Source organism: Choloepus didactylus, chromosome 2 (genome assembly GCF_015220235.1).
Source record: "Choloepus didactylus isolate mChoDid1 chromosome 2, mChoDid1.pri, whole genome shotgun sequence".
NCBI classification, from domain to species: Eukaryota; Metazoa; Chordata; class Mammalia; order Pilosa; family Megalonychidae; genus Choloepus; species Choloepus didactylus.
In genome coordinates this window covers 106212169-106284257 of record NC_051308.1, presented here as the reverse complement: position 1 = coordinate 106284257, position 72089 = coordinate 106212169, and the positions used below count along the sequence as shown (strand labels likewise).

Sequence of the window (72089 nt, the reverse complement as noted above, 5' to 3'; positions counted from 1 at the left end):
AATGAGAATATTCTCATATTGACTGTGGTAAATGCATTACTATGTGATTATACCACACTTAGGATGGATTGTATGGTGTGTGAATAAAACTTTAAATAAAAAAAATAAGTACTTGGGTTTAGACAATAAACTACATAAATGCTCAGAGTGCGCTAGGACGGAGTATGTGGTGTGATTATGCTCTTATTCCTGGCTTGCTCTCCTGCTAGACTCACCATCCTGATGTCATCAGGGGAGAACTGCTCCAACATTGACCTTGGGCATTGACCCTCATATGTGACACACTAAGGCATGACATCTCAATTTTTTTAACATCATAGCACATGCAAAAAGTTACAATGTCTGTAAGGCACACTGCACTGATGGATGCTTGCTGTCAGAGGCAATCGGCTCAGTGGCTCCTGTCCCCTCAGTCCATATGTGACCACTCAGATGGTATGTGTTGGGGTGTGGGATAGTAACTCAGCACACCCGCTATTTATATCGGGGCAGGGGGAGGGGATACTTGCCTAAAGGAAGATCTAAACTTCATATTCTAAAGAGAAGGACTAGGACAGATTGCAGAGAAGTAAAAATTGTGGCATGAAAGGCAAGAGGAGTCTGAAGCACTGAATGGATCTGAGAAAAATATTGCCTGTAGGTAGGGTTATAGGAGGGGCATTTCATCTCTGTCACACTCATGAGACTCTTAGGAGTCCATTCATAAATGCATACATACATACATACATATATACATATATACCTAGCACTGTACTATAAATCAGTGGTAAAATATACACTGCCTTGAGTTATTAGATAACTGCTTCTGTGTCTCCACAACAATAACCACACAGTACAAAACCCACATTGATAGGGACCCATAAGGTTCTTAATTAATGTGACCCAAGCCAATGCAAGGGCAAGCAATTTCCAGCCATTCTTTCATGCTGCCACTACAGGGAGCAAAGTAGTTTTCCACTGTGGCCATAAACACTCCTGCATAAAAGGCAGTATGAGTGAAGTTAGGTGAAGAAGGAAAGAAAGGATAGGGGCTCAAAAGCAATAGACTTAGCAGGCCAGCAGAATGGAGTATTGCACTTTGCATTTAGGGAAATAGTATAAATTTTACAAGAGCAGAGAGTACTACTCAGGATATGAAAGAATGCATTTGGACACGTAGGTCAAAAGGAGACACTTCATTTGGAGTATTACCAATTCTACTGAGTCCACGAGTAACAGAAACACGAGATGTGTAAAATTAAGCATGCTTAAGAAAAGAAATCCCCACTACACAAATTTTTGTAGAGAAACTTGAAGCAATAATGATTAACATTTATATAGTATTTATTGTTTGACACACTTTACATGTATAACTAATTTAACCCTCACAAAAATTCTCTGAGAAGGTTCTATTATTGTCTAGATTGTACAGATGAGGAAATTGAGGTACAAGGAAGTTAAGTGCATTGCCCAAGTTCACACAGAAAGTACAATTAATGTTTGAACCCAGGCAGACAGGCTTCAAAGCCCACTTTACATTGTACTCTCTCTGGAATAATGAGTATAATTTACACATTGAACAAAATAGAACATATTTCATTTTATCCTTAGAAAACTTTGTTATAGCAATTTTTATATCCCTTTTTGAGGAAAAGAAAACTGAGCTCAGAGAGAAGTTACTCTTTCTTTTTTATTTCTCAAGAGCACATATCCTAAAAGTGGCAAAACTTGGATTTGGATGAACACCTTTCTGCTCTCTCTTCTAGGTATTCAGTTCCTACCCATATGGACCTAGCTCAGGTCCTGCTTTCTTTAAGTTCTAAAATCATGGAGCCAAAACTCCCCAGGCTGGAAGGAATGTGATCATCCATAGACTCCCAGGCTTTCATTTTGAAGATAGAGAAAATGAGGCTGGGAAAGTCTTGCCAAGATCACCCAGCTAGCTAGCTGGGGCTTGAATAGTTGTCTCTTTACTGCAAGTCCACAATCTTTCTCTTTTCATCATCTAATTACTGGGTGATCTTTCCTTCTTCAAGAGGATTTTATGAAGATTAATTAAAAATTATATTTGAAAGTGACTGTCACTGTTTCTGTCACAGAACAGGCATAGAAAAAATAATTGAGTTGATTTTTTAACAATAAGATGTATAACAACAACAAAAAAAAAAATGGAATATTCAAGACTCACGTGGTAACTGAGCTTCTGCCAAGGTTTTGGTCCAGTCTTTGTTCCTGACTATTTGCATCCTTTAAAAGATCTTTGACTCTCAATTAATCCCTGCCTAAAGTAAGGAGGTTGAACTTGATCAAATTTTCAAACTATGCTCAGGAAAGAAGTTGTGTGGGGCTGAAGGAGAAAACAGAGGGTTGGGAGTGATCAAGACTTCAGGACACATCTCTACTTTCATTTAAATCTGTTTTCTACATTGCATGCCTGTGCTTTATATAAAAGATTTGCAAAGCTTTTTGTTTGTTTGCTGTTTTTTTTCTTAATCTTTAAAATATGGTTCCAGTTCATTTCAAAGGTGTATTCCATGACATGGAAGAGAACTCAGATAACACTCTCATTGCCAATACACTGCTCTTGCCCAACTAGAGAGTAAATTATCATCGCCTGTTTCCAGCCTCCGGCACCAATAGTTCTCTCTTCCATTGAGCATCCTTTGATCACATGATAACCCAGTGTCCCTGGATTCCACTGCCAGATGAGCTTTCTGCCCATGACTCAGTATTCCACACTTGAAATGCTACATAAGCTAGTATTTTAGTCTCCTTTTTGACAACATCATTTTCCTTCTTCTCAACCTTTCTCCAGAATCCTGTCTTGACAGCAGCTCCACTCCCAGTTTTAGCTAATATATGGTGGTGAGCTTTTATATACTGTGAAGGCAGAAGCATAAAAGAGTGCCACTATGGTTGTGTGGGAGCAACAGTAGATAAGGCCTTGGCACAAATCTAATTGGGCAAGAGCAGTGTATCTGGGATGAGGGTGATGTCTGAGTTCTCTTCCAATGTCATGGAATTTAGTATTGCACTAAATCATATGTTCAGCTGCAATATTGGCACTGTCAGGTGTTTTTCCCCCTCTTTTGCAGCATTCCTTCTCAATTAGATTGGGATGGAATCAGAGACCACACCTCCTTTATCTCTATATGCTCCCATTCTGATCAATCAAGGACTGTGTCCTCTTGAGTGTTTATTTGCAGCATGATTACCCAACAGTTGACTGATTATTTTAACAGTGTTTGCTTTGACTCTGACCAGATGATTGACTAACCAACTGATACTTAGTTACCAAGAAGCTGGACTATAACAATAAGGATTGTCAAGATCTCTTCAAAATAGTTCTGATCCTGTGGGCAACCCCCCTCACAGCATCCTTCACCTCCTTGTTGCGAAGGGTATAGATGATGGGGTTCAGAAAAGGGGTAAGAAGGGCATACAACAAGGCAATAAGCTTATCTGTGCCTTCAGGTTGACTCCCAGGTGAGCCCACATATACCGTGAAGGCAGAAGCATAAAAGAGTGCCACTACGGTCATGTGGGAGGAACAGGTAGAGAAGGCCTTGGCACAACTGGCAGCTGAGGGAAGCTTCAGCACAGCTCTCAGGATGCCTCCATAGAGTCCCAGAATGAGTACAAAGTTGCAGACTGTGGCCACACCAATCACTGCTCCATGTACTTGAGCATGCCAGCTTGTGTCCACACAAGCCAACCGCATTAGTGGTGCCAGGTCACAAAAGTAATGGTCCACCTCTTTCAAGCAGAAGGGAAGAGTGATTGTGAGGCTGGTTGGCACAAGTGCAGCTGAGAACCCAGCCACCCAAGTGGCCCCTGCTAGCCACAACTGCACCTGTCCACTCATGAGCGCATGGTAGTGGAGAGGGCGGCAGATGGCAAGGTAGCGGTCCAGCGCCATGACCCCCAGCAGGTAGCACTCAGTCATGCCCAAAGAATGGAAGACATAGAGCTGGATGAAGCATGCAGCAGACGAGATGAGAGAACGCCCATGGAGCAAGGTGTGCAGCAGTGTGGGCGCTGTGCTGCTGACATACCAGAGTTCTGAGAAGGAGAGGACACTGATGAAGAAGTACATGGGTGTTGACAGTCCAGAATCTGCCTGAACCAGCACAATGATCAACAAGTTCCCTGCCAGAGTGAGGAGATAGATGCACAGGGTTCCTAAGAAGGCAAGAGATTGCAAGATCCCAGTGATAGTAAAACCAGCAAGGATGAAACTCTGCAAAGAGGTGTGGTTGTCATAATCCATGGTTCCCAGAACTGGTGAACAAGGACAGATGAGTAACTAGGCAGGCTTCTTCCTCAATTCAGAAAATGCTACTGGTGCCAGGGACAAAGAATGTGAGTTCCTGAAAGGAACTCAGACATTATCTAGTTAACACTACTTACTTTGTAATAGAGAAACTGCAGTCCAGAATACAGAAGTGTTTGTCAGCATATCATAGAGTCTGTTGGTGAAGAAGCTGGAACTAGAAACCAAGGTTCCTTATCTCAGTTCAATCTTTTTCTATGTTGTAATATTGGGATCCAGAGACTCAGGCAACAGGATTTCTCCCTTATACCACCATCAGATATCAATAGACACAGGAAAATTCCTACCTCTATCCCTCCTTTAATTTCCAATGTTAAAATAAGCAGTAATATTAGACTGTCGTGAAGAAAGAACAATCATCACCACTGAAGCCTCATTCACGAAACCCCTCTGGAGTGTATTAACTGTTGTAGTAAAGACCAGAAAAAGAAGTAGGGGAAAGGAATGAAATGCAGAAGCTCTGAGAACAATCCCTGAAAGGTAGGGCCCACCCAACAGACACACCTATGCTTTTTAAAAGGTGATCCTCAAAGAAGACATGAGCCAGAAATTCTCAAGAGGGAAACTGGTAAGGTGCAACTCCCAAAGGTCTTTATATAAAAAAGCCCAATAACATAAAAGAAAGAGCCTTCTCCGAGGTCATGGATTTGGCTTTGTGAACTTGCTCAGCCACTAACTGGTAATGCCCACGGGGTTGAGCAACTTTTCACTTAACCTCAACTTCCTCTTCTCTAAAATAAAAATGTGTAAATAGATGTTTTCTAACTCCCTTATAACATGAATAATTTATGGTTCTCTAAAGTCACTGAAAAATATTTATGGTGTGGAGGGGGACACCAATGTCCATAGAGGTTTCTTCCCACATCCTAATTCTCTACTTCAGTTCTCCTCTCTGGTATACCTTCCTGGACCATTACCTGACTATTTTGTTGCTGTTAGGAATTGGAGCTTCCTCCTCAATGTCCCTAACCAACCTCCAAGGTATTTTCCTACTTGTATTTCATACTCCTGGGAATGCTGGTCTCTCAAGTCCTCCTTGCTGCCTGTTCCTCTGGGGCAACTAGGTGTGACTAGCTCTCAATATCGGATCCTCTGGGACAGAAAGTTGGGCACATGGAAGTGAGGCAAATGCCCTTTCTCAACTCTGTCATTGTTGGGCTCTGGAATCCAACCTCAAGGAAATTGTCTCCTTTGGCCAACTAGAAATTTTACAAGTCTCATGTAGTTTTCCATGCAGAGAGACAATTCAACTTGCATATCCTTATGTATACATGGAGAATAACACCTGCAGCATCCAAGAAGTGAGTTACATATCTTAAAAATTACTTTGCAAGGAGACTTATAATCCAAGTTACTCTCCACTCCACCCTAGTAAGGAAAGCTGGATGGTGGGAGAGGAATAAATCATCAATTTTTTCACTGCTAATTTTACTACCACGTGAGAACAATCAGCATGGGCATCACCTTCACTGCTGCTTCTACTATCTCCATCTTCATGACAATCACCTTCCTTATGTCCTCTTATCATTTATTCACTGATTCAATCATTACTGAATAATGTACTATGTGCCAAGCACTGTTCTAAACCACTACTACCAGCAATTCTACCATTATTCATACCAACACATTATTATATGGGAGTCTACATGATGCTTGTCCAGTTTTCCATCACCACTGCCTTTTCCATAGCTGTCAGCATCATCTTCATCAAAAGTCAGTATATGAGTTCTGATTTCAACTGGGCACTGTACATAAGCAGGTACTGAATGGATATAGAGACCATATAAATTATAGATTAAAAACATTAATCCATTGGAGAGTAATGAATTTGTATCATTCATAGACCCAAATGTTGTTTAAGTTTTAGGAATCAGAGAAAGGGAACACAATAATAGCAAAATTATACTGGAAATCAGAATATTAATGGGTGAGAGATTTTCACAGAGACCACTTGGGAGATACCATTAAATTTCTTCAAATTGACCTGGAAAATCTTGTGAGAGTTGGAACTATTTAAACAACAAGGAAGGATGATAATTGGTGTTATTAAGAGTTTTACTTTAGAAAATAATGTAACCGTAAGATTGGAAGAATCTCTCTGAGTAAAATATTGTCACAGGCTTGGGATATTACAAGTTCTCTTTCAGTCTTTTACAGTCCCGAGCCTAGATTCCACTCATCTGAAACACCTGATCATTCTCCAGGATGAATAGGTGCAACTGCCATTTGATAAAATTACCTCACCCACATATACACAGTCCCAAATGCCAAACACCTCTAATTTGCAGCCTTATTTATGAATTTTATACAATAGATTCTAAGACAGACTTCCCCCATGCTTTGTAGTGCCCAGTGGTATATCATCCTTGCTTTTGGCGTCAAAAGATTATTATGATTGTTTGCTTGCCTTCCAAAAGCAATCAGTGAACACAAATACCTGTTTATAAGAAACTTAAACACAACCCAAAATCTATGCATTTAGCATTACATCTGGTAAAAGTTGGAGGGTTCCAAGTTTAGGCCTTGCTTAGCTAAGGAAATTGTTTCTTTACTTCTCATGCCATCTCCTATCGGTAGAGAGTGTTCATTTAACATTTATTCTGTATTGGGGACACAGTAAGAGAAAAGAATAAGTCCTTGTGCTCCATCAAGGAATTCATCTTTTAATGAGAGAGGCAGCAACTAGGGATCCTATGTTATAGAGTTAAGTGAATAAAAAAGAATTTCAAAATTGTCAACATTTCATAATATGATTGCTAATATTAGAAAAAAGCCTACGGTTATGGGAAGTGATTAGATGAATGATTGTTTTAAAATAATTTTCATAAGTTATTTTCAATTTTTATTTGTCTAAATATTCTGTATAGTGATCATATTTATGTGTAATACTGTTTTCCAAGAAAAAAATGTGAACCAAAGTTTAGAAAGGGTGATATCAAGGGCAGCAAAAACAGCATGAGGAGAATAGTGTGAATTACAGTGATTATGCAATTCATTCTTCTATTTCTCGTGCCTTATACTAGGTAAAAAGAGATTTATTAAAAAGTCCCTTTCTTCAGATGTTTAATTTAGAATGGGGGAAACAGACCCCCAAAATAAGCATTTATACATAAAACAGCAGGTGCACTTACACATATGAAAAATTATTCAACCTTACTCATAATAAGATACATGTAATTTTAAACTACACTTAGATAATTTTCTCAACTTTCAAAATGGTAGAGAGTCCAGAATTTTAAAACACACCTCACTGAGAGCAGAGAAACAGATTTTTATGCATTGCTCATAGATGTACAAAATAGTACAATACATTTGGAGAAAAAATTAGCAATATTTACACAAATTATAGTCATTACACAATCCCATTTCTACGAATTAATCTTGCAGATATGTGTCCACACATTTATGAAGTGGTATACATACAAGGTTATTCATTGTAGTTCTGTTGGCAATAGCCAAATAGAAGCAACCCAAGGATCTTTAATCAGGGCCTGGTTAAATTTAACATACGATGGAACACTGTGGAGCTGTTGAACAAAATGAGAAAGCATCTTCTAAAGTGATATGGAAAGATTTCCAGGGCTCATGTAAATGTATTCATATTTGCTTGCTTTTGCATGGGGAAATACTGCACGGCTATAGGGGACATCAATGAAAGTTATTTCTTATGGCAGGGATAGGGTTGGCAAGGGGTAGAGAGGGTCAGATGGGCTTGGGAACTGGAGACTTTTTTACATATGCCTTTTTTTAAGATTATCTTGATTTTTTAATAATGCATTGTCATTTGAAAACCAACAATTTAAATTTATAAAATGCATGTTAACACAGTGCCACAGTGTGATCACATATTCTGGTTTGCTCAACAGAGTTATGGTTGATAACTGTTCTCCCAGAATCATTATTAACGGTGCCCTGTTTCATTCTTTAAAATATCTAGGCTTGATTCAAATGATGAACTATATGGATATGAGCACTCTGTGTTATAAATTGGTAGCCTTGCAGAGTTTGTGGTCTGAATGTACATATGACAATCCTCATTATTCATAGATTCCATATTTGTTCATCTGCCTACTCACTAAAATTTATTTATAACCACAATGCTTTCACAGTAATTCATGGATACACAGTGTAAAAAATATTTGAGTTGCCCTACACACACTTTCCCAGATGAGGTTGAACCATGCACACTCTGCCTTCTTGTTTCAGCTCTCATACTGTAAACAAATGTCCCCTCACAGTATATTTGGTAGCATTTTTCTCACATTTTGGTGCTATCTGTTGGTGTTCTCACAGTTTAAAAATAGCCCACAAGTGTAGTGCTGAGGTGCTGTCTAGTGTTCTTAAGTGAAAGAAGTTTGTGATGTGCCTTATGGAGAAAATACATACTTTAGATAAACTTCATTCAGGCCTGAATTATAGTGCTGTTGGCCATGAGTTCCATGTCAAAGAATCAACAATATATATTAAATAAGTTGTCTTTAAACAGAAACACACAAAAAATAAGGCTGTATATTGATCAGTTAATGAAAATGTAACCAGAAACTCACAGGAACCTAACCATGTTATTTTCTCTAGGAGCTATGATTTAGTATTTGCTGTTCCAGTGTCCACAGCCCTAATGTCTCCCCTGTTAGAGTGATAAACCTGATGTCAACATGTCAGAAGAAATCAAAGTGTTGGATTTCAGAAATCTACCTTAATGTGTCACACTAACACTCTGCTTCACACTTCTTTTCACATCATAGCACATAAAAAAGTGATAATGTTTGTATGACACATTGAGGTCAACGAATAGGCCACTTGCTGCCAAAGACAAACAGTCTGGGGGCTTGGTTCCTCAGGCATTGTCTAACCCAACTGAAAGTGTGAGGGGAGGAGGGGTCGGTGGCTCAGCACACCTGTTAACTCTATCTGTCAGGAAGCTGTGCCCCAAGGAAGATCGGAAGGAAATATCTCCACCTTGGAAAGTTACAGAGTAAAGAATTGTGAAGTGAAAGGGGAGGGAAATCTGGAGCTCTGAATTGATTTAAGAAAGGGAACTGCCTCCTGGTGTGGTTATAGGCAGGGCACTTAATCCCTGTCACCTTCATTTGATCCTTAAAATTCCATTCATTCATTCATTCATTCATAAACAAATGAATCCCAGGCACTGTACTAGGAATCAGTGGTGAGGCATATGCTGCCTTGGGTTGTTAGTTAACTATTTATGTCTCCACAAGATTGTAAGTCCCCAGGCTCATTTAACCCCAAAGTGGTGGTGATCTACAGTGTTACTGATTGATGTGACCCAAACAATTGCCTGTGATTCTTTGGGACTTCCACCAGAGGATGTGCTGGCCAAGTAGTATTCTGTTGCCCCCACAACCACCTCTTAATAAAGACAGATTGAGGGAGCCACAGTTCAAGAGGGCAGAAGGAATGAGAAGAGAACAGTGGTCCAAAAGTCATCCATTAGAAGATACTATAAATTTCATGAAAGCAGTGAGAAATACACAGCATGCTGCAGTGTGACTTGGGATGTCTAGGTCCAAAGGAGATATTTGACTTGGAGCAACAATAATTCTACTAACCCCAACATGTGACAAAACTATAAGATATGTGTAAAACTAGGCATGCTCAAGGAAAGAAATTCCCACTGCAGAAATGTATGTTGAAAATCAGAAGTCATAATGACTAACTCATATAGTGTTTACTGTTCCATATGCTTTACATTTATATACTAATCTAACTCTCAAATGAATTCTATGAAAAAGTTTCTGTTATTGACCCAATTTTACAAATGAGGAAGCCGAGGCATGGGGAAGTTATGTGAATTTTTGAAAATCATGTAGCAAGTAAATTGTAGAGCTAATGATTGACTTTAGGAAGACAGGTTTCAAAAGTCCCACTTCTATCCACAGTACTGCACTGTCTCTGCAGTAATAGGCTTATTATTATTTATTGAGCACTTTGCATGCTTTATTTACTTTAATTCATGTAGTACTGTGTGTCAGGTCATTTTAATCTTTTCAAACATGAGAAAAATGATGGTTAAGAGAGATTAAGTTTTGCCCAGGATCACATAGCCAAAAAGTAGAAAAGCTGTGATTTGGGCCAACATCTTTCTCCTTTCTCTTCTGGATTTTCAGATCCTAGTTCAGCTCTTGCTTTCTTTAAAAAGTGTTTTCATCATTGAATCAACACTCCCCAGGCTGGAAGGAATATAAGCCTCCATACATTCCCAGCCTTTCATTTTACAGGCAGAGAGATGAGGTTGGGAAAGTCTTGCCAAGGTCACCCAGCTAGTTGGAGTGGATCTAGGGCTTGAATCCTGTCTCTTTACTGAGAGTCCAGGAATCCTTCTGTTTTTATTATCCAAAATTGGAATAATCCTTTTCTAGAGGAAAGATATAAAGATTTCTATCTATCTATCTATATATATATGCATATATATATATGAAAGCAGCTGACAGTTGCTGGCATAAAACAGAAATATAAGCAGATAAGCATCAAAAAATTATTTTTGAACAAATATATAAGATTTCAAAAACCAATTTTATAGAGAGCATTTAAGACCCAAATAGTGAACATGTCTCTGCCAAGTTCTAATCCTGCCTTAGCCACTAATAAGCTGTGCATCCTATAGCAGGTCTTATTACCTACTTGGTCCTCAATTCACTCATTTGAAAAGTAAGAGGATTGAACCTGATCATCTTGGCAGAGGAAATGGTTCAGGAGCCAGGAGAGAAAAGAGGAGATAGGAAGTGGCCAGGTCTTCAAGTCTTCATTTCTGCTTTGCATTTCAGCCTGTTTTTCACTTTGTACTTTTCTGGTTTATATAGTATGCTTCCAGTGTTGCTTGTTTGTTTTGAAAATATGGGATCAAGTGATTTCCAGGGCATCCTCTTCTTTGATACTGCAAAAAGCTGGGTCTGCTATTTGCTGGAGCTATGCAGCAAAGGATTGATGAATGTGAAGGAGGAAATAACATTCATGGTTCCAAGAGGTCTGCCCAATGTGGTGGTCATAGATGTGATTATATTCTGAGCTGAAAATACAATACACTGTCCTCATCAAAGATTGAACTAAACTAGGGCATTAGGAATATGGATTAAGGTTCAGGAACCAAGGGCTGGATGATGATTAAAAACTCCTCCTGATAGTGAAGAACAGAGAGGATGGAAACATTGGGGCAGAGTATGAGGCCCCCAATATACTGATGAATCTTCTGTTTCTGCTAGGCCAAACTCAGTGATTAAGTACGTCAGGAGACTGAGGATGGACCCTTTAGTACATCCAGGTGCCACAGGTCAGGGAGGGCAAAACTAGGGTCATGATGAGGCTCTAACAATTTCCGAATCTTTTATCTATAACTGAGTCTCCCATTTATTCCCCCTTATATACCTTCTTCTCCATCCACTCTGAACTGTTACTAATTACTGAACCCATCTCTATATCTAGGTTTATATTATTCCTTTAGCTAGAAAATCTTCCTCCTCCTCCCCTTACTTAGGCATAAACTCTAGATCTATCATTTATGCTAGAAACCTGGACTAGTCACATAGCCTTTCTGAGCCTCAGTTTCCTTATGAATAACTTCATATGGTCGCTGCAGTGGGTATTCAATAAATAGCAGTACTGTTATTACTATTGACATTGTTGGTTGTAAATTATAGGTATTGAATGAAATTACTGATTGTTGACCTGAATGTGTTAAAAGACTGGGAAATTTTGAATGGCATCCCATCTGGTCTTAATGAAGAAGGGCTGTACCAGGCTAGAAACCCCTCTCCCAGTGCAGTCAGGCACGTGACGATTTGGTACAATAAAATCCTGGTCTTTGTTCTGGATAAACTACTTGAGCCTCAGGCTTCTATTTGAAAAATGGGCAATAATAACAGTACCTTATGATGCCTTGCCTCAAAGGGGAGGCACCGCTGAACTGTAAGAGTGCTTTGTGAACATTATGGAACTATTCCAATTTTGGGGTTTTGTAGGGAGGAGAGACCAGATAGCATGGGCACCTCTGCTCAAAAGCTCAATAGCACGATACGAGCCTGGCAAGCTTTGAACATGGTATCCAAAACAAGTCTTAAATACTACCCCCTTCACTGAGACCTCAGGCACATAAGTTGAACTCTCTCATATTGTTAGCTAGCCCAGGATCTGCTTTCACTTTGGCCAAGCAAAGGAGACTTGGACCCACTGCTAAGCTAGCAGTGTCACACATAGCCTGTTTAAAGGATGTGAATACCTAGATATCCCATAGGGAAGCAGGAGAGCCAGACCTACCCAGCTAAGGAAATCCTCCCATAAAACTTTTCTTCTGAGCAACTCAGGGGAACAGACAAAGCACTAATGAGTTTGCTAATGAGAAAGCAAGCAAACTGCTTAATTGAGGTGGACAAGGGAGCTGTTCCCGTGAGGGGCCTGTGCCGGCTTAATGAAGCACAGCCTCAACTTCAGCAATTATCAGCAATTTCTCCGTTGAGACCTTCCCTCATGTAGGTTGTGGAGCAGGGAGCTTTGGGGAGGCCCAGGTTTCTCCTCTTGTCTCCCTCAATTAATTCTAATTGGGAATGTGGGAATGCAGACCAGATGTCAAAGCAGCAGCCCTAGGATACAGCTTTTCTAGGAGTCCCTTCCCCACGTCTGGTGAGACGCCATCCTCCCAGCTTTGCCTAAATCACAGAGAAGAGTATCCAGCTCCCACATTCACTAGGAGGCTCTGTGGAGTATGGCCCAGGAGGCAGAAGGCCAAGGATCTAACAGAGGCTCGGCCATATAACCGTGTCCAGCTCACAGCAGTCACATACTTTCCCTGGTCTCATTGTATTATTCAAATATACAAAATGAGGAGAGAGGAGATTGGACTCATGAATTCTACAGTTTCTTTGAACTATAATTTTATGAACCATGATAAGTAATGTGTTTTTCATTCCAGGACTCAGGTTAACACATTGCGAACTGAGAGTTTAGTGGTCTGACTCCTGCCTAAGTTAAAAAAAAAAAAAAAAAAAAAAAAGGTGCTTGCGTGTGAAGGGCAATGTAGGGGATAGGAAAAATGGAAATAAGTGCCACACAAAACAACCGTCCCCCCCAAAAAAATAGGTTCAAACAAGGGAGGGTGTTACCATCCTTGTTTCCTCTCTCAGAACATTTTTAAAATTATTTCCTTTTTAAGTATACCCACTGCTTTTCTGTCTGCACATCTCAGCTTATCTGATTACTCGTACACACATACTATGTCTCACAATTAGCAGAAACTATCACACTCCCAAGAAATCAGAACCACAAGTGCAATTTTCAAAGTCGATAAAAATATTGTTGTAGAAAGTATAGTCACTCCCTTGGATTTGAATTCCAATTTCAACAATTAGCATTTGAAAATATAGTACAATTTAGCTGAACTGTTTTTGTCTTATTTGCAAACCTGAAAATATTAATGATACCTACTTATAAGATTGTTGAGTGAATTAAATAAAATACTTTATGTTGGCATATAGTAGGTATTATAGGAATAAAATCTAACTTTGTTGATTTTTAGCATTATTTGCATCATAGTCACATGTCTAATACCTAATGGTACACAAAGAGATGATTCCTAAATCCATAAGTGTTTCAGTCCATTGAGGAGTTCAACAAAGGGGTAAAATCTCAAAGAGATTTTGGTTCTTTGGAGACACAGTGCCATTCAAAAACCCTGCAACTAACTACTCACACACCAAGCTGTTTAAAAGTGGTCACAACCATTTCTGGAACTGACTGAGACTCAGGTCTTATTGAGAAGCTGACAAAGGGCAAGCAAACCAGAATGCTCATTTGGTTATATCCCAGAAAGGGAACCCAAGCTAGAGACACATGGTGTCTCAACTAATACATCCCAGCCTTCATCAGTTATTGGGAGCAATCAGGATAAAGTTACGACTTCTTTCCTTTTAGAAGGGCCCAGCCTGCTAACATCCCTACTGTAGTGTGATCACTTGATTACCACCACGCTCATCCTCAGGGTTGAATGCAAGCTCTGGTCTTCCTGTTTTGTTCTTTTGCAAAGAAATCTTCAGTTACCTTTAAATACTGTAACACATTCTTTCTTATGAGCTGAAATTAAAATAATCACAGGATGGGAACTGTGAAAGAAAAGTTCATTTAATTTCATTCAGTTTCAAGTTACTAAAGAAAGGGAATAAATAAATCACAAAAAAAACACATTAATTCATGTTGTTTCCAATTATTACATTTGGATAGTCTTTTGTAAATGTTTGTATTCCGTTTAGTTCAGTCAATATTTACTGAATATCTTAAAATATGTCAAGAAGTTAGAGACACAAAGACAAGGAATAATATATGATCCCTCCCATCAAAATTCTTTCATCACATAAGGGAACACAGACAAGTAAACACAAAGTGAAAAATACAATGTGATGACATAGTAATGTAAGGTGTTATAGAAGCACCCAAAGGCAGGCATTTGCCCAATCTGTGGTGGACAAGGAAAGCTTCCCAAAGAAGATGAAGGCTGAGCTTCATCATTTGAAGGAAATGTGGTGTCTAGCAAAGTGAAAAATACAGGGAAGGGCATTTTGGGACGAGAAAGATGGTAAAGAAATGCACTAAGTTATAAAACAACATGAGGTGTGAGTGGAGGTGGGAGGTAGAAGGACGTGAAATTGTCTGATGATGCAGACAATTAGGTTGGGGGCAGGGACTGAAAGGAAATGAGGCTAGAGAAAGAGTGACAGACCAGGTCCTTGACTACCAAATTAAATGATTGGGATTTTATCCTATAGGTGATAGAGCATTGGAGAACTATTAGGGAGGTGAATGAAATGATCTGTAAGTTAGTTAGGATGTTTCAACTGCAGGTAACATAAAATCTTAAGTAAAATAGCTTTAAAAAACAGGAAAATTGTAAAAACATTCTGTACTGGGGAGGAGGGTGTTAATTCAGTGATTCAGTATCTCCCATGGAACATTCCTTCTGCTATCTTCAACCCAACTGTGTATTACCTCACTCCAAATGCAAACACAAAGAGAGGAGGAATGAAAGCTAGAGACATTTCTTCCTAGGTATCTCTTTTTAATAGCAAAGAAACAACTTTTTTTTCAGATACCTACCTACAACAGACACCACTGGCTAGAATTGGGTCACAAGTCTATTCTTCAATTGCTTGTTAAAAAGGGATGTAGACATCCATAATTGACTTAGATAAATAATAATGCATTCTCTGGAGCTGAAAAGCATGCCAGTCTTTTCCAAGCATCAGATAGTTAATACTTGGGTGGGGGGGAGAGTTAATTGAGCAAGGCATGGATAGGTGAGCAACAGAATCCACTACCATCCAATTTTTTGATAGATCATGCTTGAAATGGTAGAGGGTGGATTGAGAAGAGTAGGGCTGGATGCAAGGAGGTTAATTAGAGCACTACTGATCCAAAGCAAGACATAGCAAGAGCTTGAACTGGAGAAGGGGTGGTAGAGATGGAGACCAGGGTATGATTTGGAAAATGTTTATGAGATAAAACCATCAGGACTTTGTAGTTGTTATTATAAAGATGGGAGAGATGGACAAAGAATCTTTCTGTGTTTGTATATTGAATGAGTTGAATTGTTTAGGATAAATTTGGCTAGGAGTGTCTAACGGAGATCAGAATCTCTGGGTCATATAAGAGTTTGCCTCCCTCCTTTTCAAATTATTTCTAAGTATTCCTCCTGGAACAACCTGGAATCATTGAATCATTCATTCATTCATTCATGCAATATATTTTGGAACCCTACTATGTGCCAGATATTGTTCTGGATTCTCATAAGACAGAGAAATAAGACAAAGTCCTTGTCTCCATGAGGCTGACATTTCGTTGGGGAAGGCAGATAATAAATAAAATAAACAAGTTTATACACACACACACACACACACAAAAAAAATAATTTCATACTTTGTTAAGTGTTAACTTTGTTAAAGCTAGTCAAGAAACAACTTTATTAGGAGCTGATATCTGAAACTTAAATGAAGTGAGGAAAACCACATGAATAACTAAGAGAATAACATTTTGGACATAATAATAAGTAAAAAGATTAAGAAACAGATTGTCACAGGTCAGGTTCTCTAGGAAGGAGACTCTGAAACAGAGATCTAACATGCAGAAATTCACTATAGGGTGCTCCTGAAATCACCAGCAGTGGAAAAGGGAAAGAAGAAAAATTGGGCAAAGGGAAAAGTTGGGCTGTGATACAGTCTCAACAACGGCCTCAGTCAACCTTATAGAGGGTTTCCAGAGTTGTTATGGCTCTTTAAATTAAATTGCCCCAATTTGGGGCAAGGGATCTAGCCACTGATGTGTGCTCATTAAACAATCAGTGGCTATGGGATGCCCAAGGAAAGTGGCCTGACCCTGAGCAAGGTAACTTTATTCAGCTGAAGCAATTCCAAAGAGGTATGTCAGTTGAGAGCTATCTTCCAGCAGCATTTCCAGGAGCTTGGGGAATAAATCCCCAAGGGGGATCTTGGCAGCACATCATAGCCTCTTCTACTAAGGAGGTTGGCATGGTTAAGAAGTATTAAGACAGCAGTGGGGCTAGAGTGGAAAGAATGGGGGTCAGATTGTAAATAAATGAGATAAAAATATAAGCAGAGTCTAGATTATATATGGCAATTCATGGGCCACAATAAGGATTTTAATTTTATTAGAAGTGCTTAAGAAGTAAAAGGAAGTTGTAGAGCACTGACAGCATGATCTGATTTATGCTTTCATTTGCTTCCCTGTAGAATATAAACTACAAGGGAGTAAGAGTGAAAGCAAGAGATTGATTGAGAAGATATTGCCATGGTCCAGTTCAGAGATAATGGTAGCTTGGAATGAGTCTATCAATAGTATGGTGAGAGTGGTTGAATCATGATACATTTTGAGAGAAAAGCACACGCTGATGGATTGAGTGTTGGTATATAAGAAAAAGAATAAACAATGATGGCTGCAAATTGGGTGAATGTTGGTGCTATTCACAAGGGGTTTGGGGAGGCTTTCTTTTGGACAGGTTGAGTTTGAAATGTTTAACAGATATCAAAGTGAACTTCTCAGGGAGGAAGTTAGATGTGTGATTCCTAATCTCAGGACAGAGTTTAGGACTGAAGATATAAATTTGGTATCAGCATTTAAATGATACTGAAAGTCAGGATTGGCTAAGAACCTTGAGATAAAGAAATTATCTTGGATTATGTGGGCAGACACCAGATGTTATCACAAGTATCCTCATAAAAGGAAAACAGAATGAGATTTGGCATACAACCAAAGACAATGAAGAAAAACGCAGAGGGGGATTTGAGGATAATGGTCTTGAAGATTGGAGTAATGTGGCCACAAGCCATGGAATGTCAAAAGCCAGCAGAAGCTGGAAGAAGTAAGGAGTGGATTCTCCTACAGAGCCTCCAGAGTGAACACAGCTACACATTCATCAATGATACTGATTTTGAAACTGCAACCATGTATTAACTATAGCAACTGAATTACTTTAAACTAGCTTTTATTCATAGCAACTACATTACTTTATAAAACCACATTTTATTCCTATTATATTCTTGATATATAGTAGAATAATCAAACCTTATATGAACTGTAGCCCAATTGTATGCTAATGAAGCAAAAACCTGTAGCTACTGTAAGACACTGGACTGTAACCCAGATGCCTGGGTGCTTTCATAATGCTTTATTGTATGAGTACACAAATCTTATCTGTAAATGTAGCATTTCTTAAAGACTCATGATGGGCTTTGCCAGTAAAACCCCTATCTTATCTTAATGTCTGTTAACCTTTGAAGTAGCAAATAAGACCCTGAACTGTAACCTAGATGTCCTAATGTTTGAATACTGGTGTCTTATAGTGTAACTCATGACTAGCTTTGCCAGGACTCCACTTTCTCAATTTATGTAACTGGACAATAACAAGACAACTCATAACTGGTCCTTCTTGCATCCCTTCATCTTATTTTACAACCATGAAGCCTGGTGCTCCTGCACATAATTATTGTTGAAGTAACAGGATTCAGCCCAGTATTAACTAACTTGCTCATTACCCTAAGCTTGCCTGCCTTTGTTTGAATATCATAAAGCTCTCCAAGTTTCTGCAGTCCAGTGAAACAGATCCAAAGTTTTAACCTGCTGTTCTCCTTGTACTGCACACCAAAATTAAATGCTCTTTCTTTCTTTGAAATCCCAGTGTCTCAGAATTGGTCACTGAGCATGAGCAGTGAATCCACATTTTTGTCTGGTATCAATTTCATACTTCTGGTCCTGGAACTGTAGGAAAATAAATGTCTCTTGTTTTGTGGTAATTTTCTACAATAGCAATAGTAAACTAATATAGGAATTTTATAGTATTTATAGAATTGAATGACCCAATCAAAAAAAAAAAAAATTAAAAAGCAGCTTTTAGGACTACTACAAGATTTAGCAAAGAATAAAAACACAACTTGAATGAATCATGTTCCTGGTCACTCCCCCAAGTGACAGCTACGGTTGAGCAATGAATCTCAAGAATAGTTTTTTTTCAATTTGCCTGTACCCAACACACACTCCCCTTCTATTTTCTTATCTGAGACCACAGACTTTGCCCTATGTATTTATCCTGAGTGTAATAAGAACTTTAAAGTCTGACCGCCTCTGCTTGCTCTAGGCTGATGAATTAGGCCATCAACCTGGGGTGGGGAGGAGTCTCTTTCTTGAGGATTTTGAATGATCTGTGAATTAGAACTTGAGATGATAGGAAGCCACAAAAGTTTATCCAGGAATCTTTTCTACATGTTAAGAGTTTTCACATTTTCCATTTCTGAGCTTTACGTGTGATGGCCCAAATCACCTATTATTTGGCCACTGCCTATGAGTCAGTAGAACTGGACATGTTTGAGTATTACTGTAGTCCGTCTATTAAAATTTCAACTGCGTACCACTTTGCCTGCAGCCACCCCTAGCCAGTGGTTCTGTATCCAGTATCCAGCGAGACTCTCAGCATGCAAACAGAGCAGACCTGGACAGGGCAACGGTGGCCAGATTTGGGCTGGGGCTGCTGCTCTTACCCACATTGATTTACTCAAATCAAACAACTGCCATAAACTTTCAAGTAACTCCTCCCAGAATACCTCGGCCACCCCAAGTCCAGCTTATACTACCACCCCAGGAGGTGGCAGTGCCCTACAGTCTGCAGCCACCCTTCTTGTGGTCTCATGCTCCCTTTTACATCTCTACTTAAGAGATTCAGGCCAAGAAACATCTACACTTCCCCATATTCTGAACTCAATCCAAATGGCATCTAAATCCAATGTGGCAAGGAGTAAATAGATCTTCATCAAATCTACTAGTCCCACACCTTATTGATGCAGAAAATGTTGAAAATTCCAAATTTGACTGGTCTGAAGAACATGCGAAGGATTTGACTAGATGATGAATGTTAATATTAAATCTCAAGTTTCATGTAGAAGATGAAGAGAAACAACATCCAAATGAAGAGATGACTTCCTTAATTTTGGCTTAAGGAATAATAACACAACACTCTACCTTGAAAAATGAATAGATTTTCTCTTATCTAGAGAGAAACAATGGCGTGTGGAATGGAGATTCAGTTTTCATTTGGTACGTTAAAAATATAGGGCCATGAAATGATCAGGTAATATAAAAGCTTCCATAATTCTATTTATATGTATTTTAGACGGAAACTTAATACTGTAAATTCTCCATGTATTGTTTCAACAATGCTAATTTAATGCTGATAATCTCTAAATAAAAATTTCACATTGTTAAGCTATCACTGTTCTCTTGGGAACTGAACTCTTATCACTGAGGCTTTGGATTTCACATTGTATTTGACTTTTTATGTAGTATTTGACATGCAATGATGTATTAGAATCTACTCCCCAATGCAAGCGTACTGATACATTTTACTTATTCACTCATAAATGCAAATGATAGGCATTTCCCATCACATTCCCATCCAACATCAGCACAGATTCATTTACTGAAACTGATTCAAAGAGTAGAAATGCATTGAATTCAACCGTTTGAAAATGTCTTTTTGTCTCTGAATATGTTGAAAACCTTTTACAATTTAATAGGTGATCTGCTTTGAAAATACAATGGACAGGTATTGAAATTTAAAAGACAAATATGAAGGAGCCAAAAATTATGTAAATCCAGTATTTGGGAAATGGAGACTGGAAACTATCCTGCATTGAATTCACACATGCAAAAACTTTTATACTTTTTCTGTAAATACTTTTTTTTAACTTTATGGATCAGAATAGCCACATTTGGAACACTTTCTGTATCAGTTAATATTTTTAGATAGTTAAAACCTGGTCCTAAGCCTAAAGTCTGCTTGATTTTTTTACAATTCCTCAGTGTACAGAAATCTTTTTAAAAATATACACTACATGAAGTGTTTTGTTCAAATGGTCACACACTGATGCTTAGATATTTCAGTATCTAATATGGCCACAGTAGTCTTGATAGCCAGTCATTTTTTTCCCATCTTAAGAAACTTTGATGGGGACAGTCAGATCCAACAGATCTCAATCTACTGTGTGTGTGAATGAACACCCCCTTTTGCTTCATATATGAATGCTATACATCTGTTTTGGATTGTGTACTGTGTTTATGTATTTATGCTTTGATTCATAATAACTTCCCATGCTATGGATTTGATATGCATAGAACAAAAATTGTAAATGAAAAATGGTTGAAAGAGAAAAAAAAAATTCTGACTGCCCAGTTTGGATTTGGGAGCATTGTTCTGACTTCCCTTTATTTGGGTCAGCACAGTTTTTGTGCTGCCTGCTGGAGTTTCTACAGAAGGTATCACTCACATCAGAAAAAAACAGGGCAGGAAAATGCCCGGAATAATGATCATTCCTGCCATGAGCTCCTCTAGTCCCTGATATTTGAATTGGGGCCCTCTAGGACCATTCCTTTTGTCCCTATTTACTCTTTTACTTAAGATCAGCTTATTGCATTAACATAAGCGGCAACTTAAAATCTGTAAGAGAATTGTGAATGCACACAAGTGTCTGTGGTGCTCACTCCAGATCCTCCTTGCTTTCCTCTGACACACTCCTGCATTGGTGGGGTTAGTCAGAAAGTTTCCAAATCCAGACTTCAACTCTCCTCCATGACTCCTGCTTGGATTAAGACAGCCAGCTTTCTTCTTTCCTTCAGATGACCCCAGATCATCTGCCAATATTACCTGCCTTTTGGGACCCTTTATCTAGACACGGCCTCTCCCTTCTGTGCATAGGCTGAAGGGTTACCACAGGACCATACCCTTCTCGGTGCCCTTAATTGTGTATCTCAGGTTTATTGTACTCCAGAGTGCATCCATTTCCATTAACAAAAATATGCTGGAAGAAAAAAGAAAAAGATTTATCAGCCCCCCAACCCTTCTAGAGTCTCAGAGCTCTTGTAGACTTTGCAATGCTTCCATGCTGTAATGATATGAACATGCTTGTGTTTATCCAGTAATTAATGCAGAAAGGTTCAAGTAATCATGAATTTTATCATCAAGCTAATGCAGCTTATTCCTAGCCAAAAGGGTAACTAGTGTAAAACTTGTGACATATTTGAGGAAGGATTTACATATTTGTAATTATTTTATGCTTCAATCATGTCCCAGGATTGACAATGATTAATAACTGGGGGAAAGAGTCACACAATATCAATTTCATAGCAGGCCCACCTCTATCCAGGAGGTGCAGTCAAATACTAGTAGAGACAGACAACGTCTGAGATTTTTCCTTATACAGGAAAAGAGGGGAAAGTACTAGCTGACTCATGGTACTTGATATTTGAGCCTCACCCAGGAGCTACAGGTTTCTACAGACCCACCCGTAAGTCAGCAGGATAAGAAAGTTCTAATACTGGAGTTCCGTTCAACCACTGGCAGTTATAAGTAAAAACAACAACAAACAAGCAAACAAAGGAGAGAAGGAGCCCTTTGCCATCATTTTTCCTTGGGGCTAAGATTACTTGTTTATAGACAGGAAACTGTTCAGTTTCTCTAGATTATGAAATAGAAAGCAATGAACGTTGATAGGCGGAGCCCAAAAGCAGTTTCATAAGTAATTAAGTTCTTTCTCTTTAGGAGTTAGCATAGTGTGAGATGAACACCAATAATCAAGTTTTTAAGTAACTCTAACCAGTGTGATTTTTCCCTGTCACCTTTCAAAATACTTCATTTTCCTCTGTCCTTCAGAAGATCATATAATATCCCACAATTCAGACTCTGAAAACTTACTCGTCTATTTCCTATTCTTACAAGACAAACAGAGATTCCTGCATTTCCAAAGAAGATCTCAAGATTTGGTCTACTGTGGAATAAGTCTCCAGTGAAGTGAGTCCTGTGGGGATTTCTGAAAAGAAAGATCTGGTACCTACCTGGTAATCACAGATTACTAAAGGAGAATCAGTTATGGATTTCTATGGGAGAAGAAGGGCTGGTATCAACTATATTTTAGAAAAGTGAAAACTGAAGTAGCCTCATTTTGAATCTTTACCTGCTAGGTAGAAAATAGATATTTGATATTCCACCACAACTATAACCTGAACAAAGGAAAATGCATTTTGACTGTAGCAGGTTTTAAAATTAATTATCTGGGTGTAGATTGGTATTAGTTGATATTTGGGGTGAGGACTTTCTATTTCTTGCATTGAGGAAGAAGAAACTTGGGGTTGGGGTAGGGCCTGGGGAAAAAGCAAGACAATATTATGTGAAACTTATGAAATAATATTAAATGAAAAATAAGTCAGGATATAAAGCTGTACTATATATATTATCCCAGTTTTAGAAAACATGCACATTTACACATAGTAGATAATTTCTCAGCTCCATAAACACAGTTAACATTAAAATGTAGCTTCTTTTTCATTAGTCAGTTTAATTTTATTTTAAGCCCATTCTACACCAGGTGTCATAGGCATTATTTCATTCCTTTTCAGGTGGCCCATGTATTACTCAATCGTAGATAATTTTTTCTGGTGGCAAGATATAAGGAATAGGCAGGAAGAGTCACTTAAATGTATTGTCTACATCTTGGTATAGCTTTTGACATTTTTATGGCCTGATAAATGATGAGCATTTTCTAAATATATCATGCATACTTGAGAAGAGTTTATAAATGTTGGATTCAGAATCCTATATAAGTCATATAAAGCTTCTTATTTAAGCTTGTTAATTGTCTTGGTCCAGTCTTCTAAATCTAAACCTTAGCTGACATTTTGATATTTTTTACATTGTTCTTTCAGTAATTGAGGGGGATGTAGTGAAATGTCCAACTCTAATGGTGAGTTTGTCAATTTTTCATTGTAGTTTCTCAATTTCTACTATATCTAGCTATTTTAAATTTATGCATATACGTATATATGTATATACGTATATATATGTATATGCATGTATATATATGTATATGTGTATATATGTGTGTGTGTATATATATGTGTGTGTGATAGAGAGAGAGAGAGAAAGAGAGAGAGAGGGAAATTTACTATATGTTCACTTATAAGGTAATGTTAAAGTAATATAAAGTAATAATGTGCATTTATTAGGTAATTGCATAATTAAAATTGTTTTATCTTCTTGGGGATTGAATATTTGATCATTATGTAGTGAAACCCTACCTCTTCTGATATTTTTTTCTAACAGTCTATTTCAAGCTACACTAGTATACCTAAACTGGCTTTCTTTTAGTTAGGGTTTGCTTGATATAACTATTTTCATTTTTTTTTTACCCTTGCGACATTATAGTTTATGTGTATTTTGTCAAAAACATATAGCTGGATTTTTTTTTAATCCAAATTGAAAAACTTTGTCTCTTAACTGGTGAGTTTAGTCCACTTAGGTATATTCTGATAATGTATATATTTTAACTTGTTTCTGCCATTTTGCTTTATTCCATTTTGTAACACTTATTCTAGACTTCCTTCTTCTCCTCTCTTGTCCGGTTTTTGTTTTGTTTTGTTTAGATTTGTATCTACCCCTTAAAGACAGGTGCCTTAGAGAACTTTCAAATTCTGTAGTCTCCTCTCCACCTGCATCGTGTTGATAATACTTCCTGTTTCTTTCTCTTTTGTTTCTGGCTTTGTTTTTTTAAGACATTGAGAAAACTAATTAAAGTATTTATTAACTCTAACTTTCCTTTTGGCTTCCAGCATTTCTTGGATTTATTCATTTTCTTATGAATAGTTCTTTCCAGTTCCAAAGTAGTCATGGGCCGTTGTGTTGCAAAGCTTCTGAAGCTTTGTATATCAGAGAATACATTTTTTTAAGCTGTAACATTTAAGTGCCATTTTAACTAAATTCAAAATTCTAGTTTTGAAATTATTTTTCTGAAACCCTTGGGACAGGATATGTTTTGGAACTCATTATTTTTTGGCTTTAGAAAAGCGATTTAATGCACAGTATTTCATAGGTTTCCTAATGAAGATAGGATCGTCACCCCCAAATCAAATGTGTTAATATTTCTACATTAAACCATGTGAATAGCCACACTCAAGTAGGATGAATAGAGCTCATATATAACCACATATCACTTCATACCAGGTTTCATTTTGCAAATCAGCTTTTATTTTGCAAGTTTTGCTAACACATTCACCTCCCACCAAAAAAAAAAATTTATCATTAAAAAACATTATTCATTTTTTAAAAAATAAATTAAAAATAAATATTAAAATGAATTTTAAATTGTTCATTTTTAAAGTGTTTTGGGTTTTGAAATGACAGGTATGAAATTTGGGGCAAGTACTATATAAGAATTACTTCATTGTCCTATTGGAAGCAGTTTTACTGTTGAAAATCAGTTTCAAAATGATTCTAAATCCTTATAAGTATCTACTTTTTAATCTCTGGAAGCTTTCAGATTTTCATTAAAAAAATATTCTTCAGTTTCACTAAAATTTTTCTTGGGGTAGGGTTTTTCCTTCATTCTGTGGGCCTGTTCAAACTGAAGACATCCATGTTCTCTAAAGAAGAAATAAGTTCATAGCCCCAGGAATTTGAACACCCAGTTATAGATACAAAGCTGCACAAAGATGTGGTTACTATACTAAAGGAACTCGTGAATTTAACCAGAAAATTGGAATCCATACCATGCACGAGCGTCATCAAGGAAGTAAGCCCACACAATGAAAATGGGGCCCTGGAGAGTGACTCGTAGTCCGATAAGGAAGCTCAGGAAGCTTCCAGGAAGACAAAGCCTCAGCTAAGTCCTGATAGCTGTATGGAAGTTAAAAAAAGAAAGGTGAGAATGGCTATCCAGGCAGCATGAAAGGACTTAGCTCCAAAGTTTGGAAAAGTAAGTTGTGCTTTGTATTTCTAGAGCTTCCAAAAGGAAGAGAAATATTATTCAAAGACCTTCCAAGCAATGCTAAGGAGCAAGGAATTTTTCCTAAAGAAAACGTGAAATTACTGAAGTGTTTCCAGACGGAAAGAGCCCATTGCTTTATAGAACCAGACCTGGTAGGCTGAAAAAAATTGTTTAAGGAAATTAAGCCTCAAAAGAATAAAGTAAGAGAATTAAAATAATCAAGCCCTAAAATAAATGCTGTCCTAGGGAGCAGGTAAAGTCCAGCAAAGTGACAGTGATCTCCGTACATATGACATAAAGAACATCTTCCAAGCCCCAGAGAGAGAGAGGATGCCAAAAGCTGGATAGAAAGCTAAGTGGACTAGGGTCAGTAGCACAGCATGGAAATGCAGGAGTGTGACAGATGCATATCCTTACAAAGAGAGAAGCTGCAGCCCATTTTGCACATTGACCACTTCAGTCAGACTCAATGTGGGAACAGTCAGGAACCAACAGGTAGACATTAAAGACCAGGCTCCAGACCCAATAAAGGATGGGGAAAAGAACTAGGGAAACCAGAGATTTTGAAACTATACAGCCCCTACTCTAAGCCCCAGAACAATGCACCCTTTCCAGACCGTGTGACACCATACAACAACCTGACCCAACTCAGCTATCCTCATAAATGAGGAAGACTTTCTTAGAACTTCTAATGCGGCAGTTCTCAATCCATTTTCCACAAACCACAAATCATGATTATAACCCCTCAGTGTCGCATACTGAGGCAGCTTCAGCTGCCCTAGACCAGCTCCTCGGGGTTTACTGTGTCCTCCCTGTTTCTGCATCAGTTGCAAAGAAAATCAAAGCAAAAAGAAACAACTCCAATGAAAAAGAACAAGCATGAAGAAGCAGGTACTACACCTCACCCACCACAAGTAAAGCTCTGGAATCTGAAAGAGCAGGGGAGACTGCTGTAGGTCAGGTAAGTTTGAGGAAGAGGAGCAGATTGAAATCCACAGAAGGAACTTCTTCTGTGGTTCTTCCACTTACTCTTCCCCTTCAGGCACTTGGCTTTTCACTAATATTGCAAAACAGTTCAGATTTACTTTTCTCAGTGCCTGGCACATCATAAGAGATCACTATGCAGTAAGTACTATTGTTCTTAGCGAGGTCAAGACATTGGAAAGGGTTCTAATGATAGATGCACATACTCACAAGTGTAAGAGAGCTAATGAGTTCTACACAACTGAAACTTTGGTAGGTATGGAAGAGTATGGGAAGGTGAGGCCAGAGTATAGAAAGAAAAAAAGGCCACATAGCATAGCCTTTTGCCAGAAATATAAAATGGAAACTTCATTGTGAAAAATAAAAAAAAAACTGAAAAATTTTATGGAGAAGCATGCTTGATAACTTTTGTATTTCTGCCAAAAAAAAAAATATTCTGGCAATTATTTGTAAGGATGCATTAGAGATAAATAAGGTTTTGAGGAAGAAATAGCAATTCGAAACATTGGTGTGCTGGGGTGCAATCCAAGATATCCTGCAAGTTCTTTGTAAAAGATTCACTAAGTAACCTTGCATTTCGTTGGCTACAACTAACTATTGTCAACTATGATGAGCAAAGACAGTACAGGGTCTAGACCAATATGCACATACTAATTATTTTATCTCTGTGAGCTGTACCCCAACTGTATAAATCATGTTTGTCTTAAATTTGGATAAATGTATTTTGAATGATGGATTGTCCCACCAAGCTTGAATTCTGGATGAATACAACATGTTGTGAGAGTAAATTGACTGGTATTCCCCAGAATGCAGATACATTCAACAGTTTGGCATATCATCTAACTATTTGGTGCTGTCTCCTCTATCTTGTTCATTTATTTACTTATTCATGAAGAGATTACTGAACAACTGAGAAATATTGAATTGCAAGATACTTGGAAGATAAGGTAATTTAATCCCCTCCTTTACAACTTTTTTTTAAAGAAGCACAAAGAGTTGCACAGAGAGTTTTACTGATAAGTTCATGTTCAAATTCATGGTGCTAGCTAAGGTAATACATGCAATTCCAAAGAACACATACAGACTATTCTGAGTGACCATCTTATATGACTGACTGCCACATAACACCATTATATTTGCCTTCCAGGATAGCCCTTTAGTTGAGTGAAATCAGCCAGACATAAAAGGACAAATATTGTATCATCTCACTGATATGAAATAAATAGGATATGCTAATTCACAAAGTCAGCAACTAGAATATAGGTTAACAATGACCAGGGTGGGTGTAGAGAATGAGGATTTAATACTGAAATTGTACAGAGTTTCTACTTAGGATGATGGAAAAGATTGGTAATGGATGTTGTTGATGGTAGCAGAAATTTGTGAATATAATGAACAACACTAAATTATATATTTGAATGTGCTTAAAAGGGAAAATTTAAGTTGTATATATGTTACAAGAATAAAAATTTTTTAAAAATCCATAGGACTGTACAGCACAAACAGTAAACACTGAAAATTAAGCTGTGGACTATAGTTATTAGTACAGTTTTAAAAATATTCTTTCATTATTGGTAACAAATGTACCACACTAACACAAGATGTTAAAAATAGGGTGATATATTGGGTCTCTGTATTTTTTGCATGATTTCTCAGTTAAAAAAAATAGCCTGAAAGAAATAAAAAAGCAGTGCCTGACTGTCACACTGGACTGAGGAGGCAGAGATCAGACTTCATGGCAACTAAATTTCTGGAATCTGGAGAAAAGGGATATATAGATAAAGGAAGGTCTTGGGTTGTACACCTGTTGAGTGAAGGAAAAAAAAGGTTTCACAAATAGCCACAGCTATGGTGTTGAGAACAGAACACAAGTACAAGGGCACAAACAGTGCTATGGATATTCGAGAGTGCTAGAATAGGGACACAACTTTAGTACTCTGGGCGGGGGTAGGGGTTCTAGCTAACAGAACAAAACGTTTTCACCTTAGGAAAAAGTGTGTGAACTAGAAAAGGGATTATCCTAGAACCCACCATAGCAAAGCTTAAAGCCAAACCTTGAAATCCATTTGCATTTATAGAAAAGACTGTTTAGTCCTGCTAAATAAATGGGAATAGGTTAATATCCTGAGATGAGTCAGAAAAATATCAGAGTTAGAGTTCTTCCAAATAAGAGAAGTTTGGGAAGCATTTTGGCCAATTTATCAGAAGTCATAACAATCCTATAATTGCATGCATATGATTAAACAACATCATAATTATAAAGCAAACACTGACAGAATTAAATCAAATCAACAAAGATGTTGAAAAAGCTCTCCTTGAAAACAAGAAAAAAAATTTTAAAAAGAATATTGAAAAATCATCCCAACATGTTGTACTAATATGGCCTAATTGCCATTTAAAAACACCCATAAAACAACTGGAGACTACACACTCTTTTTCAGGTGGAGATGGAATTTTCACCAAAATAAAATATATGCAGGGAAGTACAATGTCTCCATAAAATTCACGAGCCTGAAGTCTAACCAGTTATATTTCATGGTGACAAAAGAATGAAATAAAAAATTAAAAACAATAAGATATCTTGAAAATCCCCAAATATTTGGAAATCATATAACATTTTTAAAAGCTATGAGTTAAAAAAATAAATACCAAGAAATATTAAGAAAAAGAAAAACACGGCATGTAAAACTTCGGCAACATAGCAAAAAGTAGTATTTGGCAGGAAAAAAAGCACTGCTTTAAATGTTTATATTAAAAAAGCAGAGGGGAGTCATATCAGTGACATACATTTTCATCTTACAGTGGTAGAAATAAAAGAGAATGAGAATAAGACAAACAATAAGTAAATACAGTATAGAAATAAAAAAGCTATGAGCAGACCCAATGTACAGAAAAATAGACCAAAGAAAAAGAAAGAAAGTTAACAAAGCCAAAAGTAAGCTCTTCTAAAAGATTAAGAGAAAAATCACTGGTAAGACTAAGCAAGGAAAGCAAAAGAGAGAATACCAATGACGAATCATTTCATATAAGTTGATTGCAAAAAAAAAAGGGACCAAAAAAAAAAAAAAATGTCCTGCTGTGTGTCCACTACCCCATGATCTCTGGAGAAGGGCCTTCTCTGATCTTCCCTTATGTTCTTCTCTGTGTTTTACCTTAAGACCAGCCTAAAGCATCCACATAAGCGGTAACCCAAAGCCTGTCAGAGAACCGTGAGCACACATAGGTGTCTGTGGTGCTTACCCGAGATCCTCCTTGCTTTTCCCTGACTTATCCCTGCTTTGCCAGAGTTATTCAAATGGTTTGCAAACCCAGACTTCAATTCTCTCCCTCATGACCCCAATTTAGATTAACCCAGCCAGCTATCTTCTTTCCTTTAGCTGATCTCAGACCATCAACCAAATTTAACTTGTCTCTTGGGACCCTTTTTCCACTCTTGAACTCATCCTTATTGCAGATAAGCTAATGGGGTAACAGTGCCATTTGCTTATTGATGCCATTTATTTGGCATGTCAGGGCTTAAAATACTCCAGAGTGCATCTATTGTCCTTAAGAGAAAAAAAACTTTGCAGACAAAAAGATACTATCAATCCCTCAACCAATCTAGACTCTCAGGGCTCCTGCAGAATTTACAAAGCTTCATTGTTGTGATGGTATGAGCCCATTACTCATGTTTACCTGTGAATAATTCAGAAGGGCAAAAATAATCATGAATTCAATCATAGAAGAAATGAGTCCTAGTCATTGTCAAGAGAGCAACTAGTGCAAAATTGATTTCAAATGTACTAGGGAGGAATTATATATTCATAATGATTTTATTCCTCTATTATGCCCCAGCATTATCAACTATTAATTTATTAATCACTGTGTGAATGTGTCACCTAATACCATGACCACAAGTAGCTTCGCAGCAGACCTTACTTCATCCAGCAGGTGCAGTCAAGAACTGATAGCAATAGATGACCCTACCAGGATCTCCTCCTGTCTCTGCCACTCTGTGAACAGAAAAGGAGAGAAGTGGCTGGCTGACAACTTTCCCCTGCTATAGCTGAGCCTCATTTAAGGGACTTTTGTTTCTACTGACCCACACATAAGTCCACTGGATTAGTGCCAATGTTTTAATGTTGGGACTCCTCTCAGCAATTGACATTTGCAAATAAAATAAAGGATAACTTGGCTGTACTTCTTCATTATGACCAACATTTTACAGGAAAGAAATTGTTCAGCTTTTCTGCCTCAGGAAATCGAAAGCTAAAATCATTGATGGGAGGAGTCTCAGAATAGTTTCAGAACTGTCCTACAGGGGACTAGCACCGTATGAGGCAGCCAACACTAGGCAAGCTTTTAAGCAACTCTGATCACTACTGTTTTTCCTGTTATTGTTCAAAATACTTGGTTTTCCTCTGCCTTTCATGTGATTGTAATATCCTGCAGTTCAGTCTGTGAGAACTTTACTGGTTTACTTCCTACGCGAACAAAACCAACAGTGATTTCTGCATTTTTGAAGGAGATCTTAAGATCTGGACTATTGTGAAAGAAGTTTCCAGCGAGGTGAGTACTGTGGGCTTTCTGTAGAGAATGGTCTGTTACCTAGTGGGTAACCACAAGCTCACTAGGTGAGTATTTGTTATGGATTCTCAGCAGGGGGAAGGGGCTGGTATCAACTTTATTCAGAAAAGTGAAAAAAGCAGTAGCTTGATTGTAATCTTTCATATACCAGCAAATAGTAGATATCTTTTATTCTACCTCAGTTGAGGCCTGAACAGAGAGAATGCATTTTGACTACAGTAGATTTTAAAATTATTTCTCTGAGTATCTTTCAACATGAGTTAATATTTAGAGGAAGATTTTGTGTTTCTTGGCCGGAGGATGAGGAGGAACTTTGGTAGCCATGTTGGGGCCTTGGGAAAAAGACAAGACAGTAGCATAAGAAAATGATCATATGATAATAATTAGTAAAAAAAAAGTAATAAATGTGGGTATAAAGCCCTATTATATGGCATTATATCAATTTTATAAAACATGCACATAAACACACACCCATCGTAGAAAACTTCTTAGTTCCACAAACAGTTATTCAAATACATGATGTCTTAATTTTTTCATGTGTATGTTTATCTTTTATTTCAACTGTATTCTACCCCAGATACGACAGACTTCTTTCAATACTTTTGGGATTGCCCCTACTTTCCACAAATTCATAGCTAAACTTAACTGGTGAGAGTTGGTAGGGGAGAGGAACATGGAGTCGACTAAATTTATACTTGCCTTTTGGATTTCTTTAGATTTTCTAGAGAGCCTGGTATATAAACATTTCACATAGAGGGAGAGGAATGTAAAGGTTTTAAATGTTCAGTATTCTCTGTATGTTAGCGAAATCTTGTTATTTTATTTAAGCTTGTTAATTGTTTTGATCAACTTTTCTAAATATTTGCTAATTATTCCTTTACTTTGTCCATTCAGTAACTGAGATAAGCAAAAAAACTCTAGCGGCAATCATGGTTTCATCATTTTTCCCTTGCAGTTTTCTCAATTTCTAATAACAAACAATATAAATTATTACCAGGTAATTACAAAAGTAGTACTGTTGTATCTTCCTGGGAATTGAATCTTTTCTCATCATGTAATGATATTTTCCTGATGATATTTTTTGTCTTAAGGTCTGTTTAAAAGCTACACCAATATTAGCAAACAGCTTTCCTTGAATTGCTGTTTGCATAATAAACCATTTTCTAACTGTTTTTTTTTTCAATATTTAAATGACCTTTTCTCAGAAACACATATGTAATTTTTCAAAATCCATTTTAATAAGCTTTGTCTCTTAACAGATTTTGCACTTTTGGTATGTTGTGTTGAATGTTATGTTTTAAATAATTCCTGTCATCTTACTTTATTTCCATTTGTAACATGTTTTCTATTCTATACTTCCTTGTTTTCTCTCTTTGTCATTTTTTAAATCTCCATCCCTGAGCAAAGACAAATATCTTAGTGAACTCTCCATCATGTTTCCTCATTCCTTTGGGCCTACTATGTTTGATTTGCTTTGATCAGGGCTTTTTTTTGTTAAGGTATTGAGAAACTTAATCAAGTTAACTCTTCACTCTTACCATTTGGCTTGCATAATTTCTTGGCTTTATTTATTTATTCTGTAACTGAATATTATTTTCAAAGTGTCTTGTGTATGTCTTTGTGTTGCAAATGTTTCAAGTATCAGAGAATCAATTTTTGGCCCTTGCATTCAAATGCCATTTTTGGTAGATATAAAATTCTAGTTTCAAACTGATTTTTCCTTCAAGACTGGTTGATGTTAGGTCCGGAGCCATTCAAGAATCCACACAATGCAGTGAGTCATGATTTAAGTAGAGAGTTTAAGGTTTGTTAGAGGAAGAAAGCAGGTGGGAGCCATCAGAAAAGAAAAAGAAAGAAAATGCCTTTGGCCCTCTATCTGAGAGCAGCATTTTTTAAAGGGAAAACCCACATTGGGTGTTGGGGGGGAAGGGTCCTGCTGAGTGTGTTCTGTGCCTCGATTGGGTGAGTGCTTATCAATTTCTGAGCCAACTGATTATTAGGGTTCTAACACACTACTCTTCTTTGATGTGCACTGTATTATCTATGTGGAGGAAGCAGGCCTTTTGGCTTGTTTGTGGTCGTTCATCTTATGGGCCTATCTGATCTTGCCTTGCCCACACCCTGGAGTCTAGGCACCACTGTGACTGGGATTTCTAAAATGGCCTTCGACCCTTAGTTTATGGTGCACCTGGTATCTATGACATAAGCAGCAGGGCCCCTGGATCAGACATTCCTTCTATATGTTAGACTCTTTTTCTGGGGTTTGACATTCTTGCCTTTTATTTTTAATAAAAAATTGGTAAGGGTTTGGGTTGAATTTTGGGTTAATGCTTTAACTTAGCTCGAAGCAAACTTTGTAGGGAAAAGGGACATCGCACTTGTCTCTTAGCTTCTTCTGGCTGGGGGTGGACGGAGTTGGGGAAGAGTTGCTTTGAACTAAGCTCTAGCATTATTAGATTGATGTTTGGATATCTTCTGCTGGAACCGGCTGGTAGTGAGGCTTTTGCTGCGGCAGGAGGAGATTTTCAAATTTCATTGCAGCAGTAGTAAGTTTTTGGAGTTTTGCTGGTTGGTTATGGCTGCTATTGACCTATTGATGAATTTAATTAGACATTGTATGTGGCAAGGAGCAAAAAGGAAAATTATATAAGGGTAATTATTGGCCCCATAAGGGGGAGTAGAATAGCTTGTAGAGGCATGGAGAAGAATGAAAGAAAATTTTGAAAGAAAGTTTTATTGAATATTGCATAGAAAAGAATGAAAGAAAAATTGAATATTGCTTACTCAGACTTACTCAGCAATTAAATCCCTCCTTTTTATGAGACATTTTCTTATTTTTAAGAAATTGTATCTTGTGAGCATCTTCTATAAAGGGGAAAGTGGGTGGAGGTTTTTTTTTTTTTGTAACTGCTTTTTGCTGAGCAAGGGTGAATAGGTTCTTATATTAATTTGGAAGATGCTCTGAGCATAAACTTATAGATACAATACAGGCAACAACAAGACAAACAAGTGACAAGCAGAATAAAAACTATGGTGATAAGGGCTATTTTCTATTTCATGGTAAATTCGTTAACCACTTAGAAAATGCATTTAGTTTACTATAATTTTAACATTAGTATTATTTTGCATATGATTTAATATTGAAGAGACATTGTTATATTTATTTGGTATATATGTATAGCACTGAATGCTGATGAATGCTCAAGTTTTTCCTGAGCTGCATTGGGTGTTAATTTTACAATACCATACATGCTGTCCCCTCATAAGAGCAGGCCTTAGTGTTAATTATGTTTTTAGGTTTCAACCATATCACATTGGCAGTCATAGCTCCAGGAGGTATCTTCTTTGTACAGTTGTAGCGCAGCATTGTTGGTCCTCTGGGAAACAGGACAGTGAGCTCCAGAGTTCAATAGGACTGTTTCATAGCACCCTCTGGCACCATGCAGCAGAGCTACTTTGGAGGCAATGTTCACTGAAAAGCTCAAGTGATTGAGTCTTTTCTGGCAGGCAGAGGCAAAGGTGTTTGTAGTAAAAGTTGTTTGCAGTAACAGCATGTGTCCATTTACCTCTGCAGCACATCCATGTGATGTGGTTGATGCCCTTATAGTTTTAGGGACCACAGAAATGGGTCTTACCAATAACTCTGATGGGGAGAGAGCATGCAGGCACAGTATTAGGAGCTTGGTTTAAACATGCAAGCACTTCAGTTACAGCATTAGAGTAAACATAGTTTTATTTACTGGCTAAACAAGGCTGTTAAAGGGACTTTGTGTTAGTGTTATGGGTTTGTTTGTTACATTTTAAATCTACAATTTCTATTAGAAAAGGCCTGAGACTTATCAGGTCATCATTCAGCCAGTTTGGGTTTTATTAAGTAACCTCCCATTCAAATAAGCGTATAAGGACAGACAATAATTTAAAAGTAAAGAGTGCTTAAAACAAGAATTTAAATAAACAATTAAGGACATAATAATGTTAATGTAAAGTGCAAGAAGTTATTCTGATAAAAGAGACTTTTTGCATCTTACACTGATTACTCAGAAAAACACTTCTAAAACCTTTTATCAAGAAATAACACCTCAATAATTTAAGGAAACTTTTTTCTTAATAAAAACAGAACATGAGGAGCTTGCAGTACAGTGAGGAATGTTTTATATTTTATGAATTATTAGGCACATACCCACAACATTGAATATTAATTACTGCTTTGGGTGGTGGTTAAAATATTTAATGCTATTTTTGCTTTATAAAACCACTTTTTTCTTTGTTTTGAGGTTCTATTGTTAAGCAGTGTTATTACTAGATTTTACCATTTTTTTTAACTTTGACCACAGAAATAATTGTTTTCAAAAACTTTTTACAGCTTTCTGTACCTATCTTTCAACCTTGACTACAGAAATAAATTTTCCACTTTACAAACCTTCTGTAACTTTCTGTATCCATCTAGGCTTTATCCCACATTCCTATCCATCCAGGCTTTATCTCACATTCCTAAACAATCAGTTATTTAGGACAAAGCTACTTCCCTTTTCCCCTTAATTAGAAAAACATTCTTTATACCTGCTATAAAACATGCTCTTACCACTAAAATCAAGCTTGTTAGAATGATGCTAAATATTTAAAACAAAACATTCTTTATAGAGAGGAGTCAAAGTTCTCATTATCAGATTTCTTAGTAGAGATATTATTTTATGACACTGGTTTGATAATTTGCATTTTTGCTGATTTTTAAATTGTATTAGTTACTTTTGATGTCCTTCCAGCAATTTTAGGTTTTTGCAAGGACCCTTTTGACTAGGTCTTTTTTGACTTTTTAATTTTAAAAACTGATAGGCTAATACATTCACATTATTATTTCTTTTATTTAATTGCTTTGGAAGGCTTTATATTAAAGCAGAGGTGGAAGTCTGCATATTTTTTAACTGTAACTTTTCTTTTAACTTACAGATTTCTTTGTTTTTCTTGAGACAGTTTGCTACAGCTAGCCATACCACACATAAAGGCCAGCTGGTTGAAGCTATAGCTCATTAACAATTTTAATGACACTTTCTAAAATTAGACTAATTATTAAGAATAGTTTTTAAGGGAGATATAGCTAGCATATTTTAACTTTTCCATGGCTGAGCAATAGCAAAAGAAATTATAAAGACAAAACATAGGAGTAGGAGCTGTTTAAATGTAACTGATTTTTCACACAAATGCAAATTGTGCAAACTGCACAAAATTTAAAAGGAGAACTACAAATCTGGGGTTACGGTTAGTGGGGCTTAAGCCCACTGAGTTTGCATGCACGACCCTTGGATTAACTTAATTAGCATTACTACACAATAGACTAATTGAAACAAAAGAAAGGAAAGTAAGCATAATAAACAAAAGATTACACACTTACCCAGCATGGGGAAAGTCTCAATTGCAAAGCTACCTTAACTCAGACGCATTTGGTGTTTGTCTGTGGTGGGTGTTTCTACCTGGACTTCCCAGTCCTGGTACTCTAGGAAAAATTTCTGAACAGCTGAGGGGAGCTTTACAGCCCACAAGACATGGATTAGGGCATTTGAAAACATGGTTTTAAATAGTTAGGCTCACCTGATCTTTCATTAAATAGAGATATAAGTTTTCTTTTTGTTAGGGGAGAGGGAACTTTCTAAGTAAGTGACTTGTGGCTTAGAAAATTGTTTTATATTTTTGGAAACTTTATATCCTTTCTGTTTGAGGTAGTTAAGGGGAGTGACTGTTTTTGCCATAAGGCTTCAGGGCAGCTGCACAATAGGAGGTTGTCTACACATTGAAACAGCTCACTGGGATGTAAATTTAGTGTTTGTAAATCAGAGGCTAAACATTGTTAGGGATGGGGTAGGTTCGTTGATAGTAAAACAGCAGGAGACAGTAACTGAGGAGTTCTCACCTTATTCATTCATCCTCCAGTTACGCCAGGCATGTGCGCTCCGGGTTTGTGCTGCACCCCCCTGCCCAGGAAGGTGGGCTGGAGCGGGAGACAGGGGGAGGGGTGCACATGGAGCAAGCAGGCTGCACGTAGGTGGGGTGAGGTGAGGAGGGGATGGCAGAGATGGGATGAGAAGGGGGGAAGGGGTTAACAGCGAGGGAAGGGGAGCAGAAGGGGTTAGAGAAGAGTTATGAGGGGGATGATTTGCAGGTTAAAGAAGAGAAGCTGCTTAAAGGCTTTTCAGGGTTAACTTTTGTAGAGAGGAAAGCAGAAGACTTAGAAGGATTTTTTGTGAAGGAGGAGGATTTGGTGGGAGGCAACAGAGTGGCATAAGGATAGCCAGGACCAAATAGTTTAAGATTAGAAGCTACAGACCACTTGTCATTGTGCTGAATAAAATTATTAAGTTTGGCAAGAATTTGCCAATTGAGAGTGCCATTCTTTGGCTAATGTTTTTGTTGTTCTAAAGGATACTGTGGCCAAATTGTATTGGTTCTATTTCCCCTTTTAATTGAAGTTTAAAAATCTGAGGGGGTAGATTCAGGAGAAAATTCAGTTTTGGAGCTATTGAAAAGTGACTGTATATTACCTATGATTATTTAAGATATTTGACAGGCTTGTGGTTTGTTAGGGAACTTTTGCTCATTAGAGGCTTACAGAGATCACCCATGAGAGATTCACAGTTCTCTGCTCCTTTAGAGGCTTATGATTTCCCTGGACGAGGCTGACACAAATTGGGGCTATGCTCATCAGAGGCTTATGGAGATCCCCCATGAGACCCCCATGGTCCCTCTGTTCCTTTAGAGGCTTACAGAGGCCACCCAAAACATTGCTCAAGTGAGACTAACGGCCCAGTCCCATACGACCGCTGCAACAACAAAGCAGGCATCCCCAGTTTGCCGTTGGGGTCAGGAAATGTGTGCAGTCTTTTGCCCAAGGCATCCTCTGGGTTACTTTGACTGCTGCAGTGGGCAAAGACACTCACGGAGCATACGAGAGTTTTGACTGAGCACTCGGGTTTTCCTATGCTTACAAAGCTGGGCGCCATGTTAAAGCACCCTAAGGTGCCACACTCAGGTGGGCCAGGATGTCCATGGGACATCGAACAAAACTCCCGAGGGGGGATCTGGGCAGAAAGATGTCACTTACCTACCTAGGGCCGAATTAGTTGTAGATGTTTGAGAGCCGTGAGGGTAAGCTGGCATCACTTCATGGACTTGATGGACTCAAGACACTGAATGCATGGAAACCTGAATGGCTGTGTAGTTCAAGGAACGGAGTTGACTGGAAGGCTGCTCCATTGCCCTGAGGGGCCAGGAAACTTAAACCTCAGTCAAACCTCCATCTCAGGTCTTCAGCACATGTTAGGTCTGGAGCCATTCAAGAATCCACACAACACAGTGAGTCATGGTTTAAGTAAAGAATTTAAGGTTTATTAGAAGAAGAAAGCCGGTGGGAGCCATCAGAAAAGAAAAAGGAAGAAAATGGCTCCAGTCCTCTGAGAGCAGCATTTTTTAAAAGAAAAACTCATGTTGGGTGTTGGGGGGGAAGGGTCCTGCTGAGTGTGTTCTGTGCCTCGATTGGGTGAGTGCTTATCAGTTTCTGAGCTGACTGGTTACTAGGGTTCTAACACACTACTCTTCTTTGATGTGCACTGTATTATCTATGTGGAGGAAGCAGCCCTTTTGGCTTGGTTGTGGTCATTCATCTTATGGGCCTATCTGATCTTGGCTTGTCTGCCCCCTGGGGTCTAGGCACCACTGTGACTGGGATTTCTAAAACAGCCTTCAACTCTTAGTTTATGGTGCACCTGGTATCTATGAGATAAGCAGCGGGGCCCCTGGATCAGACATTCCTTCTATACGTTAGACTCTTTTTTCTGGGGTCTGACAGTTGACAGCATCACTTCTGAAACCCTGGGGTTGCATGCTTTAAATTCAGAATGTGAATGACTTTAGAAAGGATATTTAATGCACACACTTTACACAAAGTATTACATGGATGTCCAAGTAAGGTCTAGGTCATTATTCCCAGACCAAATAAACTAATATTTCTACAGCAAAATGTGTGAACATTTGCACTAAAGTGGGTTTCAAAAAAAGAGTATAGTTTCCTGTCACCTCCAAAAGTGTTTTATTAATTATTCTATTACATTTTGTTTCCAAACTTTTGTTCCAAAAGAGAAATTTGTTTCCAGAGTCTTTTGAATTTCAAAACTGCAGAAAAAGGATTTTGGACCAGTACTGTAAAAATGTCACTCTGTTATCCTCTACATGAACCTTTGCTGTTGAGAATCTAATTCCTGAATCTCTGTAGGTGATCTACTTTTTATCTCTGGAAGTTTTCAGATTTTTCTCTTTGTTTTTTGGCATTGTACAGTTTCAATACAATGTGTCTTGGTGTGGGTTCTCTTTCACTTTCCCATCTGGCACTCTTCTGGCCTGATCCATCTGAGTACATTCATGTTATTTTAATTCCAAGAGCTTTATTTCATGATTGCCTCGAATATTTTTTCTTTTTCATAGTTTTCTCTCCCTGTTCAACCAATCGTGTTTTGACGTTGACACTTCAACCTTTATATGGACATCACTTAATTTTTTTTGATATTTTCTGTTTCTTAATTCCATCCTATCTTTCTGTGGGAAGGTTTTCTATCTAATCTCACAAATCACTAATTTATATTTTGTTTGTGTCCATAGACTGTATATTCAAACTATTATGTTCTGGATCTAGGTCTTCTGAACTCCAAAGACTAAGTTATTTACACTTATATTCTTTCTTCTGAGTCACTGTATCAAGGGAAGGTATTTGGGGGAGGTGGGAAGCCATATTGAGAAAAGTGTCACTTTAAAAAATAGTAATTTTCATATGCTATATTATATTCAGAATTAGGACACCATAACCAAAAGTATCCAATATGAGGATATCCATATGCAAGTTTCAGGCTGAATATATCTGCATGTTACTATAATATGACAGAATATATAAACTAAATATGAGAAGCTTCATGTGAACCATGGATTCTCTAGGTCTATTTTTCTAGAAAGAAGGAAAGAAGTACATTCCAAGCAGAAGGCCTGAAAATGCATAGATGGATAGTGTCCTTTATATTTCTGGAACTTAAATATGAACAATGGAAAGTAGGAGAAGTTAAAAAAAAAAAAAAAGCACATCATTTAAAGCTTTCCAAGCCATGCTAAGGGACAAGGGATTTTTCCTAAAGAAAATGGATAACTATTGAAAGATTTCAAGCAAAAGTTTAAATTATGAATTTATACAAATATAACTGGCTTCAGGAAAACAACCAAATAGAGAAAATAAGCCTTGGAAATGGAAAAAATCAAACAAGTGTTAAATAATCCAGACCAATAAATGCTGTGTTAGGGAACAGGTAGACGTACAGGCAAGTGATATGATACATGTGATACACTGCAACCCAAAGGGAAAGAGGATGCTAATTAGAGGTGATTAGAGAAGAGCCAAGTGGACTGTAGTCAATACCCTGGCATGGAACTGCAATACCATGGCAGAAGCATATTTGTACCAAGTGAGAAGCTGCAGCCCATTTTGCACATAGCCACTTCCGTGGGAAGAGTCAGGAAGCAACAGACAGACATTCAGGACCAGGTTCCAGACCCAATAAAGGATGGGGAAAAGAACTATGGGGACCAGAGTCTTTGAAACTACACAGCCCCTCCTCTAAACCCCAGAACAATGCACCCTTTCCAGATGTCTAACACCATACAACAACCTGACCCAACTCAGCTATCCTCATTAATAAGGAAGACTTTCTTAGAACTTCCTAATGCAGCAGTTCTCAACCCATTTTCCACAAAGCACAACTCGTGATTATAGCCCCTCAATGTCACCAAACCACAGACAACACTTGACATGGCCATGCACTCGCCTAGGCATATCCAGTTCTTTTAATTGTGTACAAATGTGTAACCTGACTGTCATTTTTCTTTTATAGGCTCAGCTGTAACTTGAGAGATGGAAGCTGAATACAAGAAAATTATTCTACTGAAGGGATTAGAGGCCATCAAAGATTATCATTTTGACATAATTAAATCCTTACTTGCCTCTGATTTAAAACTGACCAAAAAAATGCAAGATGAGTATGATAGAATTAAGATTGCTGACTTGATAGAAGTAAAATTCCCGGGTCCTGCTGGTGTCAACAAACTAATAGAATTATTGAAAGATATACCATCACTTAAAGAAATTGTTGAAATTCTTAGAAGAGAAAAGTCAAAAGGTAATAGGGAAAACTGCCTTACTCCCACTTTATGCCCACCCTCCCCAATCTTAAATAAGACCCTGCCTTGATCATAGTTGATTTATCCCTTTACCAAATTATGACTTGGTAGTGATGATAAAGCTGCTACCTCAGATGCTGACAAATTAACAACTTAGAACATTCCCTTTCCTGTAAAGGGGATTAGTATGTTTTGGAGCTCTATTTGCAGTGGAGTTGAGAGCAAAATGCCAAGGGATGAGAGAGGCTGAGGCTTTCAGTACATTAGACAAGTTAGAAAATGATAAAACTACAAAATTTATAGTGTGTTTTTAAAATATATATATACATTTAGCCAATTACTGCACATGCCTAAGACTATTTGCCCCATCACCATTATGTTATCTAGTAACAAGGATGAAGAAGCACTCTCAGAGGTGTGAACTTCCCCTCTTATGAAATCACTGGGCTTAAGCAAAATATTTTAAAAAGTCAAAGACCAACATCACCACTTGTCACTTCACATATAGGATCATATTTTTTTTTTTATTGGCTTGTGTCATTTCAACAGATCTCTGCAGAAAGTAACCCACTTGTTGGCATCTTGAAAAACTTTGATCTTTTAAAAGGAAAGGACAGGATAAGAGAGTTGGGAAAGGGTTTGACTGAGGTGCATGGGAGTCCATGGGATGGGATGGACATGCTCATTCCACAGGGGATGTGTACAGAAGCCACTGAGGAAGCCCGAGACAGGGCCTGTGCGTGGTTGCTACTACTGGCCTCTTTGTGGCCAGGCTGGGATAACGCAGTGGAGGTAGACAAAAGCACACATAGACCCACAAGCAGGAACTGAGAAGGAACAATATTGACAATATTTCAGCTGAGCTGCCCTGGACCAGCTTCTCTGGGTTTACTGTGTCCTCCTTGTTTCTGCATCAGTTGCAAAGAAAATGAAAGCAAAAGGAACTCCACTGAAAAAGAAGAAGCATGAAGAAGTAGGTCCTGCTACACCTACACCCACCACAAGTAAAGCTCTGGAATCTGAAAGAGCAGGGGAGACTGCTGTAGGTCAGGTAAGCTTGAGAAGAGAAGCAGATTGAAGTCCACAAAAGGAACTTCTTTCTATGGCTATTCCACTCACTTTTCCCCTTCAGGCACCTGGTTCTTCATTAATATTCCATCACAGTTCAGATTTACCCATTTGAGTAATTATTGTTCATCTCCTTTGTGCCAGGCAATGAGCTGGGCACCATAACAAATATAATGGCAATATCTGCGACATAAATATTATATCATCCTTATTAAAAAGATAGGTTAAAAATCATATTGGAAAAAATGTCTTCTTCATGCTTACACAAACCTGTATTTTCTAATTCCAAGTCCAGTGTTTTCCCATTTCACCACACAGGTGAATAAAAGTTGGATGTGTCTGTTTAAATCATCCATCCCTTTGTTTAAAGCAACTCTACCTACGTGCCCTCTCTTCTGGTGATGCGCTGAAACTGCAAGTAATATCACTTCTGATATAAACAAAACCTATCACACAGTAATGAAAATGCACTCTGCTTCCTTTGATACAGAAAACTACTAATGAGAAAAATTAATCTACTTTCAGAAAAGAAAAAGCGCAAAAGAGGAGATTGGAGTCAAAAGGAATAAGGTGTCTCAGGATCCTCCCTCTCCATCGGGAGCCAGCACAGCCGCAGTCATGGGCCATCCACCACCTCCCCAGATCTCATCAACTCCATCTTCTACTCCCCTAACCAAGGTACATTCTTCCTGCTCCTCTTTTCCTCCATTTTCTTCAACCCACAATATAAGACTCAAACCTCAAAATTCTGATCTCATCTCCTACTTAAAAATAATTCCAATAATTAATTAATCAAATATAAATTGAGACTTCACTACATTTTAATCTTTTGCTTCCTCAAAGGATACCTGATGAAGTTGACATTATTCATGACCTCAAGAAGTTTCCTGTTTGTGTTGTTCTAGGGGAGGGAGAGAGAGGTGTAGAGTCCATAACAGTACAAGTGAAGACAGCGATGTGTTCACTGTCTACTGCTGGAGTCTTTCACACTTCTCCCCTTTGCTCCCTAACCTCTTAAAATTTCTTCAACATACCATGCTCTTTTTTTCTTCAGGGTCTTCACACATATTTCCTCTAACCCTGGGGAAATTCAGGCAGAAAAAAGACCATACACCAAGACCCAGAAAAGAAAGGAAATAGACTTCATTAAAATGAATTGCATGATTCTGTTCATTCTTATAGGTAGCAATGTTCTCACACCTGGACTTGCCAGTCTTTTACAAGTCCCACATTAGTGTCAGTTTATTAAAACATTAAACTCTAAGGATTTATTTCATCAAAAGGGGAGTTTTTTTTCCTGAATACACACTGAAAGAGAAAATTCAATGGGCCAAAGAAGCAAAACCACAACACCATCAATAATCTCCCTCTCCCCACCCTCTCTCTGTCTCTTTCTCTCTTTCCCTCTCATTCTTCCTGTACAAGTAAAGCATAATTATTTAGAAAACTGAAGAAATGCTTATAACCAACCAACTTTAAATTACTAAAACCCTACATCCAGATATTACCATTTTTTCTATATATTCATTCATGTATTTTACTTTGTGAATATATACACAAGACACCCTAAAATGGTATCATGCAATGATTAGTAGTCTAACACCTGTTTTATTCATTTACTATATCTTTCTAAGTCCAAAAATAAAAATATTAATCATTATTTAATGACCTAAATGATTAAATTTAATTTAAATTTAATCATTATTTAAAGGTCAATTGCATGAATATACCAAAATCTATTTTAAAATACAATGCTTTGTAAGTTGAATTTCCAATATTCCTTATCACAATTGTCTCTTCATGAACACACATATACTTGTGTCCCGCAAGTCTCCTTTTATATCATTCAGAATAATTGTATAATTTCTTTTATGTGGGTCCTGTAACTCCTTGTCAAATTGAATCTTACTGTTGCTATTGTTATTCTTATACATGAGTCTATTGTTATTGGCCACCTTCCTTTGGGGAAAGTCCTTCCTTGTATTAAGTTAAATTGGTCACATTGATGAGAGATAAGATCCAAGTTAAGTCTAATCACCCAAAGTAATTGTCATGTGTAGTCTCCCAAGTGAGAACACTACGTACTTCTGGTCTGTGGAAGCAGGTATCATGGCTCCATATACTTGTTCCTATGAAGCTCATGGCCCACCCTTGCTTCCCACATATCCTCCTACAGATGAAGCAAATTCCTCTCCATGAAAATGTTCTGCTACAACTCAAATAAGCCCAGGTCACAGTGAAGAAAGGAGATCAGTGGTAAGCCAACCTGTCCTCTGGTTTTCTATTAGGATGCTGGTTCTCACATTCCACTCATTGAGAAGTGCTGTGGATACACAGCAGAGGACATGGCTCTAAATAAAAATGCCTCTACCTGAGCTTACAAAATAGGGATTTTGAGTCAGCACATGTCTTTCTCACCTGTTATAGCAGAGCAGTATTTCTTAGGAAGCGTCAGTATGAGTTGGACTCATAAAATGTCCCAGTACACAAGTGATAACTGAAATGTTTAATGTTTGTGGTTTGTGGTTGGCACCACTTTCCATCTTCAAAGCTATCCAAGTTGTTTTACAATATTTTTTGTATTCTTTGGTCATTTACTTAGTTAAAGGGTAGATTATATTTTATTTTATGGTTTTATTCTAGTCTTTCCCTTAGGTCACTTCATGACAATGCTTTCATCATTCACCGTTCTGTGTTGTTCTTGCTGAAGATCATGCTTTATTTCATTGTTCTGTTTAAAGGAAGATACTCTCATTTCCATGCCTGTTGTTTTCTACCTTACTTCCTCTAGCTGAATTATACCAGTTTATTATCCTTTCTTTCCCTTTAAATAATCCCTGTGTACATTGGCCCCAGCTCCAAATATCTGTGAAGGTTGTTGGAGTTCAGCATTGTGACTGAGGGTTCTTTCATTGGGAAATGACTTTGTATTCTCTGTTCAACCTGTAAGTTTTTAATCTTCCCATTATCTGTCCAACACAGAACCAGGAACTGCAAGCCAGAAGTCAGGAAGCTGACAGAAGAAAAGTTCTGCATAACAGCCCAATGATAATGATGGTGCTGAAAGCAACAGAGCTATTTGAATATGAGTCTCCAGGAAATGAGAAAAACACAATGTTTCATGCTACGGTGGCTACCGAAACTCAGTTCTTTCAAGTGAAGGTTTTTAACACCAACCTGAAGGAGAAATTCACTCCAGGGAAGTTCATTACCATATCAAATTATCTTGAATACAAAGGACTCCTGGAGGTGAATCAAGCATCTTCTGTATCTGAAGCTGGTCCTGATCAAAACATTGTGGTCCCAAAAAGCATTATCAAAATTGCAAATGAAACTCCCAAAATCTGTAATCTTCAGAAGCAAGCATCAGGAACATATGTGTACGGGTTGTTCATGTTACATAAGGTAAGTTCTTTGTCTTTATTCACTTTTTCCCACCAACGTTTGAAATTAAAAGTCTTGAATTGCCACATGGGGCTTTGTTTACTGACCGAACATCAGAACCCAGGACTCTCTCTTGACTAGAGATAGATGGTCAAGTCTTCCCATACAATAAGAAAGTGGACTAGGTGACCTATTAACAGTCTTCCTCCAAGATATCATCTTGCAAGTTTTTTGAAAAAGATTCACTAAATAATCTTGCCATTTCATCGGTTGTGACTAACTATTCTCAGCCACAATGAGCAAGGATATGCACGGTCTAGATCAATATGCACATACTAATTATTTTATTTCTATGAGCTCTACCCCGGCTGTGTAAATGATCCATTTATCTTAACTTTGGATAATGGATTGTCCCACCAAGCTTGAATTCTTGTTGAATACATGTTGTCAGAGTAATAAGTAAATTGGCTGGTATTCCCCAGAATGAAAATACATTCAACAGTTTGTCGTATCATCTATTTAGTTCTCTCTCCTCTATCTTGTTCATTTATTTACTTAATCATGAAGAAATTATTGAACTGAGAAATATTGAATTTCAGGATACTTGGAAGATAAGGTAATCTAATACCCTCCTTTACAATTTTTGTATTTTAAAGAAGCACAGTTTTACTGATAAGTTCATGTTCAAATTCATCATGCTTAAGATGATGCATGCAATTCCAAAGAAAACATACAAACTACTCTGAGTGTAACGTCTTATATGACCGACTGCCACATAATGCCATTATATTTTTCTTCCAGGATAGCCCTTTAGTTTAGCCATTTATTTCATTAATTCCTGTATTCTCTCTTTAAGAAGCCATGCTAACAAGCCATGCTTATGTGAGTAGATAGTATAGAGTGGGATAATGGAGAACCTAGGTCTAATATGAACAAGATCGTAGAGAAGAGCGAATAAATTGGAAAGGTTGAAAACGAACCAGTAAATTATTAGAGTTTACTTTTATACAGATTTCTAATAATCTAGTGAATGAATAGCTGTGGCAAATGTCCATTCTTTTCTGCATAAGAGCCAAAATAAGTCCACCAAGGATTTTTTATCCTTCTATATCCAAATATTTTAAGTACTCTCTACTGCCCTGGGAGCTGGAAATGGGAGAATATAGGAAGATGACTCATTGTTCTAGAATTTCTAGACACAAAAACACTTTCAGGAAAATGTAGGAGAGTTGTCTGGGAAAATCTACCCAAGCTACTGGTATATCTGTGCCAGTAATCGCTGTTCTACATCTTGTTTTCACTCTGTCACAAGCGTTTTTCTCATAGATATGACTGTTCTTGACTATGTTTTCAGAAAATGGGTGTGAATTTTCTGTTGCAGAAAACAGTGAATAAGAAGAACACAGTCTATGAAATACAGGATAATACAGGAAAGATGGATGTAGTGGGGAATGGAAAATGGCACAATATTGTTTGTGAAGAAGGAGATAAGCTTCGACTTTTCTGCTTTCAACTGAGAACAATTGACAGAACACTAAAAATGACGTGTGAAATTCACAGTTTCATCAAGGTGAGAACTGGATAGATGAACATTAGTTTGCCAAAGAGGCTGATTATTTTGCTTGGGTTTTAGAACACCAGATTCCTGCTGTTACACACACAGTCCAGTAGTTGGCTGGAGAATCCAAACAAAACCCTGGTAGTAATCTTTAAGTGGGGGATATTTTTAAATATATTAAGGAAATTTAAATCATATAGGATTGAAGAGGATATAATGCTTGTTCTAAATAAGAAAAGATTTGTAGCAGGATAGGGAGCTAATTTCACATAATGGTCAAAAACGAGGGCTTTGGAGTAAGGCAGGCCTAATTTGATTGCTGCTTCCAGCACTCAGTAGTTGCAAGATATTGGAGAAGTAGCTTAAATCATGCTCTCTAAAATAGTGGAAGTCTCTGCCTCATAGGATTGGTTTATAGGTTAAATAAAATAATGGATTTATTTTCTCAGTGCCTGGCACATCATAAGATATCAATATGCAGTAGGTACTATCATTCCTAGCAAGGTAAATACATTTGAAAGAGTTCCAAGCAGAGGAAATGATAGACGAAAATACTCAAAGTGTGAGTGAGCTAATGTGTGCTTACAACTGAAATTTTGTTAGGTATGGAAGACTATGGAAGGTGAGGCCAGAGTGTAGAAAGGAAAAAGGCCACATAGTGTAGTCTTTTGTAAGAAATTAAAAGAAAAAAAAAAGAAATGGAAACATCATTATGAAAAATAAGAAAATGATTGAAACATTTTATACAGAAGCATGCTTGATAACTGTTGCATTTCAGCAAAAATATTCTGGCAGTTAACTGTAAGGATGCATTTAAATAAACTAGGTTTAGAGGAAGAAATAGCAATTAGAAACATTGGTGTGCTATAGTGTGATCATTCCTCAACTAGAGAGAGCTGGTTGTTTAAATATTCAGGAATTGTTAGTTTGTTATCAAACTGTTGGCAGCTTGAAATCAGTCATGATGACACCACTAAAACCTGCAAAAACTAAAAATTGAGACTTTTTTTTTAATTGGACAGCTGGTTTACCATGGCATCAAAAAAACTGCTATTTCGGAAATCTAGATAAAGAGGGGAAAGACCAAAAGGGCTCAGATAAATGGGGGTAAAATGTTTTTGAAGGTAGATTGTCACAACTTTGTGACTAGTTATGTAATAATGATGAGAGAGAAAAGATTCAAGATTCATTCAGGGCTGGTTTAAGAATAATAGTCAGACAACTGGGTAAATAGTGCTACTATTCACTAAGATTGAGTATGTAGGAGAAGGCATGGACCAGGGGATGAAAATGTGTTCTGTTTTGGACAGGTTGAATTTGACGTGCCTGTAGCATATCCAAGAAATATCTAGTCATTACTAGGGAGATACGCAGATCTCAGAGAAAAAGTAATACTTCACTGGAGATTTATGTATTTGCCAGTTTAGAGATGATTGTTAAAGTTACAGGTTTGTATGATTTTGCCTAAGGGAAATAATGTAATAATATGTACATTTATACTGGTAGAAAGTACTTACTGAGCACTCACCGTGTGCTAGGAACTATGCTAAGCATTATATGCCTATTAACTCAATCCTTGCAAAAGACAGTGATGAACTTGTAATAACTATTCTCACTTCATAGATATGGATGGTGATGCTCAGAAAGAGTTAGTAACTTGCCCTAATTGACACAGCTAGCAAGTGGTATGACTTGAATCTAGCCCAGGTTCTCTGGCTCCAGAGTCCAGATTCTTGGGCAAGTTGAATGAGAAGATCAGACTGATGAGTATGAAGCTATGGAAAAAACTGATATTTGGGGGTGACTTGAAGTAAAAGGATAATACAAATGAGAATGAAAGTGAGCAGAGGTCAAAAGAAAACTAGAAAATCTGTATAGTAAGCATAAAAAGGAAGAAGTTTCATGAGTAAGAGGAGAATCAAGAGAACTCATTCCAGACACAAATGACCAAAGGAATTCCAGGGTATTAGAATAACCACAACTTAGAGCAACAGGTACCACCCTTTATTAAGTGCACATCTTGGTCCACATGAAAAAGATACGGTTGATGCTACATGACATCACATTCCCTGTCTCATACACAAACGAACACACACAATATAAACATAGAGTTTGACAATGAGATTCTTTATAACACTAATCAAAGCTAAATTTAAATGCAAATAATTCAAATAGAAATACTGACATCTTCAGGCACACAGACATGCTCATGTACATAAATTGCCCCACTTAACAGATTCCTTTATTCAACAATACTTGTACTGTGTGCTGAGAAACAGCAATGCATCAAGAAAAATCCCATGCTTTTCACTTTTCTGCACTAATTAAGACCTTCCCTCAATGCATAGCACTGAGTGAACAAGCCCTTTCCTTCTGTGATTTCCCCTTACTCCCCTAGTGGAATTCCTACCCTGTTCAAATGTGCCATGATGGATATCAAGGAAATATCTCTTAGGCTTCAGACTAAAGTGAAAAGGCTCAAAGGAGGGTAATGCATTAAAAGAGATGGGTGAGAGGAAGATGAGGAAGAGACAGCATAGGTGAAGGGAGAAATGTAAGATGATCTATATCTCATCTGCTGGACTCACATTGTGTCTTTCTTTATCTCTCCTTCAAGGTAATCAAGGCAAAGAAAAACAAGAAAAGTGACATTAATAATGATTTTATCAAAGTTGAGACTCTCATTTAAAAAAATAGATTCAGTTGAAATATCCCAGCCTATTAATACTTTTTGTATCTGAGTTGTGAATTAGGTTTATTTCTTTATAAGAGATTATTCTTATGTTCTTTTATAGTTTCTAAGAATACTATATTTTGCATCTGTAACATATATAATGTAAAAAAAAATAAAATTTCCTTTTTTAAAGGACATCATTCTCCAAGAATACTGGATTTGGTCTCTTTAATCCTGACGAGAGCTGGTTGAAGGTGGTTGGTTCAGGTACTCTGAGGCACAGAGGGTCAGGCACATATTTCTTCATCAACATTGAGATCTACATTCCAACTGTGAGTTCCAGAGGACAGGGCTATGCCTGTTCCATAATTAGAGCTTTGCCTTATGTTGGGCATGGCACCACCAGCCATGCTGTAATCACAGGCCATGCTGCAATCACAAAGGGAAGGGTTGAGTTAATACAGAGAAAATGATTCCTTTTTTCCAAATTGTATAACCAACAAGGGGAACATCTGAGTAATTAGTGCCTTTGGAGAGGTCACAATTGGCGATTTGCACAAAGGTACTAATATATGCAAGATGCTTTCCTAGTCCTTTCTGGCCCCCTTCATTTTGTCTACTAGATATATTTCCTTATATTCCAGAGTGGAATACCATGATGGGGAAGAAAGTGGAGTCAGAAAAGCCTCATGAAAAGAAGGAGGAGGGGACTATACTGCTGTAAGACAGCACAGTTTCCATAACAGAAAACTTTAATGAAAAGGGGACACTGAGTGTTGGAGAGGATTTTTAAAAAAATCATAGAGGCTGGGGAGAAAATTCTACACACACACACACACACACACACACAAATATAACATCAAAATTCTCAGAGAAGGAACAGAGGAAAGGAAGCTTTCTATTGGAAGTGAAACAATTGCACACAAAAAAAGGGCAATCTTAAAAATTAGACCACAAATCCAGAGCAAGAATCACATGCAGAAGAATTGAAAAAATATGAACAGTTAAACACAGGTTACTCTAAAGATCCAGAATAAGTTGGACCAAGCATCAAAGAAGAGCCTTAACACAAAGCCAATCAACAATAAAACCATAGACAAGAGGGAGAAACTGACCTTTAGAGTTAGCACATCAAAATAATCAGATGCTCAGACATCAGCAAAAAAAATTATGAGCCATACTATGAAACAGGAATATCAGGCTGAGTCAAGGAAACAAATTAAAACTTGAAAGAAAACAGAGAATTTGGAACAACTAATCAAAGAACTTCAAAAACAAGTCTCCTACATCTATTCAGGGAGATGAAGGAAAATATGGCCATAAATAAATTAATGGTGGATATAGAGCTAATGGAGATTAAGAGAATATGTGAGCATAAAGAAGAATACAAAAGTTTAAAAAGGAGCATAACAAATTATGAGGATGAAAGGTTCAATAATACAGATGAAAATACAGTAGAGGCATAGAACAGCAGATTTGAACAGGCAGAAGAAAGAATCAGTGAACTAGAAGACAAGACAATATAAATCATAGAGTCAAAAGAAAAGATAGATAAAAGAATAGAAAATATTGAGTAGTGTTTCAAGGACTTGAGTAACAGCATGAAGCATGCAAATATATGCATCATGGGTGTCCCAGAAGAAGAGAAAGTAGAAGGGGCAGAAGAAATATTTGAGGAAATAATGGCCAAAAATTTACCAACTCTTATGAAAGACATAAATATACAGGTCTAAGAAATGCAATGTACTCCAAACACAATAAACCCTAATATATCTATTCCAAGACACATACTAATCAGAATATCAAATGTCAAAGATAAAGAGAGAATTCTGAATGCAGCAAGAGAAAAATCATTCATCATATAAGACTAAGTACTGATTTCTTATCAGAAAACAATCAGGTGAGAAGGCAGTGGTATGATATATTTAAGCTACTGACAGAGAAAACTACTTCCAGTAAAAGTTCTTTATCCAACAAAACTGTCCTTCAAAAATGAGAGAGAATTTGAAATATTCACAGATAAACAGAAACTGAGAGAGTGTGTCAACAAAAGACCTGCCCCAGAATAATGCTAAAGGGAGTTCTGCAGGTTGAAGGAAAGTCAGGAGAGAGTATCTCAGAGTAGTGTGAAGAAGTGAAGATAATGAGTAAAGATAACCAAACACAGTATTGCATCCTCAAATATCTCTTCTCTTTAATTCCTATAAAGTCAGAATATAATTGAACAAGAAAAAGTCAAATTACTTCATAATGGACATGAAAAATATAAAAAGGTGATGTGGGACAAAAATAATATAAAGAGAGGGAAATGGAGGGATATGGGAGCAGAGAAGGTGTATACTAGTGAAGCTAAGTTGGTATCTTTTCAAAATAGTAGGTTATAGATGTAGGTTGTAGAATACAAACCCCAGGGTAACCACAAAAAAAGTATTTAAAATATATACAGGAACAGAAATGAGAAAGGGATCAGATAGATACTCAAAAAAGATCAATTAGACAGAAATGTAGGTTGCAATAAAGGAAAAGAAAGACAAAAAAATATGACATATAAAAAGGAAAAGACAAAATGACTGAAGTAAGTACTACCTCTACAGTAATAATAGTGAATGTTGATGGATTAAATTCTCTAATCATAAGACACAGATTGGCAGAATGGAAAAAAAGCATGATCCTACAATATGTCGTTAACAAGAGACTCACCTTATACACAAAGACAAAAATAAGTTGAAAGAGAAAGGATGGAAAAAAGAGAATCCATGCAATAGTAACCAAAATGAGTTGGGTTAGATACACTAATATTAGACAAAATAAACTTTAAGTCAAAATCTGTTCAAAAAAGGCAAAAAAGAACACTATATATTAATAACAGAGCTCCACAAATAAGAAATAAAAATCAGAAATATTTACACCCCAAAACACGTGATACAAACACTGGCAAAACTGAAGGGAGAAAGAGACACCTGTATACTAATAGTTGGAGACTTCAATATACCACTGACATCAACAGATAGAACATCTAGATGGAAGATCAGTAAGGAAACAGAACTGGAATAATATGAGAAAAACTAGACTTAACAGACATATACAGAACATTGCATCCCCAAACAGCAGGTTATATATTCTTCTCAAGTACATATTGATCATTCCCCAGGATAGACCACATGTTGAGTAACAAATCAAGTCTCAAAAATTTTTTAAATCCTGAAATTATACAAAGGGTCTTCTCTTACCACAATGGAATGAAGCTGGAAATCATTAACAGAAAGAGAACTGGAAAATCAATATAAATAATGGAAGTCAAATAACAGAATCTTAGATAAACAATGAGTAAAAGAAATTACAAGTGAGACCAGTAAATATCTTGATAGGAATGAAAACTTACAGGATCAGTGCCTCTGCTGCCTCAGCCACTGTCAGTTCTCCAGAGTTGGGCCAAGATGTGATGTATGCTGAGTTGCACGTTCTGGGCCTCAGCTTCCAACTGCTGACCCTCCAGCCACTTCTCCTCTGCCCTCACTGCCCATGAAGCCACTGGTCATGTTTGTCCTCAGCGGGCTGCTGCTGGCAAGGGGACCCAGTGCAGCCGCATGATTGAGAAATATGGCTGCACACACTTTTCTGTAGGAGAACTTCTTCATGATGAAAGGAATAACCTAGATCTACAGTATGGTGAACTCACTGAAAAGTAAATGAAAGAAGGAAAGATTGTGCCAATTGAGATAACCATCAGCTCATTACAGAGAGAGATAGATCAGACAATGGCTGCCAATGCTCAGAAGAATAAATTCTTGATTGATGGGTTTCCAAGAAATGAAGACAACTTTCAAGGTTGGAACAAGAGCATGGATGGGAAGGAAGATGTCACTTTTGTTCTGTTTTTTGACTGTAATAATGATATCTCTATTGAACTATGCCCTGAGAGGGGAAAGAGTAGTTGTAGGACTGACAACAGAGAGAGCTTGGAAAAGAGAATTCAAACATATCTTCAGTCAACAAAGCCAATTATTGACTTATATAAGGAAATGGGGAAGGTCAAGAAAATAGATGCTTCTAAATCTGTTGATAAAAGTCTTCTTTGGTGGGGTTAGTTCAATTTTATTGAGAAATATTCACATATGATACAATCATCTGCAGTGTACAATCAATTGTTCACAGACCATTATATAGTTGTGCACTCATCACCACATTCATTTTTGAACATCTTCATTATCACACACAAAAAAGAATAAGAATAAAAGTTAAAGTAAAAAAGAACACCCAAAACATTCCATACCCCCGTCCACAGAGTTTTCACATTCACACAGTCACACAGTGTAAATTATACAGTTATATAATCATTTTCAAGAATAAAGTTTACTGGGTTGCAGTTCAACAGTTTCAAGCATTTCCTTCTAGATATTCCAATATACTAAAAACTAAAAAAGGATATCTATATATACATAAGAATAACCTCCAGAATGACCTATCAACTCAATTTGAGATCTCTCAGCCACCGAAACTATTTTGTTTCATTTCTCTTCTGCCTTTTGGTCAAGAAGCCTTTCTCAATCCCATGATGCCAGGGCAAAGCTCATCTCCATGAATCATGTCCCACCCCATCAGGGAGATTTACACCCCTGGGAGTCATGTCCCACACAACAGGGAGGGCAATGAGTTTACCTGCAGAACTGGCTTACAGAAACAACAGGCCATATCTGAGAAACAAAAGAGGTTCTCTGGGGGTGACCTTTAGGCACCATTTTAAGTAGGCTTAGCCTCTCCTTTTCAGTAACAAACTTCATAAGGGCAATCCCCAAGATTGAGGGCTTGGCCTTCTAAATTGGTAGCCCCCAATGTTTGTGAGACTATCATTAATTCTCCAGGTGGAAAAATTTAGTATTTCCACATTTTCCCCCAGTCCCTCAAGGGGGCTTTGCAAATACATTTTTATTCTCTGCCAAAATTACTCTTCATACTAGCCTGTACAAACCAACCAGATTTCACTCCCTATTCACCATTCCATGTAATTATGTTGTTTGAATAAACTGTCCATAGAAGTTAAATTATAAAGTGTGTTACAAAAAAAAAAAATAGACTTTGCACCTAATAAATATCTCTTCCTTTGGTCTCACACAGAAGTTGAAGTTTTAAAAATACCATCACTCTCATCCTTTACCCTTTAGTCTAATTTACCTTAGTCCTAACCAAGTCCATTTTGTTCATATCTCTCATTGAAGTCTGATCTCTTTTTTCAGACTCCTTAACTTTTGTTGTATAGGGTAATGCTGACATTCGTAACTGCTGGATTCTGGCTTTGAGTCTCTGGTGTCACACAGATACCTGAAGTTCCAGGCACCAACTAGGTTATACACATAGAGCTCAGCATCTCAGAATTTAGAAATAACCACTGAACTCAGGAATAGATGTAACTGCTTTAAGAGCTCACAATTTAGGAACCTTTACAATAAACCTTCCCCTGATAACCTATGCTCTCAGACTCAATTCTCAGAATTTACAGATCATAGTTAGTCCATATTAGTGAGGCATTATAATGTTTTTCTTTCTATTTTTGGTTTATTCCATACAACATACTGTCCTCAATATCCATTCACCTCACAAATTCCCTCCTTCTTGTAGCAGCTCAATACTCCATTGTATGTATACATGAGTTTGCCATTCTGTCCATCAGTCAATGTACCTTAGGCCACCTCTATCCACTGCAAACTGTAAATACTGACACCATAAACCCCACTGTGCAAATGTCCATTCATGTCCTTCTTTTCATTTCTTCCAAGTATATACCCAACAACTGAGTTGCAGGATCATATGGCAATTCCATACTTAGCTTCCTGTGGAACCACCACACTGCCCTCCAGATGGGCTGCATCATTCTACTTCCCCACCCACAGTGATTAGGTACATCCCTTTCTCCACATGTTCTCCAGCATGTCTATCCCTGTTTATTTTTAGATTGTTTTATTCACACACCATACATTCCATCCTAAGTAAACAAAGTTTCCCTGTATAAACACACAGTTATGCATTCACCACCACTATCTATAAAAGTACATTTCTATTTCTTCCACAAAGAAAAAAGAAGAGGCAAAAAAGTAAAAAGAAAAAAGAAAAAAGAAAAATGAAACTAAAAAGCAACAAAAGAAAAAATGAAATTAAAATAAAACCCAATAAAAAAGACAGACAACACCACCAAAGCCAAGAATCCCATACCCCTCCCTTATATCCCCCTCTTATAGACATTTAGCTTTGGTATATTGCCTTTGTTACAATTAGTGGAAGCATATTGCAATGTCACTGTTAACTATAGGCTCTAGTTTGCATTGATTGTATATTTTCCCATTACTGCCCCACTTTTAACACCTTGCAAAGTTGACATTCATTTATTCTCCCCCATGTAAAAACATATTTGTGCATTTTATCACAATCATTGACCACTGTAGGTTTCACTGTTATATAGTCCCAGTCTTTATCATCTATCTTTCCTTCTGGTGTCCTACATGCCCCTAACCTTTCTCTTTCAACCACATTCACAGTCATGTTTGTTCAGTGTACTTACATTATTGTGCCACCATCACCCAATATTGTGCTTCAAACATCTCTCTCCTGTCTTTTCCTATCTGTAGTGCTCTCTTTAGTATTTCCTGTAGAGCAGGTATCTTGTTCACAAACTCTCACTGTCTGTTTCTCTGAGAATATTTTAAACTCTCCCTTATTTTTGAAGGACAGTTTGCTGGATATAGAATTCTTAGTTGGTAGTTTTTCTCTTCAATATCTAAAACATATCATACCACTGCCTTCTCGCCTCCATGGTTTCTACTGAGAAATCCACATGTACTCTTATAGAGCTTCCCTTGTATGTGATGGATCACTTTTCTCTCACTGCTTTCAGAATTCTTTCTTTGTCTTTGACATTTGATATGATTACTAAGTGTCTTGGCATAGGTCTATTCAGATCTATTCTGTTTAAGGTATGTTGCACTTCTTGGATCTGTAATTTTATGTCTTTCATAATAGGAAATTTTCATTGATTATTTCCTCCATTATTCTTTCTGCCCCCTTTCTCTTCTCTTCTCCTTCTGGGAAAACCATGACACATGACATGTACATTCATGTGCTTCATGTTGTTATTCAATTCCCTGAGATGCTGCTAATAATTTTCCATTCTTTTCCCTATCCTTTTGTGTGTAGGCCTTCAGATGTCCTGTCCTCCAGTTCATGAATCTTTTCTTCTTCCTCTTCAAATCTGCTGTTGTATGTCTCCATTGTGTTTTTCATCTCTTGGATTGTGCTTTTCATTCCCCTTAGTTCTGCCAATAGTGTTTTTTTCAAACTTTGAGTTCTTCCTTATGATTGCCCAATGACTTCTTTGTATCCTTCATCTCTTTTGCCATATCTTCCCTCAACTCATTGATTTTATTTATGAATTGATTTAAGAGATTTGTTTGATTAGTAATTAGTTATTTCAACTAATTGGTTATTTCAGCTAATTAGCTATGTGACAGGGCATATTCTTTGCTTCCAGGGTTTGGGTTGGGAACACTGGGGTTCAGAGCCTGGCAGAATTCAAGCTTTATTCTGATTTAAATCTGAGGGTGGTGGACAAGGATCACATCTAATGACATATATTCCATATGCTCTATTATATAGTGTTATTAATGATTAAACTGGTCTTAACAAAATTCCTAGCAGTGAAACCTTGAAATGCATGTGCTAAATTTCTGGTAAATTACTCAGTTAGCATTTTAGTAATGCTTCAAAATTTTTTCCCCTAGATTAAATATAGGTAAACTATGAAGTAGACAAGAAAATGCTAATGGTTAAATTTCTCATTTGTGTTTTATTTTCTCAAATACTTTTCTTCATATTTATTTGTTTAAGAAGATTTAAAGATCATTGTGCTTTGGTCAGAAAAATAATAAACATATCTTATAAATGCTAAAAAAAAACTTATGGGATACAGTGAAGGCAGATCTGAAAAGGAAATTTTTAGCTTTAAACTCATACATTAAAAATAAGAATGAGCTAAAATCAAAGACCAAACTGTCCACCTGGAGGAACTTGATAAAGAACAAAGTAGCCCCAAAGCAAGCAGAAAAAAGAAATTAAAAAGCTTAGCACAGAAGAAAATGAAATAGAGAACAAAAAAATAGAAAGCATCAACAAAACTGAAAGTTGTTTTTTGAAAGTATCAGAAAAAATTGACAAAAGCTAGACCGACAAAGAAAGAGAATATAAAATAAACAAAATAAAATCAGAAATGAGAGGGAGACATTACTACCTACCATGCAGAAATAAAAAGAATCTTAAAGGACACTAAGAACAACTATATGTCAACAAATTAGACAACCTAGATGAAATGGAAAAAAATCCTAGAAACACATGAACAATTTACACTAATTCTAGAAGGAAGAAAAGATCTTAACAGAACAATTACACAAGTACAGAGACTGAAATAAAGAAATGCACAGGTGAATTCTACCAATAATTACAAGAAGAATTAATAACAATCCTGCTCAAACTCTTCCAAAAAATTGAACAGTGGGAGTCTAAACCTTCCTAAGGGCCTTTGTGGCAGCCCTTTCCTCTCCAAACACTGGGGTGAGTGCTCCAACATATCCACACATTGGGGAGACTGCCTTCTTGGCCCCATCCTCCTCAAACATTGGGTCAGCCCCCAGATTCCAGCCCCCAGATGGAAGAATCTCCGGGGCATACGCTCAAGCCCTTCAGAACAGTAGGGTGGCAGCCAGGCTCTCCCCAGTCCCCAGGGAATGTGCTCCACCCTCTCTGAGGCCTGGGAAGACAGCACTCTTCCTGAAAATAGAGGTGGAAGGCTTACCCTCAACCTCCATGGCAAACTCACCCTTTCCATGCATGTTGGCCACTCCACTCTCCCAGCCCAAGACCTCTTGACTCCAGACCTCAACTTCCATGGCTCTTTCTTTGAAGAAATTTTTCCTTCAATTTGCTCCTTGTCTGTCTCCCCCAGTCCAGACTGGCAATGGCTCTGTCTACAAAGATCTCACAAAAATTCCGTTGGCTTCACATGAAGCACACAGGGGTCAAAGCCATAAGACAATAGGACTTTCTACAAATCCTTTCTGGATAACTCCATTTCCAATCCTGGCTTGTACTGGAATAGTAGTCGGGTTCCATGTTTGATTAAATCCTCAGATTGAGCTGTAGCTTCTGGGGTTCCACCCCCCTGGAACCCTGCAATTCCCCAAACCATCAGTTTCTGGTTTCTTTGAACCCAAGAGTTCAGTTCAAAGTTTATCTCTCTCTGCTTGCATTTTACTATAAGCTGCAAGGAGAAGCCATGCTATATCCACAATTTTAGTTTTGAAATCTCATCAGCCAAGTATCCTAGCTCATCATTCTCAAATTCTTCCTTTCATCTGACACCAGGACTCAATTTTGCCAAATTTTCTGCCACTTTACAACAAGGATCGCCTTTCTTCCAGTTTGCAACAACACATTCATCATTTCAGCTCAAGTCCTCATCAAAAGTACCTTTAGAGTCCATATTTCCACAAACAGTCTCTTCAAAGCAGTCTAGGCCTTTTCTATCAAGCTCCTCACTATTCTTCCAGAATCTTCCCCTTATCCATTTAAAAAGCCATTCCAACATGTTTGGTATTTGCAAACTCATCAGCACCAGCACCCCACTCTTGGTACCAAAATCTGTTCCAGTTTGCTAATGCTTCTGGAATGCAAAACACAAGAAATGCATCAGCTTTTACAAAGAGGGTTTATTTGGTTACAAAGTTAGAGTCTTAAGGCCATAAAATATCCAAGGTAAGTTATCAACATAACCACACACTGGGGAGACCACCTTCTCAGCCCTCCTCAAACTTGCTAACTATGTATCTGATGAGAGTTTATCCAGAATATATTAATAACTGCTATAACTGAACAACAAAAAGACAAATAACCCAATTAAAAAAATGGATCAAAGGACTTCAATAGACATTTCTTCAAAGAAGATACACAAATAACCAATAAACACATGAAAAGATGCTCAATAGCATTGGTCATCAGGAAAATGCATGAAAATCCACAATGAGATACCAGCTCACACCCACTAGGATGGCTATTACTAAGAAAAATAAATGAAAGTAATGTGTTGGTAAAGATGAAGAGAAATTGGAATTCTGAGCATTGTAAGTAGGATAGTGAAATGATGCACCCATTGTGGATATCAGTTTGGCTGCCCCTCAGAAAGCTGAACATATAATCATTATATGACCCAGCAATCCTACTTCTTTGTATATACCAGAAAGAATTAAAAGCAGGGACTGAAACAGATTTATACACTGATGTTCATTGGGGCATTATTCACAATTGCCAAAAGGTGGAAGCATCTCAAGTATCTATCAACAGATGAATGGATAAATATATGATATATACACAATGGAGTATTACTCTGTAATAAAAAGAAATGCAGATAGGATACATGCCACAACATGGATTAATGCTGAAAGTATTATGTTGAATGAAACAATCCAGACACAAAAAGACAAATATCATATGATTTCACACATAAGAAATATCTAGAATAAGCAAGGTTCATAGATACAGATAGTAGATTACAGGTTACCAGTGGCTGGGTGTAGGAGGGGAAGGGAAGTGATTGCCCGATGGTCTAGAATTTCTGTTTGAGGTGATGAAAATTTTGGGGTAATGAATGGTGGTGATGGTAGCACAGTATCTTGAATGTAATTAATATCACTGAATTGCACACTTGAAAGTGATTAACATGAGAAATTCTCAGTTGTATATGTTACTACAATAAAAATTTTTAAAAATAAGTTAAACTAAATATAAATTAAAATAATTTTTTAAAGAGATGTGGAGGAGGTGACATCAGCAACATGGTGATATAAACAGCTATTGAAAACTCTCCAGAGATTCAATGAAAAAAAGGACAATTCTAAATTGTTTGAAACTCTAGAGGAGGATATAGACTGGAGAAGGACCCTGCAGATGCTGAACTGAAGAAAGAGAAGAAGTATCAGGTAGCAATACTCCATCCTGGACCAGCCAGTCCTCCCTCCCTCATTTGGTCTCAGTGTGGGAAAGGCACAGAATCAGCAGAGGTAACCCCTCCAACCACAGACACAAATTATAAAATCTCTCAGAGCAGTGAGATATACCTTCACCATTTGAGGACCTGGGGGATAGGGGAGGACATTTCAAAGCCCAGGTCAGTTAGGGACAAAGAGACTGAGAAAATGTGGACAGACACTGTGTTTCCAGCCCTGGGTCTGAAAGCTCTTTCCCCACCTTTGAGGGAACTAACAGCCAACAGTCGTTTCCTTGCCTTGGGGACAGCTGGAGTACTGGGTCAGCTAAGGGAGTACTTTGCCCTAGGTAGAGCCCCACATCAAAACAAATTTTGGCCAGCAAAGTGAGAACACAGGAATCCCAGTTTCACCTCACCTGTGTACATGCAGCCTGTGCTTGGAGGCAAAGCAGTTTCTGAGGACCATTAAGTTACTGAACAGTGCCATCTGCTGGACAGTCCAGAAGGTGCAAATGAATTGAAACACTAAAAAAGATACTCCAGACACTTTCTTAGGACCACAGGAGCTGATCCACACACCTGTTCAGAAACCTGGCCCTGTTTTGGCTGAGAAACACAGAAGATCAAACTGTTAAAACAGGGATCTAAAATAAACCCAGGTCTTGCTGGCCAGTGGAAAACAGAGCACCACTGGAAGCCAGCAGATTTGTATTACCACACACAGTGAACTTCCTGAGGTGCCCAGTGCCTCTTTCCTATTCCTGTGTCAGGCCATGATGGGTGCCAGATTTTGGGGGGAAGCCTGGGGGACACAGCCAATCTGACAACTGGTCAGTGAGAGAAACAAAGAAATGACAGAGATCAAAGACAACCAACAAGAAAACCCTAGGCAAAACAGAGAAAACAACCTCCGGAATAAACTAATCAAGAAAATCAGATACCTGAACAGCAAAAAGTCATGAGCCACATTAGGAAACAAGAAGATATGACCCAGTCAAAGGAACAAACTAACACCTCAGCTGAGAGTCAGGAATTGAAACAATTAATTAAAGATGTTCAAACAAATCTTCTAAATCAACTCATCTTTTCATTTCAGCCCAAAGGACTCCCTTTAGCATTTCTTGTAGGGCAGGTCTTCTGGTAAGGTCTTCTGGCGGGTCTTCAGCTTTTGTTCTGAAAGTGTTTTAATTCTCTTTCATTTTTGAAAGATCATTTTTCTGGATTTAGAATTTTTAGTTGACAGGTTTTTTTTCCTTGAGAGTTTTAAGTATGCCATTCCGCTGTCCTTAGAGCCAGCCCCCAGCAATCTGAAGTAGCTGATCAATGCAGTGATCACCAATCACAACATGCTTTTCTGGTTTTTGGAGACAGGTTCTTATAGGCCACACTGACCCCAGAAAGCTGCACCAGGAAACTGGGCTCCTGTCCCCACTGCTGCCTGACACATGGATGGGGTGGGGAAGGGGTGGCCAAAGCATGGACTGTGAAATTCATTGTATTTACTGCAATTTACTAGTCTCTTTCTCTAGCTCTTCTCTGGGTGTTGCACAGTGTTCCACTATCCTCCAGAGTTCCAAATTTTTTGATTCAGACAGTTTCTGCCATTTCAATAATTGTCTTGGTGGAGGGAACAATATCCTGGAGCTTACTGTTCCACCATCTTCCCATAGTCCTCCATCTCTAAAGCTCTTTGAAGCATTATCAGTCTGTGACCCACTGCTACTTGCCTTGTCCCCAGAGCTCCCAACATGGAGGGAAAAGGGCAGAGGGTCAGAGCCAGGAGATGTCTGACCACTTGACCACTCATCAGCATGGTCCAGTGACATGCACCCCACTCACAGCCATAGGGGAAATGGGGCCTCCAGAGCAGCCCATCAGTGGGAAATAGCAATGTGTAGCAGAGCGGGTGCAGCCAGGGAGGGCAGGGGGCTGGGGTTGTGACTACTTCTAAGGAGGAACAGAGAGTCTAGAAAGGGGAAGTCTTTCCCTTGCATGCCTGTCTGTCTCTTTTGAACTTTGAACCATTTGCATTTCTTGGGTGCATAAATATATGAGAACTTTTAAAAAACAATATCAACATTAAGACAAAGCAGGTCCAGACAACATCAGTGCACGGACATTCAGTTACCAGGAGAGGGAGAGGGAGACAGAAGGTGAAAGAAAGGCAGAAGGAAATGTGGAAAATGCCACATCTCACAGAAGTGGTCAACAGCTCCATCTGACCATGATGGGCAAGAAAAGTTTATGAAGACTGGAAACTAGAGCTAAACCTAACATTCGGGGAAGGAGAGGGCAGGAAGATGATGCCCCTTCATTGGAGAAGGCCTGAAGTATGCAGTCTAGCAAGGAGCCTCAGACTCACGTACCCCTGGGCACCTTAAATGTGGCAACTGAAAAGTGCCATGAGTGCAAAAGACACCCCAGATTTCTAAAACTTAGTACAAAAAAAAGGGGGGGGAATGTAACAGATCTCATTCATAGTCTTATACTAATTAAATGCTGAAATGACAATGCTTTGGATATGTTGTGTTAAAGGAAGCATACCATTACAATTGATTTCATCTGTTTTTTCTTAACAGGCCTAGCAGAAAATTTTATATTACTCATGTGACTTGCTTTATCTTTCTCCTCAACAACACTGTTCTAGAGCCAGCCAATCAAGAAATCTCAATATAAAATGAAAAACATCAAATAATTCCAAATTTGAATTTAGGGCAATGCCACCCTTGTTAACAGGCAGGGTGTAGATTTGACTGTTTTCTAAAGCATAAAAGATGAGGAATTTGCACTGCAAGTATAACAACATGCTGTTTAGAAATATGAAGTTAAAAATCTAACAAACAAAAAGCTGACTTTAGAGAGAGCACTGGGGAGTCTGTCACTTTTCATTAAAGGCCCTTCCGTGGACATTTACTTTGGTCACACATCACTTTGTTGAAAAGCAAAATATACCCAAATTCAAAACCAACAGACAAAAAGAGGATGGCATCAAGGGAGACACAGTAAAGACCCCCTCTTGCCAGTCACACTCACAAGCCCATCCCTTGATGAGCAGAACAGCCCATACTCAAGGAGGACAGCGAGTAGATTCTCCAAAACAGCTGGGGAAGGAGCAGCCACAACAGCCCTCCTCCAAGCCCACCCAGCCCGAGCTGGGCTCATGCACACAAGGCCTCTCCCTCACCTCACCCTGGCATCTGACTCATCTTGGGAGAAGAACTGAAGAAATTGTGCAGGATGGATAGTCAGTGATGAAGAGGGTGCTCTCCTTCTCCAGGATGTACTGGTTCAGCAGCTGGGAAACCTCACCCAGAACAGCACCTGGTTGTCTTGCCAGAACTGCCTCTTCACCTCCACAGCACAGGCCAGGTAAAGCTCCTTGTAGAGCATGACCAGCTTCAGCTTCTTCTCAGGTACCTTGAGTAAGTGTTTCATGAAGCATATCGCTACTGGCTGCAGGGATGGCATCTTCACCAGAGAAAAGCTCTTCTCCAGAAGGTCTTCCAGTTTCTTATACCTTTCCTCCACCTTCCCCTCTGCAGCAATAGCTGACATTGTCTCCATCAGCTTGTCCTGGAGCTCATCGAACATGGGTGTGGAACTCCAGATGCAGGGTCCCATACAGGTCCAAGAAGGGCAGGGTCGACTGCAGGGATGGCAGGAGCATGCCATTCTCCCTCTGGAAGTGCTCGATGGCTTTGGGTAGCTCAGTGCAGTTTGTCAGCATTTCTTTCAGGTCTTCATGGTTGGCCATGCCCAGGGCCCGCAGTCCCATGAACAAGGCCAAGGCTGTCCTGTCCAACCCAGCACACCATCCCCACCCACTCACTGGGCACCTCTGCCCAGAATACCGTGGGCCTCCAACAACCCTGTTCCCCCAGCCTCAGCCTCGAGGGTCACTGGAGCCCCGATCCCCTGTGCCCTCCAGGTCAGCCAGGTCCTGCTTACAGCGCAGCTCCACACGCAATTCTGAAGCCACAGACTTCCACCCATGCACATGAGGTATGTCTGGCAGCCAGTGGGAAATGCAGCAGGGGCTGGGCTCCTGGGCCTTTATGCTCACACACTGTGTTCTTAATATCCTTTATTTCTTTATACATGTTCCAGTTTGCTAATGCCGCCTTTATTCAAAATACCAGAAATTAATTGGCTTCTATAAGGTGAGGTTATTTGGTTACAAATTTACAGTTCTATGGCCATAAAAGTGTCCAAACTAGGGAATCAACAAGAGGATAACTTCACTGAAGACTGATGGCATCTGGAACACCTCTATCAGCTGGAAAGGCATGTCTGCTCATCCTGGGTTGTGTTTCAGCTCCTCTCTCAGCTCCTGTGCTTCCTTAGCTTAGCATCTCCAAATGTCCTTCTGTCCACAACTCCAAGCATCTCTAAGCATCTATGCCAGCTCCCAAGCATCTCTCCAGAAGTCTCTCTCAGCTGCTTTTGGGGTGTTTTGTCCTCTCTTAGCTTCTCTGGAGCAAACTCTGGGCTAGCATCTCAAAGCAGTCAGCAAGCATGTGGGTCTGTGTCAGCTCCCTTATAGGACTCCAGTAAACTAATCAAGAGCTACCCTGAATGGGCAGGGTCAAATCTCCATGGAAACATTCAATCAGAGGTCACACTCTAATCAAAAAGATTAATAGCTCTGCCCCTACAAGATTGCATTAAAGAATATGGCTTTTGGAGGGACATGATGTATCTAAGCTGGCACAATAACATATTTCCTTCATCTCCTTGAATTGACTTAGGAGATTTGTTTGAACATCTTTGATTAGTTGTTCCAACTTCTGAGTCTCTTCTGAAGTTTTAATTTGTTCCATTTGCTTAGCCATATCTTCTTGTTTCTCCATGACTTGTAATGTGTTGCCAACGTCTAGGCATTTGATTATCTTGATGGGCTGACTCTGAAGGCCCTATTTTCTAGGGTTTTATTGTTGATTGGTTTTGTGTAAAGGTTCTTCTTTGATGTTTGATCTAACTTATTCTGGACCTTTAGAATAGCCTGTGTTTAACTGTTCAGATTTTCTCAGCTCTTCTTCATCTGATTCTTGTCCTGCATATGTGAAACTATTTTTAAGATTGTACTTTTTGAGTGCAATTGTTTCACTCCCAGGAGAAGGCTTCCTTTCCTCTATTCCTTCGCTGGGAATCTATCTGTTCTGTTTATTTTTGTGCAGACTTTTCTCCCCAGCTCCTATGATTTGTTTAAATTCTCTCCCTCACTCAGTGCCCCATTTTCCTTACACTTTTCAGTTCTGGGACCCTCCTGTTTTACAGCAGTTTAGTTTAAACCCCTCTCTTTTTTTCTGTGAGGCTTTTCTGCCTCCAATTTCTCTTCTGTTAGGTTATCCCTCCCCAGGGAGCCAGATGGAGTCAATCAAGAAAGGTGGGTTACTTCAGAAGATTACCAGCCTTTCTATCAGGGTTTATCCCTTGCTCCTTTTTTTTGCCCCTGGGGGCCCTTCTGTATGCAACACTCTTTAGTGGTTTGCAGCCCACCCTGGGTCACTGTAGACTTAGGTTCTTGTGACTGGATATTCCTGGAGTTCTAAGTAGCTGCTGTGAATTTTTCTACAGTCTCTGTCAACAGTTGGAGGGATCCAGTTCATTCTGCCTCTCTGTAATTCCCAAAACTGGTGGAACCGAGTGAGGGCAAGGGGAATGGGAACCAGCCTGTGTCCAGGACAGAATTTTCCTACCTGAGATTTTTCTTTCCTTGATTGTGCATTTGTGGAGTCCTTTTCCAGTCTCTACCATCCTCTAGAGTTCTAAGCAAGTGGGATTTGTCCTTTTATTTGCTAAATATCTGGGGAGACTTTTTCAGATGTCTTGTGCCATCATGTTGATGATGTCACTCCCTGACATGCTTTTAATGCTTGTTAAATCCAATCTCACATCGCTATATTATGACTAATATCTGTGACTATACATTGAATATATACTAATCACCACTCCTCAAGAATGAAAATCATGCTGTTCTAGTTTGCTAATGCTGCAGAATGCAAAACACTAGAGATGGATTGGCTTTTATAAAAAGGGGGTTTATTTGGCTACACAGTTACAGTCTTAAGGCCATAAAGTGTCCAAGGTAACACATCAGCAGTCGGGTACCTTTACTGGAGGATGGCCAATGGCATCCGGAAAACCTCTGTTAGCTGGGAAGGCACATGGCTGGCGTCTGCTCCAAAGTTCTGGTTTCAAAATGGTTTTCTCCCAGGACGTTCCTCTCTAGCAAGCTTGCTCCTCTTCAAAACATCACTCACAGCTGCACTGAGTTTCCCCTCCTTGAGCCAGCTCATTTATATGGCTCCACTGATCAAGGCCCACCCCGAATGGGTGGGGCCATGCCTCCACGGAAATATCCCACCAGTTATCATCCACAGTTGGGTGGGGTGCATCTCCATACAAACAACCTAATCCAAATGTTCCAACTTAATCCCCACTATTATGTCTGCCCCACAAGATTGCATCAAAGAATATGGCTTTTTCTGGGGGACATAATACATTCAAACCGGCACACATGCCCAACTAGACACCAAAATTGAGATTGAAAAGAAAAGGTTATTAAGCAGGTCTATAACAACATATCAGTCTCTTTGAACTTTTAGCACTTCTTGTATAGTCTATAATATAGTTGGAATAGTTGGAGCAATTGGAGTAACCACTTTTTAATTTTCAAAAAACCACTATTAACATTGAGGAATCTTTGACTTTACAAAATTGCTAGTCAGGAATGGTACTCAACCTTCTAGTTCATGAGAGACATGCTAGTGTCCGTGGACTCTCTCTTGCCTAGCCAATACATGGAACATGTTGAAAGTGTAGATTATTTAATGTTCCCAGGAGAAGTCCTTGGAAACTGCTTGATGGTAATTGGAACATAAATAACCCAGGTTGGATAACCTGTAGGTACATTGTCTCCTAGATGTTCCCAGTGAGATTGAGTCCCAGTTGCCCACATTGGTAACCTGCTTAATGAGACACTCCTAATTGGCTTTCTCCTCTTGCTATTTCACTTCTTCTCCCTCTGACCAGTGCTTACTAGGAGCAACTCCCTGATAAACTCACTGCTGTCTAATTTTTGACTATATGTTTGTGTGGGATCTCAAACCAAGGTAGTTGGTATAAGAAGCAGTCTAATGAAGCAAATTCTGGATGGGGAATTGTGATGGGATCATATTCTGGCCAGGGGGTAATAAGAACTCCATTGCAGGTGGTAAATGGAGTGGTGGCAATCTCTGGCATGCCATAGTATAATTATTAATATTCTCCCTGATGGTGAATAGGGGTGGAATACAGGTTAAAGAGCATGCACTGGTGCATGGGATAAATTTCTCACTTTAGAGATTTGATGGCATTGGTACTTATAAGAATTATAAAATTGGCTGACTTTTTAAACTATAATTGAAACCCGTAAGGAAGAAAAAGAGAAGCGTAGGTCAGCCAACTTCAACTCAGGGTATAATGTGAAAGCCTGAAGAATTCCATAAGCACCATTGGAAGAAACGCTCATCCCCTAAAACTAGAGGGCAGAATATGTTGAATATCAGGTATAAGATCTGATGGTATAAAGTTATAAAGGAGACTGAATTAAGATGCCAATAAACTCTTCTATGCTAAGATGAGGACCTTAAAGGAAAAGGAAAAGGACCCTGAGACCTGAAATGCAGAGGTTTGGATGGATGGGAATCTAGAATTTCCAAACATACTGAACTTTTTCAATCATCAGATATGCCTCTTCCAAACTGACTGTGTTCATCAGGAGGATTCATAGGGCATACCATTCAAAAAACTAACTAAATAAGTTTCCTTATGTCTATGGAGAAGAAAGGATTTCAGAATAGCAGAGACCAAGTGGTGACATTCAATCATACAAAAAAAAAAAAAAAATGGGCAGGACACAACTACCTACTGGACAGCAATACCAGAAAGGTAACCACAAGGCCTTGACTGAAAAACAACTAAAAACAAGGCAACTAAAAACAAGTTTTTTTCTGGAATTCATAGCTTAGGAAAAATTTATAGGGGGCAAGATGAGGGTGTGGTGAGGTGCAGAATTTAGCTACTCCTCTAGGGCTGCTGATAAATAGGAACTGTGTGAAACTGATTGGGGGACTTCTGTGACTGCACACACATCATACACCAGTCTGGAACGGGTAGAATGGTTGCAACTGTGGTGAAGAACTGTAAGTTTCCCCAGCCAGAGAGCTGATGCTCTTCCCCCACTGCCACTTTTGTCTTGGAGATGGTTCCCCAAAGGAAAAGGAAGAAGTCTCTGCTAGGAGCAAGAGGGTGGCTCAACCAGGCTCCAATTGCAGAATTAATTATCAAATTCATACTGCTGAATAAAAGCTATGAGCATAGATAAATCAAGAGCAAGCATGAGAGGAACCAGGAAGTTTTGCCCTGCAAAGAGTAGGCAGAGCTAACAACAACAACAAAAAGCAGAGGGTTTTGGAGTTTGAAGAGCTCAGAATACTGGAAAAGGGCTGGGCCCTAAGAAAAAGGGACACGCATAAACGAGAATCAACTCTGGCTCTAGATTGGCAAACCCAGGGAGCTGGGGTCTGGCTCATGAAAGTTTTTTTTTTTTTTTTTTTTTTTTGCTTTCTTTCTGTTTTTTAATTATGATTATTATTTTACCTTTAAATAGCTCATTAGAGCTGCAGGAACTCTCAGGTTTTAGCACTGTCCCTGGCAAGGGTGGAATTAAGGTATGTATGAGAGTAACTAGTGAGGTGAAGGAGACAGTTCCCTAAAGGGCATATCTTTAAATAGTCTCTACTGGGAGCGAGGGAAACTTGCTCAGGCAAGCTAAAATTGTGGCTTTAATTCCAGCAAAGAGGAGGCTGGGCTGACAGAAAAAAAAAAGAATGAAATAAAGTAAAATAAAAAAGAATAAAGACAGAAGCTTTTGGAGTCAGTCAAGATCAGAGTGCTGGAAAGGGGATATGCCCCAAGAAGGGGGGTGCACAGAGCCAGGTATCAACTCCAGCTCTTGTCTGGTGAAACTTGGGGGCTGGGGATAGGCTCTGAAAAGAGATTTCATTTTTTTCCCTGTTTTTATTCTTTTCTCCCCCCCCCCCATTTTTCTGTTAGTTTTTCTTCTTTTTAAAAACTATTCTAAGTGGCTCAATAGAGAAAGCCTCAGATATTTTCAACTGGCAGCTGGACCCAGGCAAGGGCAGAGCTAAGATAGGTCAGAGGAACAAAGCAATAAGATATTCCCTAAAGGGTATATCTTTCCCAAAAGGGGGGATGGGGAGATGGGCCCCAGCTCAAGTGGTGGCCTTCCTTCAGAGAACTCAGACCCTAGGGGCTGGAAAACAGAAACACCTTGAGTCAACCATGCCCCTGGCAGGGACAGGGACTGCTGAAAATTAGAGGCACCACATCTCTTTACACCAATGGGGAGCTGTGGGCTGACAAGCACCACCTGTTGGACAGGATAGAAAAAGCAGAGTCTAGAGGCTTCACAGGAGGGTATGGCAAACTACTGGGACTCATTCTCAGGGAAACTGATTACACCCTCCTTCTGAGACCTGGGCCTGTCAGGACTGGGAAAATCTGATTGGGTTGATCACATCTGGGAAGATCCCCTCATAAAAGGTACCATAGTCATGAAAAGACCCAGAAAAACAAGGGCTGAAAAATTCTGATCAATTAAACAGAAGCTATGCTAGAGATCTAGAATAAGTTGAACTGAACACAGAAGAACAGATAGAGAAAAAGCCAACCAACAAGAAAACCCTAAGTAAAAGAGTGAAAATGATATCCAGAATAAACTAATCAAGAAAATTGGATGCCTAGACAGCAAAAGATCATAAGTCATACAAGAAATTATGAAGTTATGGAACAAACTAACACTTCAACTGAGTTACAGGAATTGAAACAACTAATTAAAGATGTTCAAACAAAACTTCTAAATCAAATCAGTGAGCTGAAGGAAAATGTGGCAAAAGAGATGAAGGATGTAAAGAAGACACTGGGTGACCATAAAGAAGAATTTGCAAGCTTGAAAAACAAATGGCATAACTTATCAGAATGAAAAGCACAATAGAAGAGATGAAAAGCACAATGGAGACATACACCTTCAGATTTGAAGAGGCAGAAGAAAGGATCAGTGAAGTAGAAGGCAGGACATATGAAATCATACACAGACAAGAACAGATAGGGAAAAGAATGGAAAAATATGAGCAGAGTCTCAGGGAACTAAGTGACAACATGAAGCACATGAATATATGTGTTATGTGTGTCCCAGAAGGAGAAGACAAGGGAAAAGGGGCAGAAAGAATAACAGAGAAAATAATCACTGAAAATTTCCCAAGTTTATGAAAGACATAAAATTAGAGAACCAAGAAGCACAGTGTACCACAAACATAATAGATCTGAATAGACCTACTCTAAGGCACTGATTAGATTGCCCAATGTCAAAGACAAGGAGCAAGTTCTAAAAGAGCAAGAGAAAAATGAGCCATCACATACAAGGGAAGGTTGATAAGGCTATGTGTGGATTTCTCCATAGAAACCATAGGAGTAAGAAGGCAGTAGTAAGATACATTTAATATACTAAAGGAGAAAAACTGCCAACCAAGAATTCTATAAACAGGAAAGCTGTCTTTCAAAAATGAGGGAGAGTTTAAAATATTTTCAGACAGACACTGCAAGAGTTTGTGAACAAGAGACCTGCTCTACAAGAAATACTAAATGGAGTGCAGCAAGCTGATAGGAAAAGACAGGGGAAAGAGGTTGGGAGAAGAGTGTAGGAATGAAGGCTATCAAGAAGGGTAAAAGGAGAGAAAGAAAAAAAATATTACGTATAAAATCCAAAAGACAAAATAGAGGAAAGTACTGCCCTTGCTGTAATAACATTTGTTCTGGTTTGCTAATTCTGCCAGAATGCAAAATATCAGAAATGGATTGGCTTTTATAAATGGGGTTCATTTGGTTACACATTTACAGTCTTAAGGCCTTAAAGTGTCCAAGGTAAGACATCTATA

General features: G+C 38.3%; 2 protein-coding genes, 1 long non-coding RNA gene and 1 pseudogene across 4 annotated transcripts; 3 read left to right on the top strand and 1 right to left on the bottom strand.

Moving 5' to 3' along the window:
• Positions 1-3304: 3304 nt before the first annotated feature.
• On the bottom strand, positions 3305-4249 carry LOC119517031 (olfactory receptor 6N1-like). Its single transcript, XM_037813498.1, has one exon. The coding sequence runs from the start codon at positions 4247-4249 to the stop codon at positions 3305-3307; it is 945 nt and encodes a 314-aa protein (XP_037669426.1).
• An 18170-nt stretch (positions 4250-22419) lies between these two features.
• On the top strand, positions 22420-27533 carry LOC119517021. 2 transcript variants are annotated; one of them, XR_005213446.1, is made up of 3 exons: positions 22420-22697; positions 23573-23610; positions 27509-27533. It is a non-coding gene; the product is annotated as an uncharacterized LOC119517021 (long non-coding RNA). The 2 variants fall into 2 exon arrangements; XR_005213445.1 differs by lacking the exon at positions 27509-27533 and adding an exon at positions 25235-27368 and having other exon boundaries at positions 22420-22661.
• A 3374-nt stretch (positions 27534-30907) lies between these two features.
• Positions 30908-50277, top strand: MNDA (myeloid cell nuclear differentiation antigen). The gene is made up of 7 exons (XM_037825620.1): positions 30908-31161; positions 41097-41381; positions 42300-42433; positions 42976-43128; positions 45433-45855; positions 47216-47404; positions 50010-50277. Exons 2-7 carry the CDS (start codon positions 41117-41119, stop codon positions 50079-50081), a joined length of 1236 nt encoding a protein of 411 aa, XP_037681548.1. The 5' UTR covers positions 30908-31161; positions 41097-41116; the 3' UTR covers positions 50082-50277.
• A 2951-nt stretch (positions 50278-53228) lies between these two features.
• Positions 53229-54272, top strand: LOC119526501 (annotated as a pseudogene).
• The last annotated feature ends 17817 nt before the right edge of the window (positions 54273-72089 follow it).

What these genes read in the sequence shown, in the direction of transcription:
- LOC119517031 (XM_037813498.1), bottom strand. Translation starts at nt 4,249, where the DNA reads ATGGATTATGACAACCACACCTCTTTGCAGAGTTTCATCCTTGCTGGT.
- MNDA (XM_037825620.1), top strand. Translation starts at nt 41,117, where the DNA reads ATGGAAGCTGAATACAAGAAAATTATTCTACTGAAGGGATTAGAGGCC. An exon ending in TAGAAGAGAAAAGTCAAAAG is followed by an intron (nt 41,382 to 42,299) that starts GTAATAGGGAAA and finishes TTTCTGCATCAG; the next exon opens with TTGCAAAGAAAATGAAAGCA. An exon ending in CTTCTACTCCCCTAACCAAG is followed by an intron (nt 43,129 to 45,432) that starts GTACATTCTTCC and finishes TGTCCAACACAG; the next exon opens with AACCAGGAACTGCAAGCCAG.